This window comes from Cryptomeria japonica, chromosome 10, assembly GCF_030272615.1.
Source record: "Cryptomeria japonica chromosome 10, Sugi_1.0, whole genome shotgun sequence".
NCBI lineage: Eukaryota > Viridiplantae > Streptophyta > Pinopsida > Cupressales > Cupressaceae > Cryptomeria > Cryptomeria japonica.
Window position 1 is genome coordinate 212,365,737 of NC_081414.1, and position 72,089 is coordinate 212,437,825.

At 35.7% G+C, this 72,089-nt stretch overlaps 1 protein-coding gene across 1 annotated transcript; it reads right to left on the reverse strand.

Moving 5' to 3' along the window:
- Positions 1 to 5,649: 5,649 nt before the first annotated feature.
- LOC131037659 (serine/threonine-protein kinase STY13) lies at positions 5,650 to 38,918 on the reverse strand. Its single transcript, XM_057969840.2, has 6 exons — positions 37,891 to 38,918; positions 36,153 to 36,274; positions 35,667 to 35,851; positions 35,235 to 35,409; positions 6,355 to 6,489; positions 5,650 to 6,264 (listed from the first exon to the last, which is right to left on the reverse strand). The coding sequence occupies exons 1-6, from the start codon at positions 38,168 to 38,170 to the stop codon at positions 6,058 to 6,060; spliced, it is 1,104 nt and encodes a 367-aa protein (XP_057825823.2). The 5' UTR covers positions 38,171 to 38,918; the 3' UTR covers positions 5,650 to 6,057.
- Positions 38,919 to 72,089: the final 33,171 nt, after the last annotated feature.

A 72,089-nucleotide genomic window follows, 5' to 3' on the forward strand; every position in this document is an offset into this window, starting at 1 on the left:
TTCTCACTCAACTCAAGGATAGCATTGAAATCTCCCGCCATAATCCAAGGATGAAAAGGGTCCAGCCTTTGCATACAAGAAGTATGAGACCATAAGTTCTGCTTGCCCTGAAAATCTATCGGGGCATAGATATTAGTAAACAAGATAAGATCCCCGGTCTTAAGACTAGAGGTAACCCTGGATAACGAGGATCTGGAAGCCATCCACCAGACAGGGCGAATCCTTACAGGGTTCCAAAGACAGGCCACCCCTCCAGAGGAATGAACTGCCCCAATACACTGACACTCGCCTCACCCCCAGAGCTTCGGCACCAGACCCATCATACTCTCCACTGAGAGTTTAGTTTCTTGCAAGAATAGGACATCAAGTGAATGATTCCTAATCAATTTTCGAACAACTTTTTGTCTAGGGCCACTATTCAAGCCCCTCACATTCCATGAAAGCACAATCATTTTGGAGGATTGGAAAAGTGAGAATCCGAAGTCTTTACTGACCCCAACTCAACCAAACTCTCTCCCATCAAATTGATTTTATCCAAATCCTTCTTTCTGCCAACCTTTGAGTTCTTCTCCGTAGCACTTTTCTTAATATATTTCTGATGCAAACCCAGGTGAATGGAGAACTTATTACTTTTAGCCCTAGCCGGTTCCAATTTCAGAGCTATCAGAGAACCCTCCCCCCAACCAAACTCACCTCCGAACCAGGAGTGAGTCCCAACTGGACCCCTACTTTTTGATCCATCTCCATTTGCTGGCTTCCAACCACTTGCAGGGCCTAGGTAAAGTCCTCAATAACTCTTTCCGGACCCCCCCTGAAGCACCTTGATCCAAAGGGGTTAACCCCGGATTCACTTCCTGTTGGCTAAGGTCATCCAAGGCCTCAAATTTGTTAAAGGTATCCTCCTCCTGTCTCTCCTATAAGGACCTCTTTTGTCCTTGATTCTTGTTCCTTGTCTTAATTGAGACAAAACCATCATCGCCCACTACCTCGACTGACATAGTCGCTTTTCCTTTATCAGCCTTGTCTTGGCTCTGGGCCGGCTATTGAGGTTGGCACACCACCGATTTATATCTAGGGCACTTACGCTATAAATGACCATACTCATGACACACACGACAACGAAAAGGTAAAGTCTCATAATCTAACTGTTGAACCCACGAGTAAGAGCCCACACACATATCTATAGCATCTGGTAGAGGTTTACTAAGATCAATTTTGACACAGATATGTGCAAAGGTCATTACCTTTCTCCCTAGTGTTTGTGTTGAAGATCCCACTGGCCTCCCAAGCAATGCGGCAAGCATCTGTAGCACATCCTCCCAACAACATTCCACTGGGAAAAGTGGTAATCGAACCCACACCGGAACCCTATTTGGGAGCTCCTTCGAAGGATTAAACCTCGCATGCCAAGGTTTGATGAACAATCCCACCTGGTTGTAAAAATACGGACCTCCTTCAAAGACCCTATTGCGATCCTCCATGCAATTGAAAGTAACCATGAAGTAGCTATTTGCCAGCAACATAATCTCCATTTTCCCTTCTGATGGCCAAGTCCTCTGCGCCCAGTTTTCCAAAAACTGCAAGGAAACCCTCATTCCCAAAAACTTGCAGTATAGCGATTGTTTTGAAAAATATTCAATGTCTTCAGCTATCATCTCAAGAGGAATAACTAGCTTCGATCTCTCACTGCATCTCTCCAGACAACCATTAATCTTCATAATGCGAGAGCTACCAACACTCTTAGACCCCGATTCTGATGAGAAAAGATTATTGTTAAAAGTCTTCATACTCTGAAGTGGGGGTTTTGAGCCCACCGCAACACGAAAATCCATGGTGGGAGCAACCTACGAGGCCTCGCCACCAATACTCGAAAATTTAAACAAGAGTGCCAAGGACCCACACCCCAAAGGGCCACTCAAGAAGGCTCGGCACCCAAGTCACCACCCCTCCCAAGCACCACCGAAGGAAGGGGCCAGTCATATCCCCCTGTCCCACGGGAAAACCTCGGGCCGCAGCAAACCGGAACCCCACCCGTGTAGCCTAAACCCCACCTGACCACCACCGCTACTCCCCCCACACCCACGGTCGATCCCTGCCCAGCACCGTCTGCCACTACTCTCCCCTGACGCCCTACACTTCCCTCCCCCGCCGCACCTGCAACACAACCTCCCATGAGCTAGGGCATTGAAACCCTAGCTCGGTCGCCCATGAGCCCCTGCACGCACGACGCCATCACTTCTCCTTCTTTTCTAGACTAATGTATTGAAACAAAGAACAAAATGTAATTTAAATTGTTTATACGTGTGCCACTAATACCAAGGGATTCTAATATTGTTCTTTTCGATCCTCATGGTATACTTCAAGAAAAGGTTAAAATGACTTTAGACTCAACCCTATACCATTCATTAGAGTGCATCTAATGTTTAATTTCAAGCTATTGGAGCCCATCTTTGGTTTAAAAAAATAAAATCTAACAACTTCACATCTAATAATTATGGACTAAAAACACTTATCATCCATCTAGAAAAATTCAATTATTAACAAAATGATAATATACATGTATTGAGTTTCTCAAGCAAATATTTGAAGTTGTTAAAGATGAAAATTTGTAAGCCAATACAAAGTCCACCATCCAGCAACTCCAAACACCATTTCCATAATTATGGTGCAGTGAATTGAGGACCATTGCTTTTGAAGAATTAGTGGAGTGAGTTTTAAGCATGATGTCTCTTCTTTTAACAACCGAATTGGAAGGTGGAAAATTGGTGAAATTTGTATACCCGTGCTATTTACTATTTAGTTTTGTGTCCATTTTGAAAAAATGACTTGAGACATCCACAAATCACCAAAGTTTGCAATCTTGTGCAAAGTTGGGCTCAAACCCATAGCCTTTATCCATCCTTGTGCACACATACTCTTATACATTTGCCTTAACAACAAACTTATTACATTCACCCATGCACCTACCTCCATATAGTAGTTAGCTATCTAGATCTAGTCATTTCATTACCTAGGGTTATTTCTATAGTCACAAGGTCCATTCTAGTCATGAACCTATTTCTTTTTAAGAAAATAAATAAATTAAAATTTTAGCCTAGTTGTCGCCTTCACTTTCCTTTAGTCAACTAAGTGCATATTTTGTGAAAGATGATGCTATGTACTTATTGTTGGTTAAGATAATTCAATACATTTATTCTAACATTACCCAAAATCCACACACCCTCTATCATTCTAGAGCATTAAAGGAGAAATCAATACCAAACATTTGGATTTAAAGCACTAGGATGACTAATAAACTCCCATATATCATTCTAGAGTGCTTCTTGTTGTCTTCGATCTTGTTCCAAAGTTTTTGAGAGTTGACTAGGAGAGAATATGTCCTCTTGAGATGCTAATGACAATCTTCTAGACATTCTTAAATACCATCAACCCTCAAATATTAGAAAAGTAAAAATGAGCAAAGGAAAATCAAGTTGAGAAAAAACAAAGATGTGTAGATTGTCAAATCATACATTTTGTAGGACATTTATGCAAAGACTCAAATTTTGACCTTATATAAAGAACACAAAATATTCTAATCTTAAGACTAATAAAATAATGTCATAGCCTATTTCTAATCTCAACAAATTCCATAATCTTCATACAAATCCTTCAAATTTTTTTTATCACCGAACAAAGTATTTTTTTCATTTGCACTTACTTTCCTAAACTAACTATTACAAATATCTGACTTTATAATTTCCAGGTATCATTATCATTATTAAAACTATGTTGATTCTTGTTCAATTGTTTGCATTTACTTAACTAAAAAAATTAATTTCCTTCACAATTTAGAAACCACTTAGATCCTTACACTCACACGTGCCCACATGACGGGTAACCTCTAGAAGAAATGTTGACATGGGAAGCCAGTCTTTGCCATATTTGTGACATTTTAAGACATCAAAGTGGAACTTCTAAGGCTAACCTTCATTGCCATAGTTGTGACAATTTTAGGACATCAAAGTGGAACTTATATACTAATACCCTCTCAAGATAGGATGCATCATTATTATGTTTAGCCCAAATCATTGATACATTGTACAATATTGTTGACTATTTATGTGTGGGTCAACCCACCATAGAAACTGTTGTAATCAATATGCCAACAACATAAGCTCTTCCCCATCACTAACTGCTTTATGTACCACTTTTCCTAGACTTCGCAATGTGTAATTATGATGATCCAATTCATTATATTGGAAAATCTTTGCATACAAATAAAAGCTCACTCCACTAAATAAAAATGAACTCAAATAATTCAAAATTATTTCATCATAACTTAGAAACTTCAAGTAAATTTCTAGGGATTTAAAACATGCAGATTTTTTAACACAAGGAGTGGGAAGCACACTGCACAAAAGCTTCCAATCTTCTCTCATGGGGTAGGAGGAGAGCAGCTCAATTGTACAACTAGCCAGGGGGAGTTCCTATTTACATATATCAATCATTCTGACTGACCCTACCTGTTATTAGAAACAAACCGGTCCGTTAAACTTCTTTCTGTCAACACTTCAAATCTTACCTAGTTAGCATAGGTGTTTTTATAATGATGAGTAGGGTAATCTATATTAAAAATTATAAAAGTATGATGCATAATTTACAATAAAAATAGGTGGAATGAAATCAAATTCCCAAAAGTCATGCTGAAAACTAAAAACAATAGAAACAGTCTACCAATGAGCAGCTAGAACTATACTAGTGGGAAAAGGAAGGTCATTATCAAGAGGTTTGCCCCAACCATTCAGAAGATCTTGGCCATTAGGAATGAGCTCCCAACCTGTGATGATAATCAATTTGACATGATGACAATACATTAGTACAATAAATCACATAAGATGATTCACCAAATTCTATTTAAAACAATGATGCAAAAAGTTCACAAAGTTAAAGTTAAAGCCTGAAACACTTATGATCAGAAAAAAGTTAACAAACTAGTCGGGTCTCCTCCATTTGCAATCATGTGCCTAGGTGCTTTTCTCTTTGGATTATGTAATACAGGGACTCTTTTGAAATCATTAGTAGGTTATAAATCAGACAATATCCTTAATTCATATTATTGATAGATCAAAATATAACAGTAGAACTCCATTGATGCTGAACCTTAGTCTTTGAATACCTTTGACGAATAACCAGTCATTTTCACTATTTCTTAGATAAGAAAAATTGAAGGCCACTCCTAGTTAGATTAGCTTTGAAAAATAATACCCATATAACCCACTAAACTGTTTATTATAATCTATGGTGGTACTCTACTAACCACCATCAATACATAGTCATGCTGTTCAAATATTAACCCAAAATATGCACAAACAATGCTATTCTCAACGAATGGTCTGCAGAACTTGTAAACTCTGGAATCCTTATAAAAAATTATATGGCTTGAGTATTCATCCAAGATGAAAATTACCTACCTAGACAAACCTATCTGGAAAGCTATGTAGCTGCATTTCCCTGAAAGTCCACAGCGTAGGTTGATCTGTAAGGCATTATCTTAGCCTCTTGGGACATCATCATTCCATTTTTATTTTTTAATATATAATAATAATAATATATTGAATGAAAAGTTAATTTAATAGAAAAAAGCTTCAATCTTCACCGATCCACAAGTTAAAACGTCAAAATGTGTAATAGTCGGAATTGGTAATTATTACATAGACCATATGGTGCATGGCCTCAGTTTCACTTACAAACACGACCATAACAGGATGTTTTGAGCACATCAATGCAGCTTTAGAAGAATCTATCCATGCCATGAATAAAGAATCAAGGAGATAAAACAAGGTTGGTTCCAGATAAATTATCGAGAAAATGTTTAGGGTAAATCTCAAAGATTGAACCTTGTGTGCCTCTTAAGAATATCTGCTAAGTGCTATGGTAAAACACATTTACAATAGATCTTGTCCTTCCCTTACCTCAACAATAGACATGCAAAACAACACTATAGCATTTCAAAAATGGATCCTAGTGAATTGCATATCTGAGATAAAGCTAACTGTATAACTGCTGATGCACCAATCAAGGACCTTGAACCTTTCCAAAACAGAAACAACCAGGGGATTGATCAACAGGAATCATTCCTCCTCCTTTACTTGTATCAATTGCTTCTAACAGCCTTACGACTTCATCCATTTCAGGTCTCTTGTCAGAATTTGCATCCCAGCACTTTTTCATCACACTTGCCAGAGAACTGGGGCAACACCTGGGGATCTCAGGTCGAAGGTTCTGAAATAGTGGCGAACACAATCAAATCAATTAAATCTAATGTACAGAAAAGGACCTTAAATAAAGAAATTCAAAGACTTAAAAAGTTACCTGTCTGACAACTTTTGAAGTCATTTCTGCAAAACTGAGATCAAGATATGGTATTTCACAGCAGTATATCTCCCATAAGCAGATACCAAAACTGTATACATCACACTTTCTGTTATATGGCTTTCCATCAAGTACCTACAATGGTAAAATATTGTCAGTGTTCCTGTACTCTAAAATATAAATTTTTTGGTGAAGTCATAGCTTTTGCAATTTATAAAGAAATCAAGTAGTTAAACTACTGCAATAAACAGATAAATTTGGTCACTATCATTAACCAATACATTGCAATAAGGGCGAGGTGACCACCAAGGAATCAGCACATCAAAGAGATGAAAATTGTACAGCAGGTTTTCTGTGAAGACACCCAGAGTTTTTATGGGTCTTTACACTTAAATCACTAACAGACCCAGTAGTCACTCAAAAAGCCACACCTGGGCATCTAATAAATGCTGCATGTGTTTGAAGTTGAACCTTTGAGTTTCACCCACCAAAAAACATAATCAATACATTTATTTGATTTTTTAGGGAAATCATTTTATGGACATAATAGCAAGAAAAACTTTTTGTAATAACCATTATAAATATGAGCCAACCAGATGTTAAGAACTATGTTCCGCAACATTATGGGGATGGCGAGGGGATGGCTATATATATATATATAGAGAGAGAGAGAGAGAGAGAGAGAGAGAGAGAGAGAGAGAGAGAGAGAGAGCAGTATAACATGACACTATTTAAAATGATGCTGCACAATGTCTGCAAAAGCCTGCACACCAACCACAATATGGGGATGAGTTCCCAGCCATCAAACCACTGTCGCCATCCCCAATGTCATTTTGGGTATGGTGGAACATGGCCCAAAAAATCTTCAAATCTTCAAAACCTTTCCGAAATGTGTTGCAGTAATAGTAAATGCCATGGGGAAATTTGTCCAGGGATGTCTGAGACGTCCCTCAAGCATCCTGGGGATGGGTGGACATCTCTGACAGCAAGGCAAGTTTTTAAATGCTTTCAGAAAAAAAAATCGTTCATGACATATAAAAAAAACTGTTACATATAATGTTACAGTATTATAACAGCAGCATAACAGCAATAAAATTAATTGTGACAGCAGTAACAGTCGTATAACAGAAATAATTATATCATGATTCAGATTCATAGCTAATGATATAAGTTAAATAAGAGTTAACACTAACAGCAATATTTTACATTTCTGATTTCATTGTTCAAACTTTAACTCGAAGTCTCCAACTTCAAAATTTTAGATATAGCAATAGAGTCAGTTATTATTGTCAATTGCAAAAGAGATTAAAGGTACATTTGCCATGTCTGGTATAGTGAGGTATTTGTGAGAAGTGCAGACAATTTTTTTTCAATGTTCCATGATGTTGCGAGGATGGAGACAGGGATGGCAGGATGGCAGGAGACATGTTTCAAGGTGGCTGTCTGAGGGCCATTTTTTTGGGACAGCAGTTGGATGACCACATATATATATATAGAGAGAGAGTATATATATATATATATATATATAGAGAGAGAGAGAGAGAGAGAGAGATTTCTATACGTCAATGGACAGCAGTATAACAGCAGCTATATATCATGACACCATTTAGATGATGCTAGACAATGTCTGCAGAAGCTGTCACATCCCTACGGTCAACGATCAAAAGGGAGAATGATGACAAAGAGACAGGTCTTAATTATTAGGATTGGCGTAAGAAAACGTAGGGATTGCCATAAATTTAATAAGGTATGGCACCCCTACCACCCTCCATTCTTTCCGTCCAGCATTTCACGTGAATGGAAGAAGTGTGAGTAGGATAGGATGGAAAGGAATTTATTGAAAAGGCTTAAAGAAACTTCAGGGAAAAGGCTGCAGATAGGCACAAATGTCATAACAAATGGCCTCTCATAGCATCCTCCATATCGACGCCATAATGAGAGCTTCAAAACAGGTCATGGATAATTATAAAGAGGATACAAGGATAGATGGATGAGAGAGAGTTTATTTTTTGGAGAAGAGAGAAGGCAGACATGGTAGAGGAGTATTTATAGAAGGGAGGGAGCTAGAACGCTAGGATGGAGGACTTTCGTGAGAAAGAAAGCCAAGTTCACAACTGTTGCCAGCATCCTCCAGGCCAGTGCAGCAACTAGAGTTTGTGAAATGTAATAGGAGCCCATTAAAATGTAAAATAAAGGAGAATTCTAGGAAAATAACCGGTATGCCAACAAGAACTACATGCAGAGAGCAAGGTGTAGAAAGGAGTTGGAGTGTATACCCAAGGATTAGGGGACAGAGGTGAGCAGGATTTGAGAACATTTGAAAGGGGAGAACATGGTTGTTTGTGGAGTTTGGTGATAAAGAAGGCAAGCTGGTGATGTACAAAATTATTTACCAGCTAGGATGAGGGATGAGCAGTTAAAAATAGAAGGGATGTAAGTAGGAAGGAAGGGATGTTGATATAATATCAGCGGGAGATGTCTTTCCCCACCGATTCTCTAAAACAATAAATAATATTTATATTGCTGACTAGAGATGTGATATCTCATAAATAATAATTTGTTATTTATTGTTAAGCCGACTAAATAAAGGTTGCCGCCCTTGTGTAAAGTTGTCTCACTTTGTATGAGACCAACTCTTCATGAAGAGTCACTTCATCATGTATAAATAACAAGTCGTCTAATTTGACAAGTAATTCAATTTTATCCAAGAAGAGAAGTTCACACATTAAGGAGTACTTTCATCTACAGCAAATTCGATATTCATCAAGAAAAATTCGTGTGACATCAAAGCAAGATTGTGCGACCTCAAGACAAGTTTGTGTGACTTCAAAGGGATCGATCATCTTCAGCATAGTATTATTTTGCTTCAGATCAATTTATTTAAAGGAGATATTATATCATTTGTGTATTTGCACCTAGGAGAGGTGCCATCACTCATTTAGTAAATTGGCCTTGTGATTGGCCAAGTTGTAAAGCAGATTTTCTGCCTTGTTCAATATATATAAGAGATATAATTGTTGCTGGGTTTTTCTCCCTCAAGAGAAGGGTTTTCCCAGGGTATTGACTGTGTCTTATTGTTCATTATTGCTTTATCTCTACTTAACTGAATTCTGATCATAAAAACAACATGGTATCAGAGCAGGTCTAAGAAAAGATCTGATCAGATTTGTTTAAGCGGTCATGTAAACTTTTCATCTAGGGCAGATCTTGAAGGCAAAGTAGTGCTGATCTAAGGTTGCAAATTATTTCAGACTTAAGGGCAGATCTTTGAAGAGAATTTGTGCAGAAAAAAGAAGATGGTGAATGGTGTCAAGGTAGAAGATAGGTTTGATGGAGCCTCAAACTTCAACTCTTGGAAACTCAGGGTACTCATTGCATTAGAGGAGAATGATCTTCTTGATTTCGTGGAAAGTGATATGCCCGATCCTAATCCACTGGAAGAAAAATGGCACAAAGGCAAGAAAAATCATGATAGACTTTGTGATGAATCACCTAGTACCGATCATCTCCAAGTTGAAGTCAGCTAAAGAAATGTTTGATACTCTAAAAGGATCGTATGAGATCAACAATACCAGCAGAGCCCTTGCTTTGAGACAACAACTTCATCATGTAAAAATGGATAAGGAAGACTCAGTCATCTCATTCTTTATGAAGATTGCTGATTTAAGAGATCAGTTGAGCACTATTGGGGACATAATTGCAGATAGAGATCTTGTTATGTTGGCACTAAATGGTCTTCCCCAATCTTGGGAGACCTTTAACCAAAGCATCAGTAGGAGATCTAAGTTGCCCAAGTTTGATTGTCTTCGAGCTGATTGTATTCAAGAAGAGTCCAGGTTGGCAGTAAGAGGATTTGGGTGAAACTATCATGATGTAGAAAATCGAGTTCTTGCTACACAGATTTCTAGAGAAAGAGGCAAAGGAAGAAAGATGAATAGAGACAGAGAATCAGATTCTGCTCCAGAACCAAAGAAGAAGAAGGATCTCTCTTACATTCAATGTTTCAAGTGTGACAAGTATGGTCACTTTGCTCGAGATTACAAATTAAGGTCTAATAAACTTGTTTCTACTACATAAATTGCCATGGGGATATCTCAGAAGGAGCAAAGCTCTAAAGTCGATTTAGAAGGTTTCTTATTCTAAAGTCGATCAGTTTCTTCGAAGAGGAGGAATTAACATTCAGAGGGAGTCTGACAAATCAATAGAGGCAACCTTGGACGAGGAGGTCAGGAGGTTGATGCTAGTACTTGGAGCTTCAGAGGGAGTCACATCATCATGAAGATTCCTTGTAGTGTATATTTCTCTGAGATGGAGAAATATGAGGTGAAAGCCCTTGTAGTGTATATTTCTCTGAGACGGAGAAATATGAGGTGTGAGCCCTTGTTCATCTTTGAGGTTGAGATGAGACGTCATGTTGAGTGACTCCATGACGTTATCACGTTGAGAGACTCCATGATAAACTCTTTTCCACGAATGGGTGCAGCCATTGTGGGTGTCATGTTGAGAGACTCCCATGACATGAATATCTGGAAAGATATCTCCCTAGATAAGAGGGAGTGTTGATGCAATATCAGTGGGAGATGTCTTTCCCCACTGATTCTCTAAAACAATAAATAATATTTATACTGCCGACTAGAGATGTGATATCTCATAAATAATAATTTGTTATTTATTGTTAAGCCAAATAAATAAAGGTCGCCACCCTTGTGTAAAGTCGTCTCACTTTGTATGAGACCAACTCTTCATGAAGAGTCACTTCATCGTGTATAAATAACAAGTCGTCTCATTTGACAAGTAATTCAATTTTATCCAAGAAGAGAAGTTCGCACATTAAGGAGGAGTACTTTCATCTACAACAAATTCAATATTCATCAAGAAAAATTCGTGTGACATCAAAGCAAGATCGTGTGACCTCAAGACAAGTTTGTGTGACTTCAAATGGATCGATCATCTTTAGCATAGTATCATTTTGCTTCAGATCAATTTGTTTCAAGGAGATATTATATCATTTGTGTATTCGCACCCAGGAGAGGTGCCTTCACTCATTCAGTAAATTGGCCTTGTGATTGGCCAAGTTGTATAGCAGATTTTCTGCCTTGTTCAATAAATATAAGAGATATAATTGTTGCTGGGTTTTTCTCCCTCAAGGAGGGTTTTCCCAGGGTATTGACTGTGTCTTATTGTTCATTATTGCTTTATCTCTCCTTGACTGAATTCTGATCATAAAAACAAGGGAGAGGTTTCAACTTGGTGATACCAAGCAACTGATAACTTGATTCTATGTGCTTATGATCATCCAAGTATGCTAGAATTTGACTCTTGTACTCTATTTGCAGAGTGATAAATAAATTATTCATATAGGAATTTACATTCAAACACATAAATGTAATAATTCATTGGGTATTTTTATATGGGCCTTACTTGATACCAATAGTACTGCTCTGAGTATGTTTAATATTGGTTCAAGGAAATGTTAATTTATTGGTAGCTACAGGTTCTTATGGCGAGTCTTGATCATAAAACCTGTAATTGACACCAATAGGCCAAAATGTTAGATTATCTACTTTAAAATTTGAATTTGTTGGCATATGGAGTGAAAATCTCTCGTCTTTCCTAGTCATGTGTAATGTCTCCACTTTGAAATATAATTTAATAGTAATAATAACTTAAAATACAAAAATATAATTAAATTCAAAATTTGATTGAAGTTAATGAATGTTCAAAAGGCATGAAATGATAAGTTGTGACTACCCCAAATATGAGGTATAAAAGGGAGAAGAGAACTCATTTGAAGGGCAGCTAATTTGGGGAATCAGAAGTCCAGATCTGATTTAAATAAGGAGTGCAGATCTGATTGTGAAAGGTTGTGTCCTTTTCAAAGGGCAGAAATAATGAAGAATTGCACTCTTTCAAAGGGTGCTAATGGTGAAAGGGTGTGTCTCTTGCCAAAGAGCATATGTGATGAAGAGGTGTGATGTCTCCCTCACATTGAGAGATATATAGGAAAGGAATCAAAAGCATCCAGTGACATCACAATGGATCAGATCAGATCAGAACTGTTATTAAGTTACAGGCAGTAACATCCTTGTTCTTGGTGGTATGCATGGGAATGTGCTTAGTATGTATGCTTAACATATGAAGTCTGATAATGTTCTTATGTAGAATTTATTAGTAATATTAATATAGACTGCAATATGTATGACAGTCATACTCAATTTCTTATACATTCGTCACATTTGAAAGACCAATATGTTAGATGGTCTAGTCCTTAGTCTTCCGCTAATACCTACGAAGGGATTGGGGGTTTGTGTAGGGAAAGGCGGAGTAATTTGGTCACTAGATGGGTAAATCCCAAGATGGGTAAGGATATATATTTCTGAAGCCTTGGGGGAGAGTCCCGAGATGGGCATAAACATATGTTCCTAAGAAACCTTGAGGGAGCCCGCTTGTAGACTATTTCCAAGTGCCCTAGCACAGTAATTCCACCATCTTCTGTAGGGTTAGGGAAGAAATGAGGGAAAACCCTAAATTTTATTAGTTATTTATTGCATTATATATATACTTCTAATCTCAATAACCTAATTTAAGACATAATGATATTAAATGATGTATGTAACTATTGGGAAACATGTAGCCTTCCAATAGGGGACATTACATCATGTACTAACGATATATGGCATGTTGTTATCCCAATGCTCAAGCCAACATCATGTGGATTAATATTGGTTGATATTATAGCTTGTTTGTGGAGTTTGTATTGGAAACTTTTAGTGGGTTGAGAGCTTTTGAGATCGTTCTCAAAGGGCTTGCACTTATCACGAGTCCATCATAAATCTTGTCTTGTCAAAATATTAAATTTCAATATACATAGCGCATATTTAATTGGTCTCAAACACACGTTTCAACTTTATGACTTTCTATTAACCTTTAAGTTCACTACATCTTTACCCAACATGGACCAATCACCACTTCTTGAATACGATACTTACCAGATTCAATCAATACAAACACATATAGTGCACTTCCACTTCTAATTTCGGTCTTGTTGATGTGTTTTTTATGCACATGTGAACACAGAATAAAATACCATAAGTATCTTATCCTCTCTTGAACACAATCTCTCGGATGCTGAAGATTAGCTTAAGGTTCATCCAAGAAAGACTCCAAGGTTCCAAATGTAGGATCTCTACGTGTGGATAAGCTTAGTTGGTTGATGTGATTATGCTGGAATCACAAGGGGACTTACATTCGAATGCTTGATTTGCTGGAACTTAGGTCTTATCTATTCAATTGGAAGGAAAAAAAAAGCAAAAGAGATAGAGTTTGAGAAATCTACGCTAGGACCTAGAATGGAAGAAGATGGGTGAGTGACATTGTGGAATCCTACTGAGCGAGTTCTCACCATCAACTTGAACAATTTGACACAAGCTCGGTGCAATCTTCTAAGGATATTTCAAAGATATTCGAATCAATACTATCAAACATTGACCACCATTCAAGTTAATGCATAAGCAATGAGTGTAGAACGATTCGAACTTAAGCTCATATCATTCCAATTGACCACACAAGGCACACTTACAAGCAACAAGAGGCTAGTGGTATGGATTAGGCGGATTCCACATGAATACATTCAACAACTTCTTCCATTCAATCTAATCAACATGAAAGCAAATTGAGAAGAAGAACCATGAGGCTTGTTGAAATAACAAATTTCACCATAACTTCAATGAAAAGAGTATCTCATTTACAAGTCATACCAGCAATTCTTCCCTCTCCTAATCTACTCTAATTGCTATTCTACTTATTAGCTATTCTCTATTTATTCTCTCACTATTAGCTATCAACTATTAACCTTTACAAATGAAGAGATTGAGCTTTTATAGAGAGCTCATTTAAAATGAATGGCCAGGATTGATTCTCCATCAATGGCCAGGATTTTACAATGAAACCCTAATTAGGGTTTGTTACAACAAACTTTTCCTTAGCCAATAAGAAAATTACATTCAGAAAGTGTGGACCAATAGATATCAAGGGTAGGTGCCTCGGATTTTGTGCCATCACTGGTGAATCGGGTACATTGAATCAAGACATGCAGCTGTGGAACCCTTCTATTTGGTAGAGATAGTGACTGGGATGATGACTGGGACACGACCTCCAACTTGCCCTTTGTAGGTTTGATCTTCTAACTTTGATTAACTCTTCTGAAACTGTCTGCTTCTTCAATTGTGCTCGATGTAGGCTTCAATCATAGATGTGCGAGGTGTAGATCTTAGTTTTGAAGTATTGATGTACTTCTAATGTCATCGCTGTCTTTCTCCTTTGAAACTCCAAACCTTTTCTCTTGTGACTCTCTTCATGTCCTGCAAAACAAACAATTTACACATACTTAAAATAGGTTGATTAAAGCATATAAAGAGGATTCGCCATCATGAAGCAACACTTCAAGTTGCTTTTTGCTCATGAAGAGGAGTTCCTAAAGTGTATTCCATCCTTGATGTTCATTAAGTTTCCCTCACCTTAATCTTCTTCATTTTCTTGAACTTCGCTCGTACCCTTTAAATTGTGAAGTTTGCTCATGTAGATCAGATCATGAAGTTTATTCTTGCATGTTGAACTTGTGAAGTTCATGAAGTCAAGATTTGCTTGTGTAGGCTTGAAGACGAAGATTGCTCTAGAGAGTACTTGCAACTTATTTCAATCACCTTGCTTATTCATGAAATTCACTCCAATCTTCTAAGCCATGAAGTTTACCATTGTAGAAAATTCGCCCCAAACCTTGAACTTATGAAGTTCGCTCTCATCCTACAACTCATGAAGGCGTAAAATATCTTCAAACCAGCAACACATGAAGTTGCAAAATCCGCTCAAAAGGGGGTGCACTTGAATTTTGTTTCTCTTATCCTACTCATCAAATTTGTTCTTCCTCTCCAAATTATTGTTTCTCTTATCTTGCTCATCAAATTTCTTCTTCCTCTCCAAATTATGAAATTCGCTCATGATCACAAACTCATGAAGTTCATTGTTCTTGTGTGAAATCCGCTCCATTCCCTCTAGACATGAAGTTTGCTCTTAATCCCTTAAACATGAAATTGCACATTTCGCTTCAAGGAGGTAATTCATGAGGTTCAAACTTCACTCCTATCTCTCAACTCATGAAGTTGTTGACTTCGCTCCTATTTCCCAATGCATGAAGTTATCTACTTCTCTCCAAAGGCTCAAGTCATGAAGATGTTGAATCTCACTCTTCGCAACTCATGAAGTAATGATTTCGTTTTAAAACCTTCTAGGATGAAGTAACAATTTCACTCCTCCTTAGCAATTTGTGAAGTGGAGGATTTCGCTCCTCTTTGGTCAAACATGAAGTAAAGAATTTCGCTTGAAGCTTGCAGCTGCTGAAGTTATCAACTTTGCTCATAAACTCAAACTCATGAAGCTATCAACTTCGCTTCAAAACACCAATTCATGAAGTAAGAAACTTCGCTCTTCTCTTTTGATACATGAAGTATGAATTTCGCTCCTAGTTGCTTGAACCCGAAGTTCGCTTCTATCTCCTTGAAGTTGAAGTTGTAAAATCACTTTAAATCGTTGGGTCGTGGAATGAAAACTTCGCTCCAAATCATGAGTTCATGAAGTAACAATTTCGCTCCAAATTGATGAAACATGAAGTTGCTTTAATCATTTCTCAACTACCGAAGTTAGAACTTCGCAGCACTTCGCTCTTCTCCTTTAATGCATGAAGTTGATTTATTTCACCTATTTATATCCAACTTTACTCTCAAGATCGCTTCATTTTGCTAGATCATGAATTTCGCTTCAAAGTGCCCAAACATGAAGTTGTCAATTTTGCTTCAAAATGCAAAAACTTCACTCCTTAGTGGTGAAACATGAAGTTCGCTCTTAAGTCCTTCAACATGAAGTTCGCTCCTAAGTCCTTCAACATGAAGTTCGCTCCTAAGTGCTCAAAGGTGTAATTCGCTCCAAAGTGCTCAAACATGAAGTTCGCTCCAAAGTGCTCAAAGGTGAAGTTCGCTCCAAAGTGCTCAAAGGTGAAGTTCGCTCCAAAGTGCTTGAACATGAAGTAAAAACTTCGCTCCTCTCACTCAACTCCCGAAGTTGGAAATTTTCCCTCCAAAACCCGAACTCATGAAGTTAAAAAAACTTCGCTCCAAAACCTCAACTCATGAAGTTATTTGACAAGTTAGTCTCTCCGTCGGGATTCATATATGGAATATAACATTTAAGTATAAGTCTTATACTTTAAGTTATATTCCATATATATTGTCGCGATGTTTGAGAGTGGTTTCGGACCTCCAGAAGTTATAATGCAAAATCTAGTTTTTGGAGGATTCTTCAATTTTCCAGACAGTCAAATTTCAGGACATTTCAGGATCAGGATGACATTTCAGACTTTAAAGCGAGTTCGCTCTGACCTTGATGTAAGGGACGGGACCTAGGAGGACACTATGCATTCAACCAAGGTTTGATTTAGCAACTTGAAGTGTGACCGGATAGTACACAAAAACCCTAGGAATGATCTAAATAACCCCTAATCACTCAACTGACCTGACCTCCTTCACTCCACCTTGAGGAGATCCACCTGGCTTAATGACCTTTGAGAAACTCAATCCCTTCAATGCAAAGGCTAAGACACTAAAATGACCAACAACAAAACTAAAAGAAATAACCCTAGAAGCAAAAAAGTGGGGGGTCCCCATTTGTAATGGGGCGATGTGTGAATACCTCACAAGTCTATATTTGAATATAGTTCTTGCACAGATAGTGTTGGTTTTATGAGAAGGAAGAAGGAATCAATAATGCTTGCTAAGATATTTTCCAAAGGAAGTGAACAAGGATTCTATACTAGACTATACTTAATTGATCTATTAGATGATCCACGACCCAAATATTGAACGGTGTCATGTTGTAAATGATACCTTCCAATGCATTAGTGATATGCTTAATTAGAGTATTAAGGGACCTCAATCTTATAATATCATGCCTAAGAGGTAATGCTTATTCTTGTGTGCTAGCCAAATAAAACCTTACACTTACATGGCTTTGCATTACGATATATCTTTTGGATGTGCTAATTATGACAACAATAATGTGACTTCATGTTTATGCATTCGCTATGGTATAGTGTCATGGTCCAATCATCAAGCATGGTTTGTGCAACAAAGAGAATTATTGTTAAGTAATCAACCTAACCTTAGTGTCATGGAGATGAACCTATAGGATATTTTGAGGAAAATTTATTATATAAGAACTTACCATAATCAAGGGATAATAATTTGAATAACTTCATGTTTGAATTTTAAGATAAATAAGACGAAAAAGAGTTCTAGATCAAATCTTTAGTTGTAAGAAAACCTTATAGTATGAACAGAGCATAAGATATAATTAATATGAGCCTTGGCTCTTGGTTGCATAATATTGTGAGGGTGACTTTGTTTAGTGGCACTATAAATACTTATCTCTAATGCTGAAACTTAATAGTTTGATAATCTATAGATACCATGGTAAAGGTTTTATATGACCATAAAGTGTTGAAATTATAGCTAAGTTCGGATTACATGTAATTATAGCTTGCTATGAATATTGGGCAAGATCTATATAATGTAACTTATGGATAGGGCAAGACTTGTATAATGTAACTTGTGGATAGGACAAGACCTATTGAATGTAACTTGTATTAAAACATGTTGGAGCTGACCTATATTAAAATCACTTGTAACGTGAGGGCTATTTCGGTTTTGGCGCCAACCTTAAAGCATTGAATTGTAATTAAATATGTTCTTCATGCAAGCCGACTTGGGAGAATTAAAAGGCTAAGTCTCCTATATATACAAGGCTATCAATCATTGTATGACACAACACACTCAAGCGAATTACTTCTCTAATCTACAAGTCATCTAAATATTCAGCGAATCCTTCTAAGAGATCAGCGAATTCTTCTTGAAGACAACAACCATCATCTAGAAGACAACGAACACCATTGAGTGACTGCGAACTGGTTTCAAGTGGCAGCAGTCATCATTTGAAGATCAATGAACTATTCTTGAAGGCTGTGAACATCATTCTAGGATCAGCAAACTTCATCCCTGGGACAACAATTTTTGTATTGCAGATAAGTTCATCATTTCAGCATGCCCTAGGTTAGAAGTATAACTATGATTAGGTTGTTGTTAAAGAGTGAAGCTCATTGTAAATTAAATTGGTGTTGCCCAATAAAGATATGAGATTAGTGGCTGGGTTTTTCACCTCCAAGAGGGAGGTTTTCCCAGGGTATCTGTGTGTTTTGTGTTTGTTCTTCATTGCATTCTGATTTTTATTGTTTATTGTTTAATCTGATTGCTAAAATTAACATGGTATCAGAGCAAGTTCCTTCTATAAAGCCTAACAACTTGAAGGTAGATCTTGTATTACTTCTTTTGCAGGACTAGGGCTAGCATGAATCAGCAACGAATCTGGACAATATATCTGCTTGTCAAATTGAGGGCATCGATGGGGCCATAACAGGAATATGAAGGGTTCAATCTTTGTATATAATTGTTCTTACTCTTCTACCCTCATTTGCTTACCTTTGTTAAGAAAGGTTTGGAGACTTGTATCTGCCTGCCTTGTCGTTATTGGTATTAGTTCTTTTCTACAACCCTAGTTTGGGATCTTAACTAGTGCACAGGGTTCTCTTGCTTGTTAACTATTTCATCAGAGAGTGCCTTCATATGTTGGTTTGTGCACTTGTTTCCTTCTAACTTCAGATCTTAAGTATTTCTTTTATTCCATTAAGGGCGATATAATTGTCATCCTAAGGTTTGTAACTATCACCCTAGTTCAAGCTTTGTTCTTGCTTTAAGAATTTGTTCTAACCCTTAGTTTGGATTGTTGAAGTTGGTAATCGGATTGTCTTACTCTCTATTTTGAGTATGTTTATCTCGCATCCTTCCTAATGTGATTTGTTATGAAAATGCCATGATCCAAATTGATGCATTGATCTGAATATATCATCCTTGACACTTAATATTATCATCATCTGTTGCAGATATAAAACTAGGAGTATCCTGACGGATACACCAACAAGCATAAGATTGAAAGATGAATGAAATTTACAGGAGATTTAGAAATATGGAACATTAGTTGAAAACATATAATGAATAGTGTCCTTTAATCATTTGTGTGATAGGCACGTAAAAGTAAGATGCCTTAGTCATCCTATTTAGTAGCTATGCTTAATGATGGCCTTATTATCTTCATATTATGATTTGATCCTTTATGATACTTGCTGCATAATTCTAATGCACCGTATTCTATCAAGTCTTGAAATGCTCAATAGTCTTGTTGCTCTGGAATTATACACTCTTATGGTGTGTCTCTTGATTTGCATCAAATCTTTTAACATTGTATGGACTATATTTTCTGTTCTATGAGTGTTTTATGTTTGGATAAGGTTGTCATGTAGGATTGGGACTGTGCAACTCTTGGTTCTCATCAGCTCTTCATAAAGCTCTCATGATCTTTGTTATACTTTTATTATAACCTTGCTCTGCTCCTCTTGTGTAGAGGATTGCCTTTAGCTCTAATGCATTTTCTATCATGGCTTTCACTATCCTCACATAATATTCATTGTGATATTATCTCTTCAATTTGAGCATACTGCCTATTACATTTTTTGAAGTAAGTATTCTCTTGATGATGAAACCTAAGATCAATGAGGTATCTAACTTAGTTCTTTTGATCACATGTTTGTGTTCAACTACATTGTGTATCTTTTGAGTGGTTGATACTCATATTTGATTTTACGCACTGGCTGGAAAGGCAATTTGGCTTATATACCTTGCTTATGGATTTTGTAATATGTTAGATTGTCAAAGTTTTCTGAAGTCATCCACTTGCCTTAATTTTCTGATTAGGTAAGGCACAGCTATCTCTCTGTTATGGAAAACAATTTTTACATTAAAGAATGTTGTGTAGTGAGTGAAGTTGATCATATTCTTTGGACTAGCAATGTACAAAATCCTTGTGTTATACTAACTGTTTTGAGCAATCTTTGCATATGTTGTCAATGGTGGAAGTCTAGTCAATAAAGAGATAAGTTATCTTACATGTTCATGAATTTTTTTGTTAATTCATTCTATTGGGATATTGAATCATGTTTGATCCTAACATTGATGTTTCTCTTCAAGATAATCTTGAACTATCATGCCTTCAAGCTTCAGAGGGACCTTGGTAATAAGAACCTACACAAACTCTCAGTTCATTCCTTCACTTGAAGGTATGCCATGATCATAAGGATTGTGCTATGGGTCCATTTCGTAAAAGTGAAGTAAGGAAAAGATTGGCATTTCTCATTTTTTTATGGAAACTTAGTTGGTTGCTTTCATTAGTTGATTCTTATCACAATCTTATATTAAGGGAGTTCCATGTTCCCTACAATCCTCAGTAATTGTGTTAATAGAAGTATTGAGAAATATGAAGTTAGATGTATAGCTCTTGGTTATAAGGAAACACTTGCTCCTGTTGCTAGATATACTAATATTAGAATCATTATAGCTATTGTTGTAGCTAAAGGCCGGAAGTTGGATATAAAGACTAATTTTCTTAATTGAATAATCAGAATAATATGAGATTCAAGATAGAGAATCTCATGTGTGCAGATTGAAGAAAGCTCTATACGGCCTCAAGCAGGCTCTTCGAGCTTGGTACAAAAAGGATTGATAAGTATTTATTTAGTTTAGGATCTTGCAAGAATGATGCTGATTCTAACCTTTACTTTAAAAGTATTCAATAGTGAAATGCTAATTCTGTTTTTTTATATATGTGGATGATTTATTTCTAACTGTTGGAGACAGTCTCATCATTAGATGTAAGAAAGAATTAGCCACTGAATTTGGAATGAAGGATCTAGGCCTAATGCATTACTGGCTAGGACTAGAAGTATGACAAAGATCTTATCCTTAGTCAAGAAAAATATGCCATTGATATGATGGATTGCAAACCTATGTCTACTCCTATAGAAATTGAGTCTATCTGCAGCTAACTCTGATTTTGCAGATCCATCGGAGTATAGGTAGTTGATTGGATCTTCAATGCATCTAGTTAACACTAGACATAATATTTGCTATGCAGTGAGTGCCCTCAGCCAGTTCATAAACAAACCTAAGCATGTTCATCTTGTTGCAACCAAGGATATCCTGAGATATTTGCGAGAAACAACTGGCTACGAGCTGAAGTATCCAATCAACACTGTCATTTCCTTGGAAGGCTACTTTGATTCTGATTGGGAAGAATGTATTACTGACAGGAAGGACACTTTAGGAATCTGTTTCAGGTTGGGTTTAGTCGTGATCTCTTGTGCCAGCAAGTATCAGTCCTCAATTGCATTGAGTACAACGAAAGTTGAGTACATTGCATCAAGTGTGAAGCAATGTGGCTTCACAAAGCTTCTTGCTAAGTTGTTTGGGCAACCTTGGGAACCCACAGTCATTAATTGTGACAATCAGAATTGTATTAAGATGTTTGTTAATCCTGTGTTTTATGACAGGTCAAAACATGTGGAATCTCATTATCACTACATTTGTGATATGATACAGAAAAGTGCAATTCAGCTAAAATGTGTCAACACTATTGCAGTTGTTCTCACCAAGCCTCTTGCTCGAGTGAAGTTTGTGTACTTCAGAGAGAGACTTGGAGTTGTGGAGAACACATCTTTGGCTGAGAGGGAGTCTCAGTCCTAGTGATGCATTAAGTTGCATCTTCCACCCTCTGTGGGCAATGCAAGGTGGAGCCACCCTCTGCGGGCAATGCAAGGTGGAACCACCCTCTGCGGAAAACAAGGTGGCAGGTTATTCTTCTCCGTAGATAAGTTTTGAGGTGTAAGACCTCTTCTCACCCTCTGCGGGCAATGCAAGGTGGATCCATCCTCTGTGGGCAATGCAAGATGGATATCATGAAAGAAGTTCATGATGTGTATTTATATATTTGTGTGTATTCATTTCTTGCAGGTGTGCGTGATAAAGTTTTGAATCCATCCTTTGTGGGCAATGCAAGATGGATATCATGAAAAGGTCCATGATGATTTGTTATTTGGCTAGAATCCTCCCTAGCTAAGAGGGAGTTTTAAAATTATAGCTAAGTTCGGATTACATGTAATTAAAGCTTGCTATGAATATTGGGCAAGACCTATATAATGTAACTTGTGGATAGGGCAAGACCTATATAATGTAACTTGTATTAAAACGTGTTGGAGCTGACCTATATTAAAATCACTTGTAACGTGAGGGCTATTTCAGTTTTGACGCCAACCTTAAAGCATTGAATTGTAATTAAATGTAACTTGTAACTATTGAATGCAACTTGTATTAAAACGTGTTGGAGCTGACCTATATTAAAATCACTTGTAACGTGAGGGCTATTTCGGTTTTGGCGCCAACCTTAAAGCATTGAATTGTAATTAAATATGTTCTTCATGCAAGCCGACTTGGGAGAATTAAAAGGCTAAGTCTCCTATATATACAAGGCTATCAATCATTGTATGACACAACACACTCAAGCAAATTACTTCTCTAATCTGCAAGTCATCTAAGTATTCAGCGAATTCTTCTTGAAGATAGCAACCATCATCTAGAAGACAGCGAACACCATTGAGTGAATGGGAACTGGTTTCAAGTGGCAGCAGTCATCATTTGAAGATCAGCGAACTATTCTTGAAGGCTGTAAACACCATTCTAGGACCAGCAAACTTCATCCCTGGGACAACAACTTTTGTATTGCAGATAAGTTCATCATTTCAGCATTCCCTAGGTTAGAAGTATAACTGTGATTAGGTTGCTGTTAAAGAGTGAAGCTCATTGTAAATTAAATTGGTGTTGCCCAATAAAGATCTGTGATTAGTGGCTGGGTTTTTCACCTCCAAGAGGGAGGTTTTCCCAGGGTATCTGTGTGTTTTGTGTTTGTTCTTCATTGCATTCTGATTTCTGTTGTTTATTGTTTAATCTGATTGCTAAAATTAACATAAAGGTCTATCAATCTCTTAAAGACAATAAATTGGATATAGGAATTATCATGTAAGTAAAGGAGGGGTACTATAATTAAATTAGATTTATTTTGTATTAACAATGCTATTATGTCTAATTTATGTGTAGGGGTTTAATTTAGACAAGTTGTCCTTATAAATGCTTATTGTCTAAGGTGTGCCATTAAAGATGGGTGATGGCTCAATACTTAATTATACGATGTTTGACAGTTGTGACCATTGAATATAAAGAAGTTTAGAGATAATAATCCTAGTAATGTCCATTCTTACACATTGAAGTAATTCATTGTAGTAACATCATATATGTTCTTATTGTTGTCTTTACATGGTCTTCATTCATTAAGACCACCTTTGGTTTCTCAAGGGTAACTATATGCCAAGGTTGGGAAGTCTCGAGGCATATATATATCTCACTCATGTATGAGACAAAATGGTTGTCTAGTATCTACATAGATTATCTTAACTTGGGAATAGGGTTGACTTTCTCTGCAGATCGTTAAGCCCTAATCATAGTTGAGAATCAATAAAAGTAAACCTAATGGGTACCAATGAAACTTGACTAATTTTATTTGATAAGATTGGATATGATGTGTATTAAAATAAATTGAGCTATATATATATATATATATATCACTCTACTTATTAAGCCTCAACATAAGATGATACAATAATTATCATATGTGTCGATATTAACAAATACAACATTGTATCCCTTGTGGCAAAGTCTAAATGGTTGTGTACTCCTACATTGGGGTACACGGCTAATAAACTAATCAAGTTAGAAAAGTATTAGACATAACTGTATTGGTCAACTAAGCATTGGAAAAATCTTTTGTACTGGCAATAGGTGTTATAAGTTCATTTGATGTCATTTTATCTTCCTTGCTTAATGCAAGAATAAGACATATTATATAATTTTAGAATGGTATTTGAGCATTGGGGTAAAGACTTTTATATGACTACAAGACATCAATTGACCCTTGAGTATAAGAACCTTAATATCAAACATATTATATGAATTTCAAATGGAACTGCTTTCCTATGAGTTTGTGTGAACCAAGGTAATTGGGTTGAGTAATAAGCCTAGCCCTATGCTAATAAGAAGAACCTTGAGATGTTCAAGATGGCTTACAAATAATAATGAGGGGGAGTTTGATTTAAGACCTCAATATATTCTTGAAGGTGAGTATTATAGCACACATTGATAAATTATGAACTTGGTGTTATTAATTGAGGGGAAACATTAATGAAACCTTGATTGTGGGAACCTGTGTAGGTGCCCTTTAATAAACTTTGTGAGGAAAACTACCTGTGACTTTGATCCATTTAGAAGGGGGTATGTAGGCAGTCCTTAGGCGAAGGATGCCCTTGTGACCTCAAGTCCCTAGGGGGAGGGTCTAAGGTGGATAACTCCCAAGTTGTGGGGTTGTTCCTAACTGGCTTGACCTTCTCACTTCACTAAGTTTCAAATGAAGCTGAAATGGGTATTAGATGATAATGAAAGAGACACGAAAAACCTACTAACTTGTATTTGATACATAATGTGTTTTTGAATGATGAGTTGAATGAAGTGAAGGGGGTTGACTACCTTATATTCGTTGTTTATCTATTGAGTAGAGGCCATCTTGTGTTCGATTCGAGTGATTTTATATACGTGCGAAATTTAATCACAAACCTCTAAGACATTGTGTATATACGCCTAGATCAGATAGTTGTGATCTACTTGTTCTGAATTAGGAACCTCTCTTCCAATCATAGTGTTGAACAGGGTACAGGTGCTATACACACCTAAAATTGTCCAGCTTAATTAGATAAATATTTTATTTAATTAATTATTTTATCCTAAGTCTTCTATTTATTAAATAAATTTTATTTATTTAATTAATTCATTTATTTTTTTTTCTAGCCTTTCCCTATTTAAATAAATATTTTTATTTATTTAAATTATCCTTTCCCTAAATTAGATAAATATTGTATTTATTTAATTGGTCCCACTTCCTCTATTAATTAAATAAATATTTATTTATTTAATTAATTCATTACCTTTTTCACTCTATGACACATGTGAATTATATTTTAATTTTCCTCTACCTACCCCCTTCATTATTTTATTATTTTTCCTAACTACCCTCTTATTATTTTATCATTTTCTATACCTACCCTTTAATCCTAGCTGACCATTTTATCTTTTCACCTATTAATTTTATCCTTCCATTTCTAAGGTGTCTTCTATATAAGAGGATACTCTCATCATTATCAACCCTAATCAGTAATCTAACACTTTATGCGATCAATCAGCGTTTTTGCAATAAAGCAACTTCATAACCACAATCCGTTCTTTGTTGAGCTCTTGTGCGTATACAAAATATGAGAGCAAATATATCAAACAAGATCAATGGAGACAGGAGACAATGGAGATCAAACCCTACTTGCCATGTGAATGGTATTATTGTTTCAATTTGTTAATTTGCATGTTCTTGTTACAAGTGTGGTTGCCGTTGCACCAAAAGATCGACCTGTTAATGCCCGATACAACCACTAGACTTATAGAATCCACAAGAGGCAGTTAAGCCATGTCACAAACCCGAGCGCTGCGCTACACAACACAAGGAGACCAAGGGCACACACCTTGCAACAATTCCCCCCCAACGCAAGCGAGGGGTTTGAACCTATGACCAAGTTTTGATACCACTTGTTACAAGTGCGGTTACCGTTGCACCAAAAGATTGATCTGTTAATGCCCAATACAACCACTAGACTTATAGAATCCACAGGAGGCGATTAAGCCATGTCAGAAACCCAAGTGTTGCGCTACACAGCACAAGGAGACCAAGGGCGCACACCTTGCAACAATTCTTAGGTTTCTTCATTGGTGTATGGTGAATGTTTTTGTTGTAGAACTAGGTTTGTTTGTGGTTGGATCTTTGTGGTTTTGCAATAGTTTGTCATCATCATTTTTCACCTCACACAGGGGCTAAATTTTATAGCAACGGATGGAGTTAGGAACCTGTTGTAATGTCCCCTTTTGGGAGGACACTAAATCTTGCCCACTATACTTGCAGAATTATTGCAGGTTCTGTATTTTCAGTCTGCTATGGTAATTTGGATAGATTCAATTTGATGTTGTTTCCCTCTTTGAAAGCTGAGCGCTGCTCTCTTGGATGATTGCTATTGCTGAGTGGTTCAATCTGTATTTGATTGCTGAAGATTCTTTGCTTTCTTAGGAAATTTGACGTTAATTGTATTGATTTCCTCCATTTATTGATACATTGTAATGTCCCCACTTTGAAATATAATTAAATAATAAATAATAAAAAAAAAATTAAATGTAATAAAATTTGATTAGAGTTAATGAATGATCAAAAGGCATGAAATGATAAGTTGTGACTCCCCCCTAATATGAAGTATAAAAGGGAGAAGGGAACTCATTTGAAGGGGGATAATTAGGGAATCAAAAGTGCAGATCTGATTTAAATAAGAAGTGCAGATCTGACTGTGAGAGGAAGATAGCGATGGCTAAGAAAAATGTGATCAAGGGAAGTGGAGATATTAAAGTCTTAGCATCAGTGATTTACTTCAGAAGTTATATTACATTGACATTTCTAATCAACTGATTAGTATTGCTTATAATCAATGACCTATTAATCAGAAGATTACTTATCGAATAGTGATTCTATGAAGTGTTCAAGCAAGACAGCAGTTAGGAGTCATATTAGCAGCGCATCACACAAATATGCATTAATTAGTGAAAAGTGCAATTACATACCATGAGGAGATATGATGGTGGAAGGACATAAGACATGTCTTTAGAATGCAACCCTTCCACCGTTTAAAGTATAAAAAGGATTTCGATTCATTCAAGGAAGGCATTGAAGTATACTACAGTAAAAGGGGTGCGCTTTGGTTAGCAAGTAAGAGAAGCAATTCACAACATGAAGTGAACATATGTATGAAGCAGCAAATCTAACAAAGGAGACATTACAACAAGGTGCTTGATATAAAGGCACAAAGGGCTTAGAAGTTTAAAAAAGACTTCCTTGATAGCACTGTTGACTTCTTATCAGGTCAAGGGATTAAGGCTAAGAACAGCGCTGATATTGTAAAGTCTATACATGTACTAAAGCAGCAACTTGATCGCAAGATATGACCAGATTACAGATGCGAAAGATCGAGCAATCTGAAGGTGCCTTGGCTTGAATGATTATGTCATTAATAAGAATGATTCATTAGGGAAATGGTGCGAGTAAGTGATCCAAGCATCAAACAGTGATTCATTAAAAGGTGGCAGAGATTCATTAGGCAAAACAATAATACAAACAGCGATCATTGAAAGGCACGAACATTAATAAACAGAGATTCATTCATGAAGAGGTACGATCGGATTTGAAGTAAGGGGTGTGATTGGGTTCTAAATAGGCAATAATAAATATTATCTTGCAAGATGCGATTAAGACAAGGATGTGTCTCTTCCCAAGAAAGGGTTGCATCCATTCAATCTCACAAGATATTTAATAAGGAACAAATTCATTCCATGGAAGGATCGATTGTGGTATTGATCTTCTACTTGTAATCTTAGCGGATCGGCTCTCTTGAGCATTATTTGCCAGTGGCATAAGAGGTTGCATGTTAAAAGGATTTGCATCAGGAATAGCACCACCATTGTTGCAGGCTTCTACAGTCAGATCAGTAACAGCAATCGAACCTCTTCATTAAAGGATTGAAGAAGATTATCAGCATAAATCCATTGACAAATCAGAGAAAAATATCAAGATAAGTGCCATCTCACGAACTATTCTTAGGATTTTAAGTTAAATATTGTAATAAATTTCTTCAGTTTGATAGAAATATATTTATTAATAGATTACAATTCTCACTTTAAGTTGAAATTGTTGCCTCAAGACCAAATTAGGTAAACCCCAAATGGGGGACATTACATAAATCCCCTTCAATCCTTGGAATGAATTCTCCTTTATACTTTATTGGTGGAAGGGTCACCACCTTTCATAAGAATTGAGTCACCACTTTCATTGTTGCCCTTGAGAATCATATATTATTCCCCAAATTGATCTCCCCTTTTTTAATCATCTCCTCAAATGAAAACTTATCCCCTTTATATCCTCCAATGTGAGGGAGAGTCACAACCTTTCACAATTACCACCCTTCAAAAGGGTCACAAACCTTCATCATTGTTGCCCCTTTGAAAGAGTCACTTCCTTATCTCCTTCCCATCAATGTTTCCTTAATTCCTTTTTTCTCTTCTTTCTTCCTTCATCCCTTTTCTCCCCAAATGAAGTTCTATTCTCTCCCTTTTATATCTCATGTTTGAGGGAGTCCCAACTTTTCATTTCATGCCTTTTGACCATTCATTAAACTTAACTAAATTTTAATTATATTTTAATTTATTATTAGTATTTATTAATAGATCCTATTTCAACAAGGGGACATTACAATCCACCTTTCCCAAAATTTCTTGTCCTCAAGCAATGTAGGATTCTAAGAACTAAATAAATCAACCCTTGGAGATTGGTTTTTCTTCTTTAATTTGGTTGACCCAATGCTTGCACCATACTATGGATATCTCTTTACGTTAAGCATGGGTGATCTTAACATATATTAAGATGAAGATTAGAGGCATGGCACATATCTATTACCCTAGATAAATTCAAATCTTTTTGGTTTACTCTTGTTATTCTCATATTCTAGATCAACCCAAGGCAATAATCATAGAGATTCATGGAATAGAAATGCTGGGAACACATCAGGTTTGAACTAAAAATGGAGCATACACATTAAAACACGGAGCATACACATGAAAACACGAAGCATACACATGAATATACGTAGACATAGTGAACAGGGAGATTACAATAAACATTATGACTAGCTAATCAACTTATAAACAATCATTGCTTAGTTCGGTAGGAACTCAAAAGTGTGCCAGTAAACTGCTCAACCCAACTAAGCCCAAGAGCTTGTCACATCCAAATCGTGGCCATTCGCCTCACATCCCACAAGCGGCAGTATACAACTATGACTAGTTCCATCCCTTGGCCCACAAGAGGCAAGAATGTCCAACTATGACCAGTTCCATCCCTTAGGGTAATCAATTTATTACTTGGTCTAGAAGAGGCAGGAACGTCCAACTATGACTAGTTCCATCCCTTGGGGTAACCAATTCATCACTTGGCCCACAAGAGGCAAGAACGTCCAACTATGACCAATTCCATCCCTTGGGGTAACCAACTCATCACTTGGTCCACAAGAGGCAGAAATGTCCAACTTTGACTAGTTCCATCCCTTGGGGTAATCAACTCATCACTTGGCCCACAAGAGGCGGGAACGTCCAACTATGACCAGTTCCATCCCTTGGGGTAATCAACTCATCACTTGGCCCACAAGAGGCGGGAACGTCCAACTATGACCAGTTCCATCCCTTGGGGTAATCAACTCATCACTTGGCCCACAAGAGGCGGGAACGTCCAACTATGACCAATTCCATCCCTTGGTGTAATCAACTCATCACTTGGCCCACAAGAGGCGGGAACGTCCAATTCTGACCAGTTCCATCCCTTGGGTTAATCATTTCATCACTTGGCCCACAAGAGGCGGGAACATCCAATTGTGACCAGTTCCATCCCTTGGGTTAATCATTTCATCACTTGGCCCACAAGAGGCGGGAACATCCAATTGTGACCAGTTCCATCCCTTGGGTTAATCATTTCATCACTTGGCCCATAAGAGGCAGGAACGTCCAACTATGACCAGTTCCATCCCCCGGGGTAACCAATTCAACACTTGGCCCACAAGAGGATGGAATGTCCAACTATGACCAGTTCCATCCCTTGGGGTAATCATTATTACACAATTCACGATAAATCTCTTCCACAAATCTGTGGTAGAATCTTCTATAATCTAATCATAAGACTGTCATAAAGTATCCACAATCTCTTCTCAAGAGTTTGTTACAAACTCTTTACACACTTCACCTCAGATCTTCATATAATATTCTCTCTTAAAATGGTGCATTTATTATATACTTGATTGTCTTCTTTGCACACAATACACGTATGTTCAACAATCTCTCATATTGTCTTGCCATTGTCATTTAGTTGTTGCCATAATTTTGGATTGAGTTAATATATCCCTTCTCATTGATTAGAATGCATAATTGATTTATCCTTACCCTGCGGGCTGGCAGGATCATGCTTTGATACCATTTGTAATGTCCCCTTTTGGGAGGACACTAAATCTTGCCCACTATACTTGTAGAATTATTAGCAGCTTATGCATTTTCAGTCTGCTGTGGTAATTTGGATAGATTCAATTCGATGTTGTTTCCCTCTTTGAAAGTTGAACACTGCTCTCTTGGATGAGTGCTATTGCTGAATGGTTCGATTTGTATTTAATTACTGAAGATTCTTTTCTTTCTTAGGAGAATTGATGTTAATTGTATTGATTTCCTCCATTTATTTGTAAGTCACCTTCAGTCCTTAGAATGAATTCTCCTTTATACTTTATTGGTGGAAGGGTCACCACCTTTCATAAGAATTGAGTCACGATTTTTCATCGTTGTCCTTGAGAATAATATATTATTCCTCAAATTGATCTCCCCTCTTTTATCTCCTCCTCAAATGAAAACTTCTCCCCTTTATATCCTCCAAAATGAGGGAGAGACAACCTTTCACAATTACCACCCTTAAAAGGGTCACAACCCTTCATCATTGCTCCCCCTTTGAAAGAGTCACTTCCTTATCTTCTTCCCATTAATGCTTCCCTAATTCTTTTTTTCTCCCGAAATAAAGTTCTCTCCTCTCCCTTGTATATCTCATGTTTGAGGGAGTCACAACTTTTCATTTCATTCTATAGTGTCTTAAATTGTACTCCCTTACAATTTGTCCACATTTGGACCCTCAATTTGGCGTTCGCGCCCTGAGGCTTGAATAGGACCTGATTTTGCTCATATTATGCAATTTTGTCACCATTTTCACTTCACACATCATCCCACCCCTTGATTCTGGTCTCTAGTTGGGCAAGACCAAGGCGTGGCCGCCCTGGTCCTCCCAATTAGGACCCAATTTTGGGCCCCTTAACAGTAATGAGATATGGGTGGGAATTCTGGCCCTGTGTCGGCTCGTCAGAAAATTGAGTTGTTTTTCGACAAGCAAGTATAAAAGGAGGTCTACCCCTCTCATTTGATCCAGCAACAATCATACTGATCAATCAATTCAAGCAATCAAGCATTTAGGTTCGAGTGAGCAAGCAATCAATCTTCTTTCAAGCATTGGAGTAGAGATAAAGTCAAGATTCAAACATTGAAGTTGACATTTATGTTCTATGTTATTGAAGACTTCATGAAACCCTAATTCCGAGTGGAGACAAACAAGAATTCACAAGGAGGTATAGCATTTGTGTTTCAGTCATTATCCAACATCTCCCTCAAAAGAACATTTCCATTACCACAATTCAATCATATTTCATTTCTATTTCATGGTTAATTTCAAAACTGGGGTTTGACCTAAGGCAAACCCCTATTCCCAACCTGTTTCCCTTCTCTAGTGTGTGCGGGAATGGGTACGGAGTTGCGATCTTCAAAAAAAGCTTTATTTACAGTGACGAATTGATCCCCCATTGGAGTGCAAAAAGTGCGAAGGACCAAAGCGATCACCACACCGGTCCCGACAAATCAGGAGCTCCTTTTGGGAATAGATCCGAATACAACTACATTCTCAGATCTAGGTTTGTGGCTCGATCCGACGACTATAGCTTACTGTTCATGCATTTTAAAAATCAGTTCCAACACATTTACCCTAATTTCAGCATTTTCACAATTCAACTTAAAAGAGGGCAGTCAAATCAAACCTGTTAAATCCAATAGAATTCTCAGCCCTTATCCTTGTTGATTTGTGGCTAGATCCATTAGGTTTACTCTCCCAGTTTAATGTAATGGTCCCCAAGTAAAAAATAGCTGTTTTTATCCTTCTAATGGTGGAAACCCTAATTTTTCACCCTTTACACATGCTTTCTAACCATTTATTAAAATTAACTAAATTTTAATTATATTTTAATTATTTTATATTTTAATTTATTATTATTATTTATTAATAAATCCTATTTCAACAAGGAGCATTACAACTATGAAGGCATAAGTAGAGGTTTGTATTCCTCTAACACGTAGACTAGTCCTCTCTATCCAAGGCGATCACTGAAGGATAAATCCTATGACCCGCTTAAGATAAGTTTTTCCGCTCGAGATTGACTGTAGTCAAGGAGCATACTATGCGGTAGAGTTAGTGGATGGATACTGCCAATTGCATGTAGGTGAGGGATACATCGCATTGATCTAGGGTATTAAACGGATTCCACTAGGAGCATGTGGGCTTGGGGGCCAATTGCATGTTGGCAATGGATGTCCTTGTTGCTTAGTCGTCCAATGGACTGCAAGGAAGATAATTTCTAATGAAGAATAGGTAGATAATAATTGGACCAAACTCATAGTACAATTTTGGGCATATCTTGATATGGAAATAGTATACGTGGACTTGTTTGGATGAGGACAAACACTCGGTGTAGTATGGGATACATCAAATACTTTTCCCACTTGCTCATTGGTGCAGAAGACTGGGGAAAGAAATGTGACGCATGGTGTAGTGCACAATGCATCAACATTTCTTTTAACTAGGATGCACTATGGGCAAGTGATAGTTAGCCATTGTGGATGTGTCGGTCTCTCAGTGTGTAAATGTTTTTCACTATAAATATGATGCACAATAGAGCTAGTCACCGTGTATGTGACGCATGTTGGAGCTAATCATTGTGTATATGAGATATGTATGAGCAGTTGTTACAGCCTTCACACTCACCACATTCCAAAAAAATTGTTTGTATGCACTTCTCATACAATACTGCACTGTACCAGACCATGCCAATGCAAGTTTCATCTCTTTTGCAACTGACAATTATAACCGACTCTAATACCATATCAAAAAAATTATGAATTTTGAACAATGAATTGAGAAATTCAAATTATTGATGTTAGTGATAACTGTTATGTAACTTATATCATTGGCTATGAATCTGAATCATGATATATTAATTGATGTTATATTACTGTTGCTGCTGTCATTGTTGTCATAATTAATTTTCATGCTGATATAATGTTGTCATGATATATTTAACAGTATTTTTAATGTCATGAATAATTTTTTTTTATAACATTATAAAAACTTGCCTGGGTGTTGGGGACATCTGGCAGTCCCCAGGACGGTTTAGGGATATCTGAGACATCCCCAGCCTAAATGTTCCCACAGCATTTCCTATTACTGCAACACATTTCGGAAATGTTTTGAAAGTTTAAAGATTTTTGGGCTGATGGCCAGGGAACAGTGTACACGAAAGGCCATTGAGGATGGGGATAGTGGTTTGGCAACCAGGGACACGTCTCTGTGGAACACAGGTTCTCAGATCAGCATGGAAATCCTGCACATGGTTAAGCTGATGAAAGTCTACCAGAAGCTCAGAACCCTGATTTTAGCCACGACAGCAAACTGGTTCAAACTGCTTATTTTGTCCTATTTTAACTAATCAAACCCCAAAATACCTGAAATATAATTTATATCCCGATCATTTCACCATAATCAGTTAAGTTAATATAGTCAATTATAATGCAGTTATACTTCTGTAGCCTCTGCTTGTGTTTAACCCTTAGGACTGTACTAGATGTCAAGTTGTTACTATGATTATTAAGTAAAAATCTCCTGGTTACCCATTCAAGGGTTACCTTGGAGTTTACTGGCGCATACATGCTTCCTTCTTTGAAAGGCAGTTTGAGCAGGATTGTTAGAAGCACAGAGTTCATCCATGGCATTAATCTTCCTCAGCTAGCTTTGGGCGTTGAGAGGTCCTGCAGCTCAGTCCAAAGGATGGGGTGTTATGAACTTGGACTAAGCTTGCTTAAATGGCACTGGCTTCAGGCTGCTGGTTTTGTGCTTTTGGATTTGTTTTGGTTTCCAGTAGTTAGTTTTTGTTTTTGACTGTTTTTTGTCATCCCTTCCTCTTTAATTATATTAAATAAAAAAACAGTTGTAGTTAAGAAGTCTAGCTAATTAAAAACCCGTCAACTACATTGGGAGTTCAAGTCCAAATTTTGTATCATTACTGACAGACTAGATTAAGCTATCTAAAAGGCATCTATAATATTGATTCTGAGAAGTAATTTATGGCATGTGTGCAGTATAAAAATGTCACATGCTTAAGTTTGGCAACTTTCATTGGTTGAAAAAATTGGTTCACTACAGAATAAGCATGGTTGGAGTTGAGGCTCTGTATATTCTATAGGGAAGAAAGCGGGGGTATCTGCAGGCAACAATCCATAAACCTTTTAAAAGTGCTATCATGGCCATGTAACCTGCTTTGTTGTAGTGAAGGGAGCTCTTGTTAAGGAACTGAGTTCTGGAGTTATGCATGCTCTGATAGATCTAAGGCTGAGATATATAGCTAACCTGCATTTTGTGACAGAAGTATGACTGCCTTTGGTTTCTTTCTTTAGAATTTAACTTGCAAACTGTTGGAAGAATCTGGTTCAGCTCAACAATATTGGCAGAATTCTTTGAATTGGAGTGGTTTTTATGTTGTTGTATGTATCCATGTTCATGTGTGATGAAGCACTTATACAAATTTATTTGACATTTTCAATATTCATGTTATGACCCCTTAAAAAATTAATCTAAGGAATACCAAAGGTAGAATTATTTTCATATATTTCCTCATCATGTGTTTTTACTTTCTAGCATAGCCATCACTAGCCCTTTATAACAGTGGGGAGATGCTACCATTATCACTTTTACAATACCTCCGGTGCCATATATCCAAGTGTGCCTGTTTCACCAGTCATATCCTTTGGATTCTGGGCCTCCACCCGAGCCACACCAAAGTCAGCTATTTTAAGAGTTCTTGATCTGTCTAACAACATATTTTCTGATTTTACATCTCTGTGAACTATTTTTTGTGAATGAAGATAGCTCAATCTGCAGCATATATTTTCAACAAAAGAAGGGTTAATGTTAGATTATTAATAAAAACAAACTATAATATCTAAGAAAAGTGGACTTATACAATCCAACAGATCAGCTTGTTTTGTGTCTTCCTGCAAGCCTTGGAGAACAAATGTCTTTACAATTCAGTTATGATATGCAAAGTTCATCTTGTTCATTAATGTAGTTGATTACACGTTCCTTGTACTTAATCCTGTTTCTGTTTTCTAGATTTAGAGGGAAGGACTCACCCTCTTGAAAGGTCCAATGCTAGCTGGATGACAACTTTAAAAGGCAATTTTTTTCGTCGATTCTTGTAAAGATACCCCTTAAGTGTTCCCCCAGCAAGATATTCTACCACAACACAACATGCTCTCGATGAAACCTCTTGTGAAGGTATTTTAAGTTCTGAAGTTCCCATGGAAGCTCCGATGAACTGCAAGGGCAAATGAAATTGACAAGTCAACGGTAAGCTCAAAGTCACATAATAAAAGCTATTAACTTGATAAAAAAACACAAACATTAACATCTTAAGAAAACTTTGAAGCATAAGCACTAAATTCGTATTCAAATAAATCTCATTAGGGACCATCTATTTTTATCATAAAATAGAAAAATCAAAAAGCAATGCAAACAAACTGTCTTCATGAGCTACATTGAGACTTCCACTTATCATGAAATTATTTGCTGCCAAATAGTCAAAGAAAAGAGAACCAACATGTTGAAAGTATTATAACCTTTGTAACATTTGGATGGTCAAGTTTATGCCAGACTGCCACTTCCTGTCTAAATGCGGCCCTCACTGCTGCAAGTTCAGCTTCTGTTTTTGTGCCCTCTTCTCCCCAGTCAAGCAGCTTCACTAAACAATGGTCAAAACAAATAAGGACCGAGAGAAAGATCAGACAGAAAATTATATAAATTGACATAGAAGGATAAGCCAAAGTCAAAGCCATTGCAAAGAACTGCATTTTAACAGAGTCCTGAACCTGCAAATTGCTGTTTAAGTATGCATATTGGGAAGCCAATTTATCAGTATGCAAGACATTGAAAAAAAATGATGATGAAAAAATCGCACAGCTTATTTTGAGGCGGTAACAGTGGGTTTAAGCTAAGTACTTATGCTAGTTAAGTCGGCCAATGCCTACAATAAAACATGGCAAGAAACTCACAGAAGAGAAAGCTTTGAGCAGCCAAATAGAGTGCACAAACTACAAGGAAATAGAATCAGTCTAGTGTAATGTGAGTTTTAAATTTTATGTTACAAGAGAAGCAAAATTAGCTGTTTTATTTTATCTCTACCCTAATGTTATACTTTTCTGCACGTGTTCCAGAAAGAGTTAGAACATTCTAAAATCCTTTGCTTGAAACTGATGAGCACTCCAGAAAACTATATTCTCTAGTGGTTAGTTGCAAGCAACCAAGATCTCACTTCTTTTAGACATGTTCAACAGGATCACATGAAAATAAACATAATTCTTAATAATTACATTTTTTTTACTTGAAACTGATGAATCACCCCATAAAACTATAATTTATTGATTAGTTGCAAGCACCTAAGACTTATGTTCTTTTGGATGCGTGCAACAAGTTCACTTGGATGTTAACATAAATCGTAACCATCGCTGTGTTGGGAAGGATTGGGAGCAATGGGATTTAATCATGATGAAATATATACCTTGGAAATAGAAATTGGCAGTGCTCACATCACTGGAAAGATTGAAAACGATATTTCCTTTCAAAAAAGCAAAACTGAAAGAATGGGAAGGCCATAACAGGAGAACGGTAATCAGTTACCCTTGACTGGGCTGGCTAGTATAATCTTATTCAAGTGACCATGAATAAAATAACTGTTGCTTTTTAAATAGGAAAAATATTTGAAATTCCTTTTATGACAGATCAAACACCCTTCATTGTCTTCAAGGTGGGGGCCCTCGGACCCCTTCTATCATCCCCTTAATGCCCCGATGCAGGAAAATACAGGCTTCAAACTATTTTCTGAAAGAGAGCAATATGATTCGTAAATGAGGCAGAGGGATTGAAATTTGGTGCCAAACCATTTTCTGTCTTCAAGGCACAAATAAACCCCAGGCAATCAAAATTCATAACAGTGGAGATGATGGTAGCACATATAATTGCATTATTGTAAAATTGAAATTATAGTAGCATCAATTGATGACTCAAAATAGGTCAATAAAAATGAATTATATGAGACATACAATCGTTTGAAGAGTCCATGAGAAAGAGAGTAGGTCGTGAAACCAATCACAATCAACCAAACAACTTAATAAGGTAATTGGTGTTAATTTCCGGCTGGACACGGTCTAGAGGTAAGGTGAAGACATCGGTCTAATGATAACATGGTTCCACCCCTGCCTTACATGAATAAAGGCAGAGTGGAAACCTCTCAGAACGTAAGGCATTAAAGAAAGAGAATACATATAAAAAAGAAAGGAAGAAATATACAAAAGAGATTACCCGCAACATCTTGGCCACCGTAAACTCCTCTGTAAACGGTACCAAAAGTACCACGGGCTATTTGGTCCTTTATCTCTAATTTAGAGGGATTAATTTCCCACTCTTCCTTTTTTCTGTTCAATCCTGAATCCCTGGTAAATACCCTGCTCAGATGCTTGTCTAAATCCTTAAGATTAATCTGATCTGCTCTGATAAACTCACTTTTCTTCATACTCTGTTTCCCCTTTCCTTCTAATTCACTGCCTTTCTGTTCTTCGAGAGGACTAGAACCTGTCTCCATAGCTCCTCCTCTGACTCACCTAAAAATCCAACTCAATAATCAATACCCACTTATTGAATTCGGCAACAATTTAAAAGAAAACCATCTTCTGCAGAACCCAACCCAAAAGGTCAAATTGGAGTGGCCTTCGTTCTGAAGACAAGATAGTTGACCGGGCACAGTAATCAAACATGCATATTAAATTGCATGGCGTGCACATATAAACAATTTATGAGTTTCTCAATCACCATCGTAAACAGGAAGCTATATATATCTGTGACATTCCATCGGTTTCATTGTAGTTCTTTAGGTTACCAAAATGACTTCCTCCTCCGTGTATTTTCATCATCTTCTGCCCGCCACCGTCTACTTTTGGGTTTGATTAGTTCAATAAATGATCAAACTGTGAAAATTCACATGCCACGCCATCGTCATTCAACTTGAATTCCAAGGAATTGCGTTGAAAAGGGAAGATTTTTACGCTGGTTAGATTGGGTCACATGCAATGTTATCAAAAGGTTAAAGTGTCTCTTGTGAGGAAATTAAGATCTATGAAAAATCTCAACGAGAGAAACTAGACATTGAAGTCAATCAAGGAGGTATATACCAGTTCTTCCATAACGCAACCTCCTCTTACCATACAAATAGGTAGTGTCTAGAATTGAGTATGACGTAAGGGTAGACGTGTAAATTTGTGCATGATGGTTTTGTATGGCTTTCTTGGCGAGTTTTCTTCTCCAGAAAAGACTTGTCTAGTTCCATTTGTCCAAACGTGCGAACAATAAGCGAAGACCATAGGCTTAGAGGGTATCCAACTAACAGTGGTATACGGCGCTCCATTAAAAGGTACAGATGAAAGGTCGGTTTTATTTTATATGAAGTGGAATGTCAATACGTGGGAAGGAATTTAATAGTTGAGTAGATTTATTTAATGATTATTACTAATAATCATTTGAATGTGTTTAATAAATTTCAACTCGAATAAAGTAGGTACTGTCATATTAATAAAATATAATTTGATGTATATATAATGACTTAATTAAATGAATGTGTTAATAAATTTAAATTGGAATAAAGTAGGTGCTGTCATATTAATAAAATATAATTTGATGTATATATAATAATTTTAATAAATAAGGGATGCAATATGCTTGTCAATAGTTTTGTTAGTTGAGAGTTGAAAATAGAAAAAGATTTGGTAGTTTAAAGACAGAAGGTGGAAGAGTGAGAAAGGAAGAAGGTGATAAAGACAAGTAGTAACCAATGGATTGGTAGGTATAGGTTTGATGAATGTTAGGAATCGAAAGTCTAACCCTAGTAAAGATGAAGAACTGGTATAAGAGAGGTAGGGATTGACATAGACCATAAATTTAGGTAATAGTCAAACATATAAATGAAATCTAAGTGTTAAATCACTGAAGATAAGATGGGTGGAAGTAAGGTCACTCTATGAGCTAAAAACTCTAGAAAGGGTTACATATATGAAATGAAAGAGGAAATAAAACCCTAACCAAATCTTGGAGGCAGAGTATAGAAGAAATAAATAAATATAAAACCATAATGTAGAATAAATAAACCTTAGGGTCAAAGCCTATGTGATGACATATGACATATTGGGTTGACCAATTTATGTAAGAAAATATAATTATTTAGATTAATAATTCAAACCAATTAAATAAATACAACGTCTAATCACAATTAATTTAGATTGATTAGTTGGGTTGATAATTGTAATAAATATTGAAAATTAAATGAGAGAGTTTAATTGGGGTACTTATCTGTAAATGCACAAGTAGAGCAAATAATGCAACAATTATTAGCAACAATCCAAAAGGTGTCCAATAAATTTTTAAGCTCATTTGAGATGGACATTTTTAAAGCACTAAGATAAAACAAGTTTTTTGAAATATAATATTTATATTTATTTTGAAATAAAAATATTTGATTCATAACTCTTTTTTTTTTTAGTGTTCAATTCTTATGATATTTATGTTTATGAATTTATCTTATTTAACTTTTTTTCATAAAGATCTCATAATATTTCCTATTAGTTTCTAAGAACATATAACCAATGCACTAATTTGAATATTATTTGAGACTTTGATATTAATTAGTACTTGTCATTAGGTAATACTATTGTAATGATTTTTTTTTTATATGCTTAAATGGTTATTAGAAAAAATTAATTAGATCAATTGTAAACGAGTATTTTTTAATTTTTTTATTGGACAATATTGTTTTACTTGTTACTAATTTCGTGGACACTTCCATTTTTTATGCTGCATATACAAATAATAATTACTATTAAAACAACATTGTGGAGAAAGGTATATTGTTATGTGACAAATAATTTGAGAACTGCATACTTCAATGATTTACCCATAAGAATGTCTATATATATATTTTTTTATTTATTAAAAATACCATCCTCTATTTTATAAAGACCCACAGTTCCAATCTTCTAGTACTTGCAAATAAAACTATTTCAAACTCATTTTGGTAAATAATTTTTTAATTATAATTCAATTATTATAATAATATCATCATAAGATTAATATCAATATTTACATTATATTGTTAAATAATAAATATATTAATAATTATATTTATTTAAAAAATTATTATTAATTGTTATAAATATTAAAATAATATGATAATTAAATTATAATCTAAATTACATATTAATTATTATGAAATTAATTTTTTTTAAATATTAATGTTAATAATTATCATAATATTAAATCAATTCTATAATAATTAACTAGATTTATTTAGTTATGATTAATGCTAATTTTCTTATATTTTTATATTAATATATAAAATTTATATTCACAATTATTCTATTATATCAATATTATAAGACAAGTACTCGCCACCACGTGGCACTTGTTGTAATTATTGTCAAAATCCTCTATTTAATAGATACATATACCAAATGATTAATTACAAAAAAAAGTATAAATCCGTGTTTAGAAAAATCTACTCACAAGTTTTATATGAGATTTACAAGTGGACTTCTTAATGGAAGAATATTCAAAAGTTAGATTCCCACTTAAAAATATCAATTTTGTCATAGGAACTGCTTAGATTTTTTTCCTTTATCTTTATTTTTATCATTTTGCATGCACTCTTAAACAATTATAATTTTTAATAAGGGGAAATTCCTAGGATTTTTGTCTTTTTATTTGGACCACTATGGTTATGACTCTTCTAGAATTTTGGTGGTATCAAATACATAATATTCTGTTTGACTATGTGAGGGGAAAATATCACCATTTGTTTGAATCAAATAATAGGGTTAGAAAATGATTAATCAGTTTAGGTTTTAGAGTTAAAATTGATAATGTGATTCATATTATAATCAAGAGACTAGTGATTGGCCTACAAATTTGGCTTTATTAAATGGCGGGAAATTCATCATTTCCAAGTAGTTTGTGAGTACATCATTAATGTGATAGTAATGGAATAGCAATAAATGAGGTACTACTTTATGCATAATAATGTCTATTTTTTTTGTGGGGGTGGGAGGGGGGGAGGGGAATTTATTTTTTCACCCATACAAACCAATAAAAATAAAGAAAAATACTATTTTTAGCATGTAAAATAAAAATTAAATTTAGAATATAGATTTTTTTTTGAATTTTTTAATTCTTTGCATTCATTGGTTAAATTAATTAAAATTTAGAACTCAATGAATGCAATAGTATCTCGCTTTGGCAAGAACTAATAATTATTAGTCTATTTTTTTTTTATGGAAGCCTTTTATGACATTTCAAAAAAACATGTTAAGGTGGTATCATATTTGATGATGTTGACCTCAAACCATATGTTTAAGCATGAGACTTGCAAGTAAGTTGTCTAAAAAATTGACTAATTCAAAATAGATATGTCTTATTCTGAGAATTGTTGTCATCTCCCCTTTCCAAAAATAGTACTTACTATTTATAGTAAGTCTAGTTATCCAATAATAGTAAGTCAAGACCTGCAAACAAATCGGGAAACATAATCCTTTATGGTTAAATGATAAAATAAGATTTAATGTTAAATTTATAAATAAGATTGGAAGTATATTGGAGGCAAATTATGGAGTGAGAAATTGGAAAGTACATTCTAGAATGTTTAGTGGAATTGACAGTTTTTTACAACATGGGCAAGTGACAAGTTTTAACCAAGAAAGTTAGAAAGTGGAAGACAAGTGGAGGGGAAGTTACTCTCTTTGAAATAAAGGGAAACTTCCCTCTTGGTCATGATTTTTGAGTGTGGATATTATTTAGAGGTTTTTGGTACCATTTCACACATTATTGACTTGATATTTGCTCACTATTTTGTTGATCTTTAGAGGTTATCAAATCTGTAGAGAAGGAGATTGAATAACAGGAGTTTGAAGGTTTCTAGAAAGGCTAAGGATGAGAGTTTGAGGTTTTTCCAAGTGCAAGCTCGTGTAGAGTTTTCCATTGTGCAGATTGATACCTATTTTATAGTTAATTTCAATAGTTTGTAAGGGTTTTTTGGTTGAGGGTTTGTGTGAGTTTGTATTTCCAAATTTTGTTGCATGTTTAATAACATAAATGGGTTCATTTGTTGTTTTTATTTCATGTTGAGATCATACATTATATGCTGTAGATCTTTGGTTGTGAGTTGGGTTGTGTTTCCAAGCATTTTGTGTTGTCGGGTAGCTTCCAAATTGAGAATATTTGTGTTATTTGCATTTCTGAGTGTGAGTAAACCCTTGGCATCCTTGAGGCTATGGATTATACTTTTATTGGAGTGTTTAATATGTATTTTTTCTATTGTGAACATTAATTAAGAGTTTGGGAACTTTATCCAGAAGTTACAGTAGTTTCCTCTATGTTTGAACTACAAATTTGGGGTATTATTTGATGGGTTTTGTAATAGAAGTATATTAATGAATTCTAATGTATTTATCATAAAATATGGTGTAAAATCAATGTCCAAATCAGTAATGTTAATACTATATTGATTACATTGAGTTTCAAATCTATTTGGTTGTGTGTTGTTGAATGTTTTGGTATACTCGATTTTACTGTTTTTCCATTCTTTGGAAATTGGTAATGGAAGTTTAAAGAAGTTTAAAAAAAAAAATCTTATTTGATATTTTAAAGGGATGTTATAATTGTGAATTTAGGGTGCATAGCTACCAAGTCCTTTCTCCCATATATAATATATAAGAACTGGCACTTACACCAAAACAAAATGCAAGGGTTACACAGATAGTAATGTATACTTTCAATGATATATTGGAAGGCACAAAATCACACAATTCTAATCCTAACCATACTTTTGATAATAAGACTTACCCTAACTCTAGTTATAACCCTAACCCTAATTATAATTTCAGTTGTACTTATAACCCTAATACTATTTTTACTTAATTGTACTTGTATCTCTAAATTTACTTCTAAGTCTATAGTTAGCCCTAGCTATAACTCTATTTCTAACCCTAAGCTCTATCATTACCTTAAGTAAATTCTATACAACCTTCATCCTAACCCTAGTTTTAATTGCACCCTAGTTATAACTTTATCCCTAATTGTAATCATAATGCTAATTCTAACACTAACCCTAACTCTAATGTTTATCACAACTCAAACTGCAAACCTAGTCCTAATTGTAAATGTGATCCAAATTTTAATTTTAGCCCAACCCTAACCCTATGTGTAACCTCAATTCTAACACTAATCATAATTGTAATTATAACCTTCATTGCAACCATAACTCTAATTGTAATTGCAAAAATAATTATAACCCTAATCTCATTCTAACCCTACAACTACTCTAATTATATGATCTTAATTATAACTAATTTTATTTTGATCTAACAACAACAACAACAATAATAATAGTGGTTCATCCCGTAGTGTAGCGGTAAGCTGCGAGGTTGTGTTGATACGACATCAAGTATTTGAGTCCTACACAAGTCATTCTGGAGGTATTGAAGCTCAATAGTTTTTGGTGCCCTCTTGTCCCACTTGCCATAGTGTATCAGTTTCGTACCTCAACGATGTTGCCCGTCAAAGATGCTACAATCATTGGCTTTAGTTAAAGTACAAGGTGTTAAGGCCTCCACATTGGATACCACACAAAGCACGATTATTGGATGCCTAATTATGGATTGATAAGGAGCCACGATGTTTCGAGTAGTGGAGTGATAAGGAGAATTGGAGGGATAAGGAGTTTATGGAGTGATAAGGAGGTGCTCGATCATCCATAGAGTTGTAGGTGGTAAAACATGCAATTGCAATGGATCCTGGAGGTGTTAATACCTCAGAATTGGAATGTGACCATGGGGAGGGGCCCCCCAAATGTGACCCCCACTAGTTCATAGCTCTAGTCAAAAGCCATTAATATAAAAAACCAATTACCGATAAAAAATAAGGATGATGATGATGATGATGATGATGATGATTCTAATTGTAAATAGTTAAATTACTTATAGACATAATTGTTAATTATTATTTTTTGATCGATAACATATAGTACTATATTGCTTTTAAAAAGAAGTATTACATTCGAGGGGCAGAAAGACAATCTGCAAAAACCAAGGGGACACACCCCTACTACAAAAAAACCCAAGCATCTACCAACAAAGACCCATTTTCACAAAAAGGGGCGTATACGAATACAAAAAGGACCACACCACTAACCCCAGCCAGCCCAACCTAACTACGAAACCATCCCAAAGCTTCCTCTCGTGAGAAATTGGGAATACCCTGCTGGGACCAGCCACCTGCTGCTCACACCCACCACCTGGCACTGTTCCAGGCCTTCCTCCACACAGCGACCCACACTCCACCACCTTCTTTGGTCTCTTTGGGAGCTGATGCCGAACCAGAGGCCTCCCATTCTCGTCCAAGGGAGCCTCAGACTGAATGGGAGTCACCTTCCCACGGATGTTGAAATGCTCAGTCGGCCCCAACTAGCGAACAAAGTTCACAATCTCTGCCCAACCATTTCTTGCATCCTCCACCTGCGAAGCAACTGGCCGAGAAGCAGAACAAACTACAAAAGGCTACAACTCCCCAACATCCACACCAATCCTCCTGCTTGTGCCCTCCGCCATCCTCAACCCCACACCAATGTCAAAACGAGCCACCACATCCTGCAAACCTCCTGACCATTTGGGTTGCAAAACCAGTGAAGAGATCCGCTACACTTCCTCCTTCGACTTCCCCACCTACAAGGCCAAAGCAGTAAACAGAGACGAGATGTCAAGATTTGTTCTGGGTCGCCAATCTTGGGAAAGAAATTCCTCTCCCAACAGAAGCCAAATAGCCCTCTAGAAGGCATCTCCGTCCACTCTGAAAACGTTCGTAAGCCTGTTGCTCAAAATCGGCCCTCGAAAAGCAGGCAATTATCCGTCCAACTCCAGCGAAAAATTAGCCTCCATTCTCTCTCTCCGCTACACAGAAAACAACCCTGAGCACTCCGTCAAAAACCAAGTTTTTCCCACAAAATACCAGGGATCAATCACACAAGGGACTTAAAGGCCGCCTCCATCTCTTGTCATGAAAGCTTCACACACTTCACATTAATCCCAACATCATCGCCAGTCACTCCCTCCGCACACCTCCATCATCAACCAACACTTCGAGGCCACTTCCAACAAGATTGAAGAACACACACCACGAGAGACTTAAATTCCCATAGTGCAAAGGTTGCGAGTGGTCACAAAAATCGAACTTGGGTTCACTTTTCCAAAGCCATCAACTCGAGTCTTACTCAAAAAGACTACAATCTCTATAGTCCTCAAACATGCTAAACAAATTTTCCAAGGAACCATTTGCTCCCACATTAGAAAGTTTGTCAGCTTCCAAATTAGCCTCCCTCAGGACATGGGTAATTTTAAAATCTTCAAAATTGTTCAGCAGCAATTGCATCCTACGCACCTGCTTATCTAGAAACCACACTTCCAATCGTCCTCGCGCAATCCCATTCACCACTACCTGAGAATCACCTTCTAAATGAAGTTTCTTGACTCCCAACTTCCTAGCCATAAGGATAGCTTCCACCGCAGCTTGACATTCGGCAACATTGTTTGATCCATCCACCAATCGCTTGGCCGCAATGGCTAGAATGTTTCCCTGATCATCTCGAGCAATCACCCCAACACCCGAGGGCCCTGGATTGCCCCTCGATGCACCGTCAAAATTAATCTTAATCCACCCCTTCTCAGGTGGAGTCCACTCCGGGGTTGAATTGCCCTTACTCTGAAGATTAGCCCTCAGCAGCTAATTAACAGGCCTACATAATTGTTAATTATTATTATATTGTAAACTTATAGTATTTAAATCAAATCTATGCAAAATTAATTATAACCTTGATTTTAGTTCTAACTCTAGTTTAACCATAATCTTAACTCTAATACTTGGGATAAATAATAAAATTACTCTTAGACAAAGTTGTTAATTAATATTATTGTAAATTTATATTATTTAATTTAATTTAATGTCAAATTATTTATAACCTTGAGTATTGTAAATTTATATTGCTTAAAAGTAAGTTATGCAAAATTAATTATAATCTTAAGATTTTAAAAATGATTTTATTTTATTTTTTATATGTAAATTATGGGATTGGGGCCACTCATTAATTTAAAATAATTTTATGAATCAATATAAATGATTTTAATATTTTATTAAATATATTTATTTACTTTAAACCATCATACAAAAGATTTTACAAAGAGTTGAATTGATTCCATGTATGGTGTGCACAAAAATAGGAAATCAATCATGTAATTATTATCATTGTAAACTTTATTATTTTAATCAAATTTTGTGCAAAATTAATTATAACCTTGATTTTAATTATAACTCTAATTCTAATCCTAATATTTACTCTTGACATGATAGTTAATTATTATTGTAAATTTATATTATTTAAAATTAAATTTATGTCAAAATATTTTTAACCTTGATTTTTGTTAATTCATATTACTTAAATTAGATTATGAATTGTGACATTTGGACATACTCATAAATTTAAAATATTTTTATGATTCAACGTTATTATTTTAATATTTTATTAAATTTATTGATTTAATTAGAACCTTCATACAAATCAACAAGGTCTTACAAAATGTTAAAATTTAAATTTTGGTTTTACTTGTAAATTTTCATAGTGTATCGAGAATTCAAATATAAATAAATACATTGATTTTTTTCCCTTTTCCCTTTATATATTTAAAAAAAAAATCGTTTATTTGTAATTCTCAATTACAATTTTAACACGACATTTTTTTTTTGATCAGTAATATGTAGATTTTATTGATAATCAAGAAACACTCAAAATTTTGTAAAATTTCAAAAAGCTTGAATTTTACAAGTGATCACTACCTAGAACACCTACCAACTACAACCTCGTCACTACACCACTACAACCATCAACTAGTTGGATTTCTTTAAAATTACCAACAATTATATTTGTAAAGGGGTTATAGTAATTCACCAAAAATGAATCCCAACCTACCAACGAACTACAAGAAAAAAAAACCTTCCCAAAATCCATACCTCATAAACTACACCACAAACATCTGTAGTTACATGTATAACATCTATAAATATTACAAAGCAACCTGATAGAAGATAAATCAACATTATGATGACAAAATAAAAAATAAAATGGCACAAAGTGTCGTGCTTGTGAAGTGTGATATCTGTAGCTGCAACACAAAACACTCAATAGATCATTACAAGCATGGTTAGCAAATTTAGAACAAATAAAGATAAAACCATGGCTAATCGATCTATTGCCTCCTAATAAATGCGAGTGTAGATTTGCTTTCAGATTTGGATAAGCAAATTCCAGTGACTTGATTACACCTAGATGAAGGATTTAAGATGACAATTATGCATTTAAGCTAGAAAAGAGAATGATTAAGCTACATGATTCAACAATTATGCTAGAAAATAAGCTAGATCTAAGAATGCAATTGTTTATAATAACAATACTCAAATGATATGCTAAGAGATATTATGCCTATAGTAACAATGCTCAAAATGCAAACGAGATGGGATGATTATTGCTCCAAAATGGGGTCTATGTTAGGGTTTTAAGCAGATCCGAAGCAAATATGAACTAACAATTATATGCAGATTTAAATACAAGAGATAAAGAAATAAAACATGACATAGATAACACAGAGATTTAATGTGGTTCACCCAGAATGGGTTACATCCACCATACATAGTCGTCCAATCTTTCTTATTATCCAGCAAAAATAGTACATCAACCTTACCATGCCTTAAGCATCCCAGCCGCTTATAACATGCGTTTTTAGGGCAACAAACAAAGTCGGTCTTTTTAGGGTTTTATTACAATGTCGGTTTTCATCAACAAAAAATGGCAAAAAAAAATTTCTTAGGGGCTGCCGCCCCCGAACCCCTGCCCGAGGCCCAGCCCGACCCCAGATCGTGGTGAGGATATGTGCTGAGTGTATAGTACTTTACTGGTCAGTCACCACATTTCAACAATCTCCCACTTGGAGACTGATCAGGCTCCACACCGAACAATCTCCCACTTGGAGACTGATACTACACGACACCACTGTACATGCAACATCCGCTGGATAAAACACTAGGACTTGACTGGTATAAATTCCACAATTATCAATCAAGAAGACCAACAGAAACTGATGAAGAAATCAGCTTCTCCTGTGGAACTGCCTTTGTGAACATATCGGCAGGATTCTCACTTGTGTGAATCTTCTCAAGCCGTAACTGACCCTCCTCCAAAATAGTCTGGATGAAGTGGTACCTGAGCTGAATGTGCTTTGTCCTTGAATGAAAAGCAGAGTTCTTTGCAAGATGAATGGCACTCTGGCTATTAGTATACAATGGGCTATCCTCTTGTGTCTGACCCAATTCCTTTAGAAAACATTGCAACCAAATCATCTCCTTGTTGGCTTCTGTAGCAGCAACAACCTTTTGCAGCCTAGAAATCCAACTGACTGCAGTTCCCCCTATAGTAAAAACATACCCTGTAGTACTCCTCCGTGAATCAATATCACTCGCTAGATCAGAGTCAACAAATCCATTCAGAGCAGCATTAGATCCTTTGAAACATAATGCCTTCGTAGTAGTTCCTTTCAAATACTGAAGAATCCATTTTACAGCTTTCCAATGTTCCATACCCGGATTACTCATAAACCTGCTCACAACTCCCACTGCATGTGCAATATCTGGCCTTGTGCATACCATTGCATACATTAGAATGCCAACAGCTGATGAATACGAGATGTTAGACATTTTATTAACCTCTTCCGGTGCCTTTGGGCACATCTCCTTAGTCAATTTGAAATGACTAGCCAAAGGTGTACTAACTGCTTTTGCATCCTGCATGTTAAATCCTTTCAACACCTTCTTTATATACTCACTTTGGGACAAATTCAAGGTTCTATTTTTCCTGTCCCATGTAATCCTCATACCGAGAATTTGCTTAGCTGCACCCAAATCCTTCATAGCAAATGATCTGGCTAATTTATGTTTAAGATCATTTATATGTTGCATGTTAGACCCAGCAACAAGCATGTCATCAACATAAAGCAACAGGATAATATAACTGCCATTATTAAATCTCTTAAAATATACACAATGATCAGAATGACATCTATGATAATCGTGTTCAGCCATGAAACTATCAAATTTTAAATACCATTGTCGGGGTGCTTGCTTTAGGCCATACAGACTTTTCTTCAACCTGCACACCAAGTTCTCCTTACCTTTGACCTCATACCCCTGTGGTTGCAACATGTAAATTTCCTCCTCCAAATCTCCATGGAGAAAAGCTGTTTTGACATCTAATTGTTCAAGATGTAAATCATTTGCAGCCACAAGACTAAGTACAGTTCTAATTGAAGTCATTTTTACAACTGGAGAAAATATTTTATCATAATCTATACCCTTTTTTTATGCAAAACCTTTTACCACAAGTGTGGCCTTATATCTTTTCTGACCTCCTTCCTCCTCCTTCAGCCGATAAACCCATTTGTTAGGCAAGGCTCATTTTTCTGCAGGTAAAAGGACTAAGTCCCAAGTCTTATTTTTCATCAAGGAGTCCATCTCCTCTTTCATGCCTAGCTCCCACTGTTGTTTGTCATCTACCTGCATTGCTTCTTCATATTCTTCTGGTTCACCAGAATCCGTTAATAAAATAGAATACAAATAAGGAGAAAATCTTTCAGGGGATCTACTTGTCCTCGTAGAACGTCTAACACTTGCAGGAGTTTGTGGGACAATCTATTGTTGCTGAGCATCAGGTACCTGTGGCATTTCATTTTCAGGAATCTCATCCAACACCACATATTCTTGTTTGTCCTGTTCATGCTTCTTTTCCTGCATTTGTTCTTTATACATAACCTTCTCATTAAATATAACATCTCTACTTCTAATTATTTTCTTATTTTCAAATTCCCATAACCGATAGCCATATTCATCTATCCCATATCCAGTGAAGGTACATTTCTGAGATTTAGCATCAAGTTTGGTTCTATTTTCTTTATCAACATGGACAAAAGCTTCGCAACCAAAAGTTTTTAGAAAAGAATAATTTACCTTTTTACCAGTCCATGCCTCCTCTGGAATACCACCATCCAAAGGGGTTGAAGGTCCTCTATTTATCAAATAGACAACAGTATGTACAACATCTACCCAAAAATGTAAGGGCAATCCAGCATGCAATCTCATGCTCCTCGCGCGTTCCATGATAGTCCTATTCATTTTCTCGTACACACCATTTTCCTATGGAGTTCCTGGAACTGTCTTCTACTTTCGAATCCCATTTAAGGAGCAGTAATCTTCAAATGCTTTGCTGCAATACTCACCTCCATTATCTGATTTGAGACACTTCAACCTTTTTCCTGTCTCATTCTCAACCAAACCTTTCCATTTCTTAAAAGTTTCAAAAACATCTGATTTTTGCTTTAGGAAATATACCCATGTTTTTCTGGTTGAGTCATCAATAAAAATAACATAATAGCAAGAGCCACCAAGAGATGATACCTGAGCCGGTCCCCATACATCTGAATGTACAAGCTCTAACTTCTCACTCTTCTTCTCTTTCCCAACCTTGAGAAATCTGACTCTTTTCTGTTTACCATAAACATAGTTTTCACAGAACTCTAAATCAATCTTTTTTAGTCTTGACAATAGATTTTTGGAGTGAAGGATTTTCATCCCTTTCTCACTCATGTGCCCAAGCCTATGGTGCCACATTATTGAATCTGTTCTTGCAACATTTATTGTTGTGGTCCCTGCAGTAACTTTATCTATAGCAGCTAAGGTAGAGTAAGTGTTACCAGTACATAGATATAATGTGCCTACCTTCGCACCTTTAGCTACTACTAATGATCCTTTAGTGACCTTCCACATACTGTCTGAGAAGGTAACTATGCAACCTTCACTACCTAGTTGCTCTGCAGAAATTAAATTTCTTCTTAAATTAGGAACATGTCTTACCTCCTGCAGAAACCAGTCATTACCATTCTGCAACTTGATCTTTATCTTTCCTTTTCCAACAATTTGATAGGGCTCATCATCACCCAAATATACCTGTCCAAAATCACCATGAACATAATCTAGAAAATATTTTCTATGGGGTGTAGCATGAAATGAAGCCCCAGAATCTATTACCCAAGAATCATTAACATTATCCAAACATAAGATTAAAGCATCTTGTAAAGTATTACTTGCAATATTAGCTTCCTTACTATCATTTTCATTTTTGTCTCCTTTGTTTTTCCGAGACCAATAGTCTTTCTTTAGATGACCAGGCTTTCCGCAGTACCAGCAATCTTTCTTTCCTCTAGATTGAGAGCATCCTTTCTTTGACTTCCCTTGTGACTTCTCATTCCCAGGGCCTTTTCCTCTTTCCTTTGATCTTCCTCTGTTCTCCACATTCAAAACACTACCTGATGATGTTGAAGTCTCACCTGTGCTTTTCCTTCGCATTTCCTCGCTTAGGATAACACCAACAATATCATCAAATACCAAAGTATTTTTACTAGAGACAAAGTTACTTACAACCATAACCAAGCTATTCCAGCTTTCTGGCAAAGAACATAAAATCAAGAGAGCCCTAACCTCTTCTGCAAAGGTAATTTTTACCGAAGACAATTGACTAGTAATTGTATTAAATTCATTTAAGTGCTCCACTACAGATCCTCCCTCACTCATTTTCAAATTAAACAAATGCTTCATAAGAAATACCTTATTTGAAGCCGAGGGTTTCTCATACAACTTAGCCAATGTTGCCATCAAATCTACAGTCGTTTTTGCTTCTGTTATATTGAATGCTACAGACGATGCAAGGCACAATCGAATGGATCCCAGTGCCTTTCTATCTAAAATGTCCCACTCTTCATCTGATATTGTGGTCGGTTTCTTTGCCTTTCCTTCCAATGGCCGCCACAAATCCTTTTGATACAGGTAATCCTCCATCTGCATTTTCCATAACTGATAATTCTGGTCGTTAAACTTTTCGACCATGAATTTGGAATCCTCCATTGCTCCCACTCAAATCTGAAAGTCCTGCCAATTTACAGAAAACCTCGCTCTAATACCAATTGTTAGGGTTTCAAGCAGATCCGAAGCAAATATGAACTAACAATTATATGCAGATTTAAATACAAAAGATAAAGAAATAAAACATGACACAAATAACACAGAGATTTAACGTGGTTCACCCAGAATGGGTTACATCCACCAGCTATCCAATCTTTCTTATTATCTAGCAAAAATAGTACATCAACCTTACCATGCCTTAAGCATCCTAGCCGCTTATAACATGCGTTTTTAGGGCAACAAACAAAGTCGGCCTTTTTAGGGTTTTATTACAATGTCAGTTTTCATCAACGAAAAACGGCAAAATTTTTTTTCTTGCCCGGGGCCCAGTCCGGCCTCGGACCCCAGCGAGAATACGTGCTGAGTGTACAGTACTTTACTAATCAGTCGCCACATTTCAACAATCTCCCACTTGGAGACTGATGAGGCTCCACACCGAACAGTCTATTTATAGGATTTCCAAGGTCAGGGGTGAGGTGGTAGGAATCAATTGTCAAGATTGAGTCTGAAGATATCAATGGTGAAATTGGAGGAGGTTGGAAAAGAGGTTGGATGAAAGGGAACATTTGTCATCTCTATGGTGACAAGTGTCAAGAAGCTTCCAAGAAAGGTTGGATGAAAGGGAACATTTGTCATCTCTATGGTGACAAGTGTCAAGAGGCTTCCAAGAGAGGGGACATGTGGCCCAAGAATGCCATGTGTCTCAAGGGGAGAGTATCCACACCATAGGAGGTTAGGATAAGGAGGCATGTGGGTGATTTGAATTTAAAAATTCAAATAATAGGAAAAGACTAATTCATTCTCAAAAAATCATAAATTGATTTGTTTTAATTAATTAGGGATAAGAAGAATTGATTTTAAATGGGGAGGGATTAATTAATTTGAATTAATTAATCAAAGGGGATTATTGAAATGAACCTATTAAATAAATCCTTAGATTTATTAATAAGTAGATGAGAAGGGAGAATTTAATCAGATTGCTTAATGAATTCAATTAAATTGGGAAGAGGGATTAATTAAATAATTGCTTATTCAATTAATTATGTTCAGACCATTTTTAGGTGTATACATTTTGCCCCTCTTTGAAGCGAGGTGTGATGACGCATTGATTTAAAGAATAATCTCATTTTTATGATGATATTGGTTTGATAGGATGCCCCAACTATTGATTGATAAATTCCGATATGATGATGCCCCCTTAGGAGATCAATTGAGATAATTGATCTTTGGAGTTTTGCGAATTTTTGTGAAATTGATATCCCGATTAGAAATGATTTGATTTCTGCAACTGTAGTTGATGAAAATGCGAGTTCTATGATCACGGTGATGTGGTTCTTGATTAAGCTTGATTGGTTAGATTTATAAGATCAAGATTCAGTCTGGTTTTAGGAATGACACCTCCTATATAAGACAAAGATGATCAAAGCGTCTGGTTTCAGGAAAGATATATCCTGTATAAGATATTTAACGTCTGGTTTCAAGAAAGATACATCCTGTATAAGACATGATAGAGTCGATTAAATTTGATTTATTGATCGAATTGATAAGGTTGATTAGATAAAGAACTGACAGTTTGTTGATCTATCAAGTTGCAGAAAGATTCAGATATGCTAATGTTGGTTCTGTTGGTAGGGATAACATAAGATTTTCGCTGGGTTGACAATATCTGGAGAGATATGAATCATCAGTCTGATTGCGTATACACTTGTGATGATACCTTGATGATTCCTGCGATAGATTTAACCTTGGATAAATTGAGCATGCGGGATCCCATGCAAGAATGAAATGCAAGCTTAAATACAAATACAAATACAAATGAAATGCAAAGCTACGATCGGACCAGTCACTGGATTATTGCATTTTTGTCATCATTGAGATTTTGAAATGTGGGAAGTGAGTGCAAACATCAATGGTATAATTAAACCATGACGACCTGAGCACTGCTTTCCTGGATTTTGATATGGCAAGTTAGCACAAGCATCGAGGTATAATTGAACCAAGATGACCTGAGTGTTGCTTGCATAAAACAGATAGTATTAACTATTTTAATACACAAATCAGAAATGTCTTCAATGATACTCTGATGATCATGTCCCGAGACAAATTTGCACATATTAATTATTAATTTATAGACAACAGACAAGAAAAATATCATGTTCCTTCTTTGTTTCTCTAGTCAAAGACATCCTGGAGTCACTCAGAAATCATGATAGAAAAAATCAATATAGAAAAAATTGAACAATCATGTTAAAATCATTATCCAAAAGATATCATCCATGCGTTTAGACTGACTTTGTGATAGTTTGATGGTTGATAATTTGATCTCACGTTCAATGTTGGATGTGTCTTAGTTTTCGCTTGATAAAAGTTGTTTAACTATTGTTCTACCTGTTTGATTAAGCTCAAAATGATCAAGAAGTTTGCCCCCAGCTAAGTGCTGGATTTTGCCCCAAGCCTAGAAACAAAGTCATTATGATATACTTAATGATCCAAACCACGATGAGAAGCCACCCGGGATGCCTGCGTATGTATAAAGGCTTTATGATAGAAAATGAATGAATGCAGAAAGATGCATGAACTAATAGATGGAAGAGCTAACAGACAAATAGCACCTGTTTGCCAAGTTTTCACCATCAGTTTTTAATGCACTTTTTCTCATATTTGATTTTTTTTTTGTATTTTCTGCTTTTTCACTTTTGTTTTGTTTTGATTTTTTTGCTTTTTCAAACTTAAAATTTCTTCAGATGCATGCTATTGATGGGTTCGTTGAGCTAATCTTCATCCTGTGTTGATAGTTGATATGCTCCTGATCCAAATACTGCTATGACCACAAATGGACCTAACCAGTTTGGTTCAAACTTTCCTTTCTTTTCTCGATCTGCCTGGTTGCATGGATTTTCCTTTAGTACTAGTTCCCCTACTTGAAATAATCATGATTTGACCTTGTGATTATAAATTTGACATGTTCTTTGTTGATATACCTTTAAATGATCAAAGGCATTTTGTCTTCGTTCATGGATCAATTCTAACTCTTGTAATCTAGATACTCGTTGTTCTTCATCTGGGATGAGACCTTTTAATGATACTCGTAGAGAAGGTATCTCTACTTCTATTGGCAACATTGCTTCTGATCCATAAACAAGAGAGAAAGGTGTGGCACCTATTGGTGTGCGGATACTAGTACGGTAGGCCCATAGAGCAGAGTTTAATTGAATATGCCAATTTCTTCCAGCATCGTTCACTGCCTTTTTGAGGATTTTCAAAATAGTTTTGCTTGATGCTTCTGCTTGCACATTTCCTTGTGGATAGTAGGGTGTGGAGAATCTGTGTTGGATCTTGAATTTCTCACATAGCTTTTGTACATCTTGATTCTTGAACGGTCGCCCATTATCAATGATAATGGTCATTGGTATTCCATAGCGACAGATGATGTAATTCAAGATAAATGCAACAATTTGTTTTCCTGTGATATTTGTGAGAGGTAATGCCTCAATCCATTTTGTGAAATATTCTGTAGCTACAAGGATGAATTTGTGACCATTAGATGAAGAAGGATTTATCTTTCCTACTAGATCCAGACCCCATTGACAAAAAGGCCAAGATGTTGCTAAAGCATGAAGTTATTGTGCTGTTGTATGAATCAAATTCCCATGGATCTGACATTGTTTGCATGTTCTAGCTATTTGAAAAGAATCTCATTCCATAGTCGACCAATAATATCCCAAGCGTATGAGTTTTTTTGAAAGGGTAAGACCATTTGAATGAGTGCCACAAATGTCGTTATGGAATTCATGTAAATCTCAGATTCTTCTTGTTCAAGACATCTTAAAGAGTACTGTCTAGACCTCGTTTAAACAGGGTATCTGCGACAAGAGTAAAATAGGAGGATTGGTGAATAAAGTTTCTCTTTTGATTTTTTGATAAATCGGGAGGTAGGGTATTATCTTTCAGGTATGTGTAAGTTTGGTAATAATGTGAGTAATCATGCCCAACAAGGTGACATATAGTTTGGGAATCAGGACAATTATGAGCAGGGTAAAACAACTCTTCCACCAAGAATTCATAACGCTGTTGATTTTCCTATGTCTGAAGGAGAGAAGCAAATGTAGCCATGACATTTGCTACTTTGTTGTGAGTTCTTGGAATCTATTGAAAAGTTATTTCTACAAAGTATTTCTTGATATCATCAACCATCTTTTTATAAGGCATTAGTTTTTCGTCCTTTGTTTGATAGTCATCATTAATTTGATTGATGATGAGCTAAGAGTCTCCAAAGACTTATAGTTGTGTAATGTTTCATTCTATAGCCATTTTGATACCTGTAACCAAAGCTTCATATTCTATGGTGTTGTTGGTGCATGGAAAGCTTAATTTGTAAGCTTTTGGAATTGTATGACCTTGTGGTGTGATGAATAGAATGTTTGTTCCTGATCCATGTTGTGTTCTATTATTGATGCTTGCTCTTGGACTGATATTCGGGTGATGTATTGTAAGATATGGATCAAACCCTGGAATGTTTGTATATGAACAGGTAGAAATGATTTTCCATCCTTTGAAGAGTTCCAAATGTTTTTGCCTTGCTAGTTCTGATAGAGAAGTTGTTGGATATATATCAGTTGTGCCAATGTTAACTACCTCTGCCGGTTCTATCAGGATAGATAACTTCTTTTGATAAAATTCAGGTAAGGTGTCAAATCTCCCATCTTTCGGTGCCTCGAGCAGGTTTTCACCGTTAGATGCGTCCTTTCTTTTTACTTTTTCTCGGTCTAATGTTGCCAATAAATGGTTTTCAATATTATACCTGATATTGTTTTCTTTATTTTCACTTTTGTGACTAGGAGATTTGGCACCCACTTGACTGGAAGATACGTTAGCAGAATCCCTGGTGAAAGTTGTTGCAGGTTTTATTTCATTAAGATATAAGGATATGGCATGGTCATTAGGAAAGGTATCAATGGCAATATGTCCTTCATTTTCCCAATCCATACGTTTAGGAGGGATTAAGGATAAAGGATCCTCGTGTTGAATTATGTCAAAGATATTAGGGTTCATGATAGAGATGTCAGAGCTTTCAATATGTATTTCCATGTCTAGAACAATACTCTCATCAAAATGACCTTGCATAAGAAGTTCCTGATCGTCCTCGGTTAAGTCCATGTCAACCGAATGTGATTCTGATTCAAGTATGCTAGTTCCTAACATTTGCCCTACATACGCGTGAACTATATCGACATCTACATCTGCTTCTTCCCTTTCAATTTCAAGTTGCTCTTGTTTGTTTTTCCATGATAGCAAATATTCTTCATTCCCTCGATCTCTTAGCTGCATTTGTTTTTCCATGTTTGACAAAATTGATGCAAATGATTGTTCCTTGGATTGTGTGCTTGAAGATTTTGCCTCTCTATTATGTGAAACTATGACCTCTTGAGATGATTTCATATTACTACAACACTGCAATGGATTTGAGTCTGCTGATATTGTGATTTCCTGCCCATTGTATAGAATTTTTAGGTATTGATGACATGTTGATGTAATAGCTTGTATGTCCTGTGTCCAGGGTCTTCCCAAGAATATGTTGTATGGTAGGTCCAAGTCTAGAACTTGGCATGCTGTATCTTTCTGCAAAGGTCCCACTCTGATGGGTAATAGCTTGTATGTCTAGTATCCAAGGTCTTCCCAAGAGTATGTTGTATGGTAGGTCCAAGTCTAGAACTTGGCATGCTGTATCTTTCTGCAAAGGTCCCACTCTGATGGGTAATACCACAATTCCTTTAGAGGAATGTTCTTCTTCATCATATGCTTTGATTTTTATCTTTTTCAAGGGATTCACTGCATCTTTTGAATAACCTAGAGCACATACAAGATTCAATGAGCAAATGTTTAAGCTAGCTCCTCCATCTATTAGGACACATTTAACGAGCATTTTATGAATGAGGACTTCAATTTGCAAGGAAGTGCTATGGGGATGTTGCAAGGAATCAATGCTTGGATATGAAGGAGATGAGCTTTGAATAGGATCCTCTGAAATAGGTTTGATGGCAATCATGGATATCCCTTAGGGAACTTCATCTTTGGATGTATTCTTTGGTGATGATGCTATGGAAGGTTCTTGCAAACTTTCAAGAGGTGTAGGAATAGATGCCTTTGGAGAGTCAATTTGCTTATGGAGGGATGAGCCATTGCTAGAAATTGGTGCACAATTTTGATCTTTCTCAGCCAAATCCTTTAGGGATGTCTTTAAGAGTTGCATAAAAAACCACATTTCTTTGGAGATGTATTTGAATCCTTGTGAGATTTTGACATAGTTGGATTCTAATTTTGGACTTGTTTGATTTCTATGATAATTTTGTTTGTCATGTTTTCTTCTTGTGTTTTGCTTTGGTATGTCATGTTGATATGATTTTTAGCTATTGCAAATGTTATTGTTTCCATTTCAGGGGTTCGATTGTCCAAAAGTTGTTTTGATAAGTGATCAATTGTCAATGTAAATGTGATAGCACTATATGACACGATAAGATGATTCAAGTGTTTAAAAGTTTGCAAGTTTTTTTATCTTCGATTTTGGAGTGCAATGATGATGATTTGATAAAAACCAAGTCCAATAGGAACGATATATCCTACGATATGGGACAAGATTATTCTGACCAAACTTTTCAGTTTCGTGATAAAGGATGATAGATACCGATGAGAAACTATGTTTGAGTGATCCGTTTACCAAAGAGGGTGATAATACACTTTGAGATGTTTAGATCTTGAACTTGTTGAGGGTGAGTACTTGAAAATATTAAGGTGTTTATCTTCTAGAGTCTGATTTGATAGATTATAACTTGATCAAGCAAACAAAGGAGACAATCCAAGCACAGAGCGACAGATACAGGTGTTTATGCTCACTGTAAATTGATAAAGCAAAAATGACAAATTTGAAAAAGGCATGCAAGACACAACTCTGGACTGCTAAATACAGAGATTCGTATGGTAGACTATACAGCCTCGAATGACAAAAGATAAAAGACCATACAACAAACTAGGATTTTCATATGAAGAAGAACAGGCTTGTACGACAATTCCTACTGAGTCGTGCAACTAAAGATTAATCTCATATGACAAATGACCAGACAGTACGACAAACTTTTCTAAACCATATGACAAGATAAATGCCTCATATGACAGAGAATAGAACAAAGGTAAATGTGTTTGTTTGGTCGAATTTTGATCAATGAAGTTTGATGTTTTGCTTATGTTTTCCAATTTTAGATGTCTGATTTTTTAATTTAGGGATGAATACACAGAAAACAAACAATATGATAAGTGACCTCAAGCATGCTAAACCCTAAGGAAGTTAGCTGAGAGAGAAAACCTTTGCTTGCAAACTTAGGTACACACCTAATAGATAATTAGAATACGGCTGCTGAGTCTCACGCAATGGATTCTCAACGTCGTATTATCCAACTCCAAATGCTAATGGGGGCACGATATGGCAAGTGTCTTGGTAGAGTTACTATCTCTCTTGCACAAAGATTATCACCCTTTTGGAGGTGAATCGGGTAGCTTCTAATTTAATCAGAACTAGTAAGGGATCCGTTCGACGCATCAGGGTATAATACTCAATTAAGAGGTCTCCCAGCCTTGAAAACCAAGGTTTGATATACCCAAAGGTACAAAGAAGGGCTATTCCTGAGCACTGCCATTGACTTTATTTTCATCAAATCACATTTATTTTATAGTGGGTTGGATTACTTGGCTTTAACCGTTCCCACTTAGGTCGTTCCCCTCTTACCGACCTTAATGGCTAAGAGTTATTAGCTCCTCAGGAGGGCAGGCCCGCTAAAGAAATGCACTAATGAAAGAAAAGGATGAGTCTAGCTTTTTGATCACCTAAGAAAGGTGAGAGCATACTCGCCTATCATCAAAACACATAAAACATGATTGTTCATTTCCATTAACAAAATCAAGTGTGCCTAGAAAGATTTAAGAAAATACACAAAGTTTTGTTGAATTATTTTAGGCAACCTGCAAAATAGATGCACTAGTAGTCATGATGTGTTTTATGCAATGATCCTTTGAGAAGCGTAATCTTTGATAATCGTCCTGCAAAAAACCAGTTATGCTGCCAAAAAGCTCACAAACAGACCAGGGTTAGCATTAGTATATATCGAATAAAAGCATGAAAACCCTAAAATGCATTCTATTTTAAAACCATAGAAGCAGAAAGTTGTATGATACGATTTACCAGCTTGTACGACAGAACTTTAGATCTCGTGAGAATGAAGAAATAGGCTCGTACGACATAGAAATAAGCTAATATGAGTAAGAAATGATTTTCGCCCCAACTCATAAATTAGTTCGTACGAGCCAACAAAGGAGCTTGTACGAGTTTCTAAACCAGACCCGAGCAAAGATGAATGTTGATGAAGCTTAAGAGGCCAAAAATGATAATTTTGGCCCCACGGTGGGCGCCAAAATATCGTGCCTGTGAAGTGTGATACCTGCAGTTGCAACACAAAACACTCAATAGATCATTACAAGCATGGTTAGCAAATAGAACAAATAAAGATAAAACCATGGCTAATCGATCTATTGCCTCCTAATAAATGCGAGTGTAGATTTACTCTCAGATCTGGTTAAGCAAATTCCAGTGACTTGACTACACCTAGATGGAGGATTTAAGATGATAATGATGTATTTAAGCTGGAAAAGAGAATGATTAAGCTACATGATTCAACAATTATGCTAGAAAATAAGCTAGATCTAAGAATGCAATTGCTTATAATAACAATGCTCAAATGATATGCTAAGAGATATTATGCCTATAGTAACAATGCTCAAAATGCAAATGAGATGGGATGATTATTGCTCCAAAATGGGGTCTATTTATAGGATTTCCAAGGCCAGGGGTGAGGTGGCAGGAATCAACGGTCAAGATTGAGTCTGAAGATATCAATGGTGAAATTGGAGGAGGTTGGATGAAAGGGAACATTTGTCATCTCTATGGTGACAAGTGTCGAGAAGCTTCCAAGAGAGGTTGGATGAAAGGGAACATTTGCAATCTCTATGGTGACAAGTGTCAAGAGGCTTCCAAGAGAGGGAACATGTGGCCCAAGAATGCCATGAGTCTCAAGGGGAGAGTACCCACACCATAGGAGGTTAGGATAAGGAGGCATGTGGGTAATTTGAATTTAAAAATTCAAATAATAGGAAAATACTAATTAATTCTCAACAACTCATAAATTGATTTGTTTTAATTAATTAGGGATTAGAAGAAATGATTTTAAATGGGGGGGGGGGATTAATTAATTTGAATTAATTAATCAAAGGGGATTATTGAAATGAACCTATTAAATAAATCCTTAGATTTATAATAAGTATATGAGAAGGGAGAATTTAATTAAATTGCTTAATGAATTCAATTAAATTGGGAAGGGGGATTAATTAAATAATTGCTTATTCAATTAATTATCTTCAGACCATTTTTAGGTGTATACACAAAGCACATGTGATGCCCTCCCCTCCAGAAACTAGGGCATGCTATGAGCTTGTCCGCTCGAGCCTTCACCAATAAAGTTCCACATTTCACCTCCTACAACATTGCTAGTACACACCACCACCCTTATTTCCTGCTTCAGTCTCCACACTCCAACCATTTTCCTCTTACCCTTGCCCTTGGCTTCCTTTAATACAAGTTCACCAAATTTAGTGCCTCAAAACTCCATCTTTTTCTCTTGCAAGTAGAGCTTGAGAGAGTCCCAGCCGATAACCGCTTCTGCTCTGTGTTAATCCCTATCCAATCCAAAGGGCCACCGAATGAAGGGTACCGATTCTCTCAATTCATTAATTCCATCAATGTCAAGCCCTTCACCCATGTCAAATCCTGCCCTGAGCATGGCCATGTCTAGCATCTCCATCTATCCACATAGCCAGTCATCCTCCACACACTTTCATAGTACCTAAACTAACACCTCCTTCTGTTCTCCCAACTCTAGTCCCCAGGCCAACACCATTAAAAATACATCCACATCCGCTCTGTATTTATGCATTTTTTTTGAAAATAACTCTCCCAACAGTGTATCCGTTATTTGCACAAAGGCATCATCACCGAACTTAAAAATACATCACCAACAAATGCCAATTGTTGCTTGGAGGTATACAATGTAAATGTATCCTCCATCCCTTTCAACACCTCAACAACCACCACCACTAGATGCATCCAAAATTGGGCTTGGATACCTATAAATAATGTTTGATCACATCACCAAATTCTTGGCCTTACCATTTAATAAATGCATTTATACACCCTACTAAATGCAACCCCCCAGTCATCCTCCTCCAGATTTATGAAATCCTCCACATGTGCTTCGTCCACTTCTTCAAATGATATTGCCCACTTGGACAATACATCAGCAACTTCATTGCCTCCCCTTTGCACATGTGAGATGGTGTAGTTTCTAAAAATAAATTAAATCACTTTTTATTTCACAATTTTTTTAATTTAAATACCATGCTTGGGCTTCACCTTTGATGATTTTATTGGTAATTATTTGTGAGTCACCTTCTAGATGTAGGTTTTGTATACCCAAATTTATCCCCCATTGAATAACCAATAGCACTGCTTTAGCCTCTGCCTCATTGTTCGTGCCTTCCGCAAACTTTTGGGCTCCCATTACCAAAATGTTCCCCATCCAATCTCCGATCACAAATCCTGCACCTAATAATCTAGGATTACCTTTTGATGCACCATCAAAATCTGCCTTATACCATCCTTGCTAAGGTTAATAAGACATAATTTTAACTTTAGTATAAAAATTTACAAGTAAAACCAATTTTTAAATGTTAAAAATCAAATCAAACCTAATACAAAGATAAAAAGTGAATTCCTAATTTAATGATTTATTTAATTCAAGTTATATATATACTAGCATACCTATATTTTAAAAAATCTACGTAAACTACATCGAGATAAATCAAATTTGAATATATTCAATATTCATAAATAATAATAAAGAGTTAATTGTAATGAGATTGACGTGAAATGGTTCAATAAATTAATATTGATACTAATGCTAATTCATCCCTAACTCTAATCCTATCTTAAATTATAATTCTAAACTTAACCTCAACCTTAATTTTACATTGAATCTAACCCTAATTGACCCCTATTGCTAGCCCTATTTAAACCCTAATCTAACATTAACTCTAACCATAATTAATCTCTAACCTTCACCCTATATAAACCCTAACCATAATTTAACCCTAACTCAAATATTTTTTTTATAACCACAATTTTATCCTAACCCTAATTGAGCCCTAGTCCTAACTCTTATTGAACCCTAATCTAACACTACCCTAACCCTAATCTTACTAATCTAATATTATTAAACCTAATAATATTCAAACCAAAATCATAATTAAGCCCCAACCCTAACTTGAATATTTCTCTTAAAACCCTAATTAAACCCCAATCTTATTTGAAACTCTTATCTCTAATTTTAATTCTAACCTCTAATTGAACTATAACATTAATTGTATTTGAACCGTAACTAAATCCTAACTTAATTAAATCATAGCCTATCTGTAACACTAATTAAACCCTAACCGTAATTAAACTATCAATAACATTAATTGAATCTTAATCCCAATTTAAATGAACCCTAACTTTAACACTTATTAAGCTACAACTCAAATTGAACACTAACCTTAATCTTAGCCATAACCCTTATGGAAACCTCACCCTAATTTAACCCTAATCCTAATTCTATCTCTAATTCTTATTCTAACCCTAATTAAACCATAATGCTAACCTTGTTTAAAACCTAGTCTAACATTAATCCTAACCCCAATTTAACCCTAACCCTAATTTTAGCTATAAACCTAATTAAATCCTAACCATAACCCTGATTCAACCCCAATTGTAATTGAAATGTTTTCCCCTAATTGAACCCTAATCTAACATTATCCCTATTCCTAATCGAATCGTAATCTCAACCTTAACCCTAATCTAATATTAACCCTAATGCTATTGAAACCTTATTCATAATATAACCCTAACCCTAATCATAATTTAACCCTAGTCCTAATCCCAACTCAAAGATTTCTTCCATAGTCTTAATTGATACCTAACCTAACCTAACCTTAACCCTAACACTAACCCTAATTGCAATGGTGGTCTTTATTCTAATTTAATCTTAATTAACCTTTAACCTAACCCTAGTTTAACCTTAATGCTAATTTTAACCTTGATCCCAAACTTTATTCTATAACTTTAACACTAACCCTAACCCTAATCTGATGATGTAAGACATTAATTAAATATCCTTAGAAAGTTTTTTTGTTTGATCGACGATCTCTTTTGCTTGGAGCTTTGAACCAGTGGGGCCAAAGTGGGGGACCCCATCCTTGAGTATATTATATTTTGATTTTGAGGCATTAACACCTATTTTTTTGTCCACGATCTCTTCCTTATCTCTCCACCTCCTTATATCTCCTTTTTTACCTCCTCCTTAACTCTCACATACCTTGTCTCTTCATATCCGTATCTCTTAATTCTCTCCTTATCCCCTTGTTCTCACCTTGTCTCTCTGAACTCTCACCTTATCACTCCTCTTACTCCTTATCACTCCATTTTTGCTCCTTATCTCTCTGATTTTCACCTTATCACTCTACTTGCTCCTTAATTTCTCCACCTTATCTCTCCATTTGTGGCACATCCATAGTTGTTGGCATTAATACTAATGTTGTCTATCTACTCCTGCCGAGTCAACAACACCAAGAGTTGTTGCCAGTCTCATTTTCACCAGATGCACCAGCTGACCTTTCCATTCTGTTGTAGGGTTACACCTCTAACATCGTCAAAGTAGCACCAACATGGGGTCAGTTATCTCCATCATGTTGCGCAAGGTATTGATGTGAGGAGTATCGACTTGTTCAACCTACATTCACATGTGAACCGCTAATGATCTCCACCGCGAGACATACCCTCAATGAGAATTGAACACAAGACCCAACATTAATGCTAGGTTGTAACTGCAATTACACTGTGGGGCCAACCCCAATTTCCTCTAGAAAGTTATTAAAAGGTAGCCATCAAACATAACATTTAAAATTGAATTAAACATATATTTTTAAAAAATATCTAAAACTAAATATAATATCTTTATGCATGTCCCAGTTAAATTAGATAGTATAATTTTTTAAGTTAAAAAAGAAGAAGTTAATAATATATTTTTTAAGCAATTTCTATTAATTGAATAGGATTATGAATAATTATCTAATGTGTACTCAATTCATTTTCTTTAAGGTAAAAGTGATTTACTTTATAAAAGTTATTAAAGATAGTCATCAAACATAAAATATAAACTTAAATTAAAGATACATTTAAATTTTTTATTTTTTATTTTTAAATATAAAATTAAAGATAATATCTCTATGCATGTCCCAATTAAATTAGATAATATAATTTTGAAGTTCAAAAAAACTATTTATTTAAGGTAGATTCTATTAATTGATTAGAATAATGAATACCTAACTAATGTGTACAAATTTAATTTATTTTGTTTTAAAGAAAAAAGTATATGTTTTCTAAAAATATCTAAATTCAATTAAAACAACAATATATATGTTTAATTGTTATTTTTAAGAATTAAATATATGTTTTCTAAAAATATCTAAAATTAAAGATAATATATCTATGCGTGTCCTAATTAGATTAAATAGTATAATTTTGAAGTTCAACAAAATCAGTTAAAAATTTATCTTTAAGACAATTTCTATTAATTAAATAGTTCAATGAATAACTGTAAATCAAACACTGAAACAAGGTAGTGAGCCTATATCCTCTTTCATAATTTGAAATTTGTTGGTTATAATTTATTTTCTTCAATTCTCATCCATGAAATAATAAAAAAAGAGTAACAAATAAATCCATGATTAAAGTAGTCAAGGCTCTATATTAAAGCAATATCATAGATTTGAAAATTGACAATCCTAGTAAATTATATTACCAATTGCAATATCTGATATGAGTTAGAGATTTTATTTTTGTTGTTCATTTACAATCATCCTCTAAATTTCATTTTTTAAAAGAAATCTCTCAGAGATAAACTTTGCTCTCAAATACATATGCCTAAATTTGTCCCCTTTATCACCCAGCTTATAAAAAGCTTCACTAGCCTTTTCTCCAAGAGTACAACATTGAATAGAGGCAACCACAGTCACAAAAAAATATCTTGCAACAATTTGAAAAATATAATGCCCCTAAAAAACAATAATCCTTTCCGAAGAAGCTACATTCTTATTTAAAAAAATTAAGATCAAAATCAAATCTATGCTCACCAAGATATAAATATGATTCAAATAACCTAGACAACTATAATAAAACATTTCATAATTTATTTTATGTCAATTTCATTGTCATTTGTTTATATTTCAGAATTTATTTTTCAAATAAAAGAAACTGAAGATATTTAAAAATCCTAAACACATACCTTATCTTTGTTTCACAATAGACATCCAATTTTTGTATTCTTAAGAAAACATGACCTTTGATTTGGGTTCCCCAAACCCATGGCACAAAGTGGCGCTATGACAAATTATAAATAAGGAAAACATGCAAATTATGCAACACATACTTTCTCTTCTAGTTAAAAATAATATTAATAAGAAAAAAATATAATTTTTATAGAATAAATTCTTGCATTATTGCTAGTTGACTAGAGTAAATTGATTAGACCGTGCACCACTTACTGGATCTATAAGTCGATTGGACCATGCACTACCTATTGGTTCCATATTCAAATAGAACTAAAAATTAAACTGAAAGAAGCTAAAGAAAAATAGACAGTTATGAGCCTCTTGAAAATACATGTCTTCAAAATATTTTTATTTTTTTAATTTAATTTAATATTAGTTATTCAATTTAATTCATTTAAGTTATTTACTTTAATTTAGTTTAAGTTAAAAAAAATTATTTCTTTTTTTTTTTGATCGACAAAAGGCCGAAGCAATAATTTTAATATTATTAAAAATAAATTTTACACCTCCATTTAGTGTGGGCACCGATAGGAAATAATGGAGGGAAGAAAACCTCCGATCTAGCCCAGATCCATTAATGGATCAGGAAAAAATATCTATCTTTTGACTAAGATCATTGTTAGTCTATTCTCAAGATTGTGTTTTATTTCATTTTTTAATTCTTAAATAATTTTAAAATTTTGATGAACTCATTTTTTTTCTTAATTCTATATTAAAAATTAAATTATGATATTCCTTTTAATGTATCAAATTGTGAAATCAACAAACTTAGAGCCTTTATATTTCAACTCGAATTTTTATGACCAATATTATAGTTTTTAATTTAATTTCATTTAGTTATTTACTTTAATTCATTTGATTTATTTAATTAAGTTATTTATTTTAATTTAATTTAAGTGAAGTTATTTTATTTAATTATTTAATATTTAAATAATTATTGACTTTTCATTAGCTTATTTTTTCTCTTAATTTTATATTAAAAATAAAATTATGATATTCCTTTTAATGTATCAAACCATGAAATCAACAAACTTGGAGTCTTGATATGTAAATTTATTTAAATGACCAATATTTTACTGATTTAATTTGATTCATTTCATTTAATTGAACTTATTTGCTTTAACTTAAGTCAAGCTATATTATTAAAAAAATTTATTCTTAAATAATTCTTAAATATTAATTGGCCTATTTTTTCTTTCAATTCTATATTAAAAATAAAATTATGATATTCCTTTTAATGTATTCAAACCATGAAATCAACAAACTTAGAGTCTTATTTTCAACTAGAGTTTAACTGTTCAATATTTTAGCTATTTAATTTAATTTAATTCTACTTATTCAATTTAATTCGTTTAAGTTATTTAATTTAATTTACGTTAAATCCAATTAGAAGTTTAGAGAAGATCGAGCGCTCTACAACTGGGGTTTTGAATTAATCTCTAAGGGAGTACGACGCGGGTCATTCACTCATGTGAGGCTTGCCTCACACAGGCTCGTGGTCATCCGATCATTGAGCATTGAATGCTCCGGCCCTAGGGTGGTTTATGGTCTCGGCTCACGATGATGTGCCTAGCCATGTTAAGCGGAGAAGGACTCCAATGGGAAGTCTTTCAAGTAGGCAGTTGAAAGTGGAGTTTCTCTTTCAAACGGTGCAAAATTTCTTCGCAAAGAAGATCTTCTCGACGGTGTGAGTCTCAGGGTGATGGAGGACGAGGTAAGGGTATCTCTGTCAATTCTCTGGTTGTCTTTCCTAATGCCCAAATGGTCGGCTCCATATTTTCTGAAAAAAATAGATTAAGGAAGTCCAGACTATTTTTTTAGCAGCCTTGGACTTGTCTAAATTGCCATCTAGAAATTATTTAAATGACTGATTGCACAATGTGCGGGAAAAAAAGGTTAGGGTTCTCATTTTCTTTCTGTAGAATTATTCAGAGGGGCATGTTTAATACTTTTTTCAATAACCCTAATAGCCAACTTGAAGTCATCAAAAAACAATATTGGTCCATTGGACCAGGTTGCTTATGTGCTCTATCTTGGGAACCTAACGCTAATATGGATGAAATCCCTTTCGAGCCCTAGGTGGATTACTATTCAAAACATTTTGTCATATCTCTAGAACATTATACTTATTGTCTTGGAGCCGTTGGGCAGAGTGATTAGAATGGATGAAACATCCTCTTTGTTGCTTCATATGAATGCCAAATTTTTGATTTCATTGAATCCTAGCCATGACCTTCCGAGTGACATTAAGATTGAACTCATCTCTGAGTCTATTTCGTGCCCTATTGAGTTTCTTGGTGACATTAATAAATGTTTTCTATATCGTAGAGAGGGACATATGAGAAAGAATTGGCCTCTCCTTAGGAAGAATAACAAAATTGGTCCCTCGGGCTCTAAACCTCTGACCACGTGCCTTCGGCTCCTAATTCTCAGTCGATCACCCCACCTCCCTTGGCTACCTCACTCCCCCTATTGCCTCTACTCCTAGCTCTACTCCTAACCCTCCTGCTCCTTATGAAGAGGCTACCCTAATGGATAAACTCAATGCCCTGAGTGCAAAGATTAATAAAGTGAATAAAAGTGATGTACCTAATCCACCCAGTCGTCCCACCCCTGAAAACCCCTCAAGGTCCTCCCGGGGTTTGAACCTCAATGCACAACAAATTATTCTAAATAAATTTAAAAAGCTGAATGAAACTCGAAATAAGATCCAGAAGTTGGTCAATCCAGATGTTCCTAGAGAAATTAAACAATCATCTAATGATGAGAATAGCCCTTATGTAGAACAATCTCCCATCCCCAGTGACCCCCCTTCAAGAGTTGTGAAGGATGGCGTTGATGTTGAGGGAAATAAGAAATATGAAGATGTGCCTAACCTTCAGGATATCCAAAGTTCTGCAAGTCAAAAGAGCTTGGTGCAAACAGTAATAGTTCACCCCAAATTTCTCTTCAAACCCACCCCCCATCCCCCACCTTCAATTATGGATTGAGAGTCACTAGGGAGAAGGAGATCCCCCCCTTGAGCATTGGGTCCTCTATGGAGGAAACAATCAAAGAAAATATGGAAGTTGACATGGGTAGTGCAGAATTGAATGATGAGGAAAAAGCCATTTGATGGGCTATAGTTCCGTTTAACAAAGATTCCAAAACTGGACTAATTGAGGAAGCCATGAAGGAAATTGGGCTTAGAAAGACTGCAAATAAGAAGAAAGCCAAGAAGCACAAAAATACCAAAAAAATAGTGGGTAACCCTCACTTAGGTGCTGATCAACCCTTTGAATTTAAGTTAAAAAGGGGTATACCCTAGGGCTCTACTGCCCTCTCTAAAGCACAAAAGGCCCCTCGGGGTCAACTTCCTAAATGCTTTGATACCTTCAAGCCCCCTATGGTCCCCAACCCTTAAAATACTTTTATGGATCTAAAACTTACATCTTGGAATGTAAGAGGACTGGAAACCTCAGATAGGAAATATGTGGTTAAAAGGTTTCTTAAGCTCTACAAGAACATAGACCTCCTTCTTCTTCAAGAGATTAAGGTAGTAGGTTTCTGGCTTGATATTAGCAGGAGGTGTATCTGGAGAGATGTTTATTTCACTAACAACCATTGTAAAGGGAAAGGGGGTGCTGCCATCCTCCTCAGTCATAATTGAAAAAAATGTATCTCTAGGTCGGGATGATCCCCTTGCAACAGAGTAGTTTGGGTCATCCTCAAGAAAAAGGATGTAGAATTTGGGGTGTGCTTAGTTTATGCACCCAATGAATACAGAGAGAGAACAAGACCTATGGAAGTGGTTGACCAAATTGGAAGGTGTTCCTTGGCTTTTTGATGGAGATTTCAATATGGTTGAGAGCCCACAAGATAAATCGGGAGGATGTAGGGTTGAATGGAAGGGAGAAGAGATATTCTTCTGAAATAGGATGAAAATCAAACTTCGACTGGTTGATCCCCTCTCCACAAAAATTAGAGACAAACAAAATATATGATTTACCTGGTGTAACTTTCAAAAAGGCAACAAAAGGATATATTGTAGGCTAGATAGATTCTATTATAATAAGAACTTCCTCATAATCAACAATAGCCTTGAAGGATCCACTATGAGAGTTACCCCTTACACTCTCTCAGACCACCACCCCATTCAGGCCCTCCTTTCCTTCTATAAGACACCCCCCAAGAGATGCATTCAGAAGGATAACTTTGCACTCAACATCAACTTGCTTGAAGAGAATGAGCTAGTGCAAGTGGCTTTTATCATCAGACAGTTCAATAGGTTTATTGACAAACATGACAACCCTATCGAGGAATGGACCCAGAGGGTGAGTAGTTGGAGAAACCTATTTCAAACAGTTGGGAAAAAGATGGCTAAGGACAGTAGGAGAGAAGAAACTCTTGCCCAATGTTGTCTTCATGAGGCATAAGCAAATTTGCAGAACAACCCTTTAGATGGAAGAGCCCAAGAGATAATAAGACTTGCGAGGGATTCCTTGAGGAAGATCCAGAGTAAAAAGATTCAGGGTTATAGAACTAGAGCAAGATTGAACTGGCTGCAGAATGGGGATAAAGGCTCTAATTTTTTCTTCCAGATGCTCAAAGCCAAAGTAGCTAGGGTTGGCATTGAGAGCATTAAGATTGAAGGTTTGGATATAAAGGATCAAGATTCCATCCCAAGAGCTTTTGCTCAATTTTATCAAAATCTCTTGTCATCAAAGGACAACCAGTCAAACAAGGCCAATGCTAGCAATCATATCAAAGATATTGTAGACACCTAAAAATGGTCAACGCTTGCGGAGTCATACTTTAACATTTGCGCATTGCCTCATTTTAGGTTTTTGCGTCGCATT

Coding starts and splice junctions, on each gene's coding strand:
- LOC131037659 (XM_057969840.2), bottom strand. CDS start 38,170: ATGGAGACAGGTTCTAGTCCTCTCGAAGAACAGAAAGGCAGTGAATTA. Junction 6,490..35,234: donor TTGGATATATGGCACCGGAG/GTATTGTAAAAG, acceptor TTACCATTGTAG/GTACTTGATGGAAAGCCATA. Junction 6,265..6,354: donor CTTCAAAAGTTGTCAGACAG/GTAACTTTTTAA, acceptor CCACTATTTCAG/AACCTTCGACCTGAGATCCC.